The following is a 72,089-nucleotide window of genomic DNA, read 5'->3' as shown; positions in this document are numbered from 1 at the left end:
TCAGTTTAATGGAGGGGAGGTCAGTGTTAAGGGCTTGAGAAACTGAGTTACTTATCTCTGGAAGTTGGGCTATTGATAAGATAGCTTCTTTGTTGTAAATCTCTAGGATATTTATAACCAAGGGAGACTCCTGTCTTGTAGGATTGTGGTCTCTGCAAGTTAACTGTTTGTTTTTCTTTTAGGGCAGCCAGGCATGCCTGAGGAATGTCACACATATTACCGAGGGGAGCGGGTGGAGAGGGGATGTAAGGTGACAGCTTTTGCTTTGTCAAGATGGCTGTACTTATGTCAGGGCTAGACTCGAGGTGGGTACAGCCTTGTTTTTCTTGGCCTCCACACTTGTATGTGTCAAGGCCTCTGAGCTAGACCCTGGGACACACCCCAGTGGCCAAGCAAGCCATTGCCCAGACCCCATGGGTGTCCTGGATCCTTCTCTGGCCAGTTCTCTTCAATAGGAACATTGCCTAGCTAGAGTTTGTACAAAGGGGTGTGAGCCAAATAGTGAGGAAACCTGAAGCCATGTCATCTGAGGGAAGGTCACAGACATTGGAGGTGTTTATTTACCCTAAGAGAAGCAAGAGATGAGAGGATTTAGGGAAGACATGTAAGCTATCTTCAGATACACAAGGGATTGTGGATGTGTGAGCCAGGCTTGATTTATTTTTTCTGTTACTACAAGCGGAGCTGCTGCCAATCACTACGGGGCTGCAGAATTTAAAGGTAGATCACAATATAAGAAAGAATCCTTGACTCCTTGAATGATCAGATTAGTCCAAGGAAGGAGGGGGTGCTTTGGAGAGAACTAGCTTCCACATCCTTTGAGGGAATGAAATAGATGTTAGTCAACAGCTTAAGGAGAGAATTCTCAAACTGGGTTGGGGCTGGAACTCTTGTGAAGTTTCCTTCCAACTCTGAGAAACTTGTGAAGTTTCCTTCCAACTCTGGTGCTAAATACACAAGTTTTCTTCTCCAGGCTGGGCCAGAACTACAGGTGTCCTGAGGTAAGCAAGACCCTAATGGCTTTCATTGTTTGTTTCAAGTCATATTTGCTTAGTAAACAGGGAGGAATTTTTGTGAGCTGTATGCCAGTTAGTAAATAGTTTTATTTACTCTCTAGTCTGAGTATTGCAAAATTTTGGAATAATGAGCAGTCAATCTGAATGTACATTCTTTCTTCCTGAAGGAGTCCTCTGTTGTGCATTTCTATAGAAGTCCATCATATGACAGGAAGGCATTGTCGCCTAGACATAGTATTTGGGATGTTTCCAGCCTTGATTCAGATATTTACGTAAAACCTCTTTCCTGAAGACAAGTTTTATTTTATTGAACATTTAAGAAACAGTTGGGTTTTAAAGGATTGATCATATTAAAATGTGGGCACCACTGGTCAGGGTGTGGCTTTGGAGCTAGATGTACCTGAGCTTATATCCCAGCTCTGCTGGGGTGGGATGCTTACTCCACAGTTACTGATGTAGTTCTTTATATATTCCAGTGTCTGTGCTAGGCACTGAACGGTGAACAAGGCAGACAGGGTCCCAGCCTTAAGGGAATTTGCAGTCTAGTGGGGTAACGTCTGTAATCCTGTTTCATTTCCTTTTTTATAAAATTAAGATAATTCTTATTTCATAAGTTTCTTGTGAGGGTTCTAATAAGGTAATGTGTTTAAGCATGTAGGAAGTAATAAAAAGTATTAAGCCTTTATAGTTAAGAACCCCCTTGCCCCTGGCTGGAGAAATTAGAATATGCAAATTATTGGGTGAATATTCTGTGTGTTGCTGCTGCAAAGTCTATTTGTTAAACACTTTTAGCAATAAGTAGTTTACGTTTTACTAAGCACTGAGTATGTGTCAGATTTTGCTCTGGATATTTATTTTAACTCATTTTTTTCTCAACAATGCCATGAGGGAGGTTTTATTAATCCAGTTTTCCAGTTGTGGAACATTAAGGCACCAAGTTTTCACAGCAGGGCGTTTCCTTGCTGTGTGTGGTGGATCCAGGATCTGAACCCTGGAAGTCTCTAGAGCTCGGAATGTTACTAGACGGGTTTTAGCATGGTCTGACTAAAACAGTAAACTGATTTCCCAATTTTAATTTTTATGATCTCAAATCAGAAGTGTGTGGTGGGGCGCTTGGGCGGCTCAATCATTAAGTGTCTGCCTTTGGCTCAGGTGCTGATCCCAGCATCCTGGGATCCAGACCCACATGGGGCTCCCTGCTCAGCCAGAAGCCTTCTTTTCCCTCTCCTGCTTCCCCTGCTTGTATTCCCTCTCTCACTGTCTCGCTCCCTTTCTCTGTCAAATAAAATCTAAAAAAAAAAAAAAAGAAGAAGAAGTGTGATTCCTTGTTTACTGTTTTGTTTTTTACTTTTTTGAGAGAGAGAGCAAGCAGGAGCAGGGGGAGGGCCAGAGCAACAAGCTGACTGCCCACAGAGTGGGGAGGCCCAATGTGGGGCTCGATCCCAGGACCCTGGGGATCATGACCTGAGCCAAAGGCAGATGCTTAATTGACTGAGCCAACAGACGTCTCTGTATTCATGCCTTTTTTTTTTTAATTAGGTAGGAGGGGTTTCTGAGGATATTAAATTAAAAACTTTTAAAAATCACTTTATTGAGGTACGATTAGCATGTTAAAAAACGGTACATATTTAATGTATACAACTCTGAGTTTGAGGTAAGCGTATACCTGTGAGATCATCACCAGTATCAAGGCCGTAAATAGAGGATATTTAAACTTTTAAACCCCACATATTATTGTCTTCAATAATTATTAAGAATTAGAGGTATTGTTTATGACTATCTTTTTTATGGGTGTAATCCACAGCCCATTTCCTGCTCACTGCACATGTGTTTCTCCCTAGAATGGGAGCTGACCGATATGGTGATATGGGTGACTGGAGCGTCGAGTGGGATCGGTGAGGAGCTGGCTTACCAGCTGTCTAAACTGGGAGTGTCCCTTGTGCTGTCCGCCAGAAGAGTGCAGGAGCTGGAAAGGGTGAAGAGAAGGTGCCTTGGTGAGTAAATCTAAAATGGCAGCAGTGCTTCCTAGAAATAAACCAGAATCCGAATTCAAATACAATTCTGAGAATTTTAAGAGGAAAGAGTGGGATTTTCCCAGGCAGTCTCCTCTGGTTCCAAATGCTTCCAATGCTCAGATTCAAATCTTCTTCATTTGGGCATCTCTTCATTAGCTGCCCTTGCCTTTTTCTTCTCTTTTCCTGACACCTTTCTAATTCACTTTTTTTTTTTTTTAACCTTATTTCCAGCTAGTTGACATACAGTGTAATATTCGTTTCAGATGTATAGTGTAGTGATTCAGCACTTCCATACATCTCTAGGTGCTCATCAAAGTGAGTGCACTCCTTAATCCTATAACCTATTTCAACCCCTCCCCTCAGCCACCTCTCCTCTGGTAACCATCAGTTTGTTCTCTAGAGTTAGGAGTCTGTTTCCTGGTTTGTCTCTCTCTCTTTTACCACTTTGCTTGTTTATTCTGTTTCTTAAATTCCATGTATGAGTGAAATCATGTGGTATTTGTCTTTCTCTGACTAACTTATCGACTGACATTCTACTTTCTACTTCTTAGCTCCATCCATGTCGCTGCAAATGGCAAGATTTCATTCTTTTTTATGGCTGAGTAGGATTTCATTGTATATACACACCACGACTTCTTGGTGCATTCATCAATCGGTGGACGCTTGGGCCACATCCATATCTTGGCTATTGTAAATAATGCTGCCATAACATAGGGGTGCATGTATCCCTTTGAATTAGTGTTTTTGATTCTTTGGGTAAGTACCCAGTCGTGCAATTACTGGATTGAAGATAGTTCTATTTTTTAGTTTTTGAGGAACCTTCATGCTGTTTTCCACAGTGACTGGACCACTTTGCATTTTGACCAACAGTACATCAGTGTCCTTTTTCTCCACATCCTCACCAACATGTGTTGTTTGTTGTGCTTTTGGTTTTAGCTATTCTGACAGGTGAGAGGTGACATCTCATTAGAGTTTTGATTTGCATTTCCCTCATGATAAGTGATGATGAGCATCTTTTCATGTGTCTGTGGGCTATCTGAATGTTTTCTGTGGAGAAATGTCTGTTCATTTTTTTCTGCTCATTTTTTTTAAGGTTTTTATTTAAATTCCAGTTAGTTAACATGCAATGTATTATTAGTCTCAGGTGTATAGTTCACTGATTCAGCATCTACATACAGTACCTGGAGCTCATCGTGAGTTTGCCCTCCTTACTCTCCATCACCTATTCAACTCACCTCCCCCCGCCTTGCCCCCCTCCCACCTCACCTCTCGGAGCCATCAGTTTGTTCTCTATAGTTAAGAGTGGGCTTCTTGGTTTGCCTCTCTTTCTTTTTTCTTTATAGTTGTTTCCTTTGTTTCTTAGTGCTCGCCTTCGCAGCATACATACTAAAATAGTTTTGTTTCTTAAATTCCACATATGAGTGAAATCATGTGCTATTTGTCTCTCTCTGACTGACTGACTGACTTCGCTCAGCATAATATTCTAGCTTCATCCTTGTCATTGCAAATTCTGCCCACTTACAAATTGGGTTGTTCATTTTGGGGGAGTTGAGTTTTTGTAAGTTGTTTATATGTTTTGGATACTAGGCTTTCACTGGATATGTCGTTTGCAAATATCTTCTCCCATTCAGTAGGTTGCCCTTAAAGTTTTGTTGATGGCTTCCTTGGTTGTACAGAAGCTTTTTATTTTGATGTAGGCCCAATAGCTTTTGTTTCCCTTGCCGCAAGAGACATAGCTAGGAGAAAGTTGCCGTAGTTAATGTCAAAGAAGTTGCTGCCTGAGTTCCCTTCTAGGATTTTCGTTTGTTTGTTTTTTAAGTAGGCTGCAGTCCCAGCCTGGAGCCCAGCATGGGGCTTAAACATAAGTGACCCTGAGATCAAGACCTGAGCAGATATCAAAAGTCGGATACTTAGCCGACTTAGCCACCCATGCACCTCTCCCTTCTTTTGATGGTTTCCTGTCTCACATTTAGGTCTTTAATCCATTTTGAATTTATTTTTGTGTATGCTGTAAGAAGGTGGTCCAGGTTTCATTCTTTTGCATGTTGCTGTCCAGTTCTCCCCACACCATTTGTTGAAGAGTCTTTTTCCCATTGGGTAGTCTTTCCTGCTTTGTAAAGGATTAATTGGCCATATCATTGTGGGCTTATTTCTAGATTTTCTCTTCTGTTCCATTGATCTATGTGTGCCTTTCTACGTATCTTCTGCACTGACCCTTGCTATTAGGGGGTGACCACCAATTCCTTCAAATGCTGGTGGGTTTTCAGTGACCACATACCTTTTTATTTTTGTCTTAGAGAAAGAACAGTTTGATTGTTATGTACGGCATACATGTATGTAACCACAGAAATTTAATTAGAAAGGATCCTTCATTTTGCTAAAATGTCAGCTATTAAAGTCATATGGGATGCTATAAGATTTTTGTTATAAAAATGAAAGAGCAAAAAGAAAGAATGGGAATTGAATTAGGTTTTAAAATGCAGCTTGAGGTCATATTCATATTCATAGATAGAGCAACAATGTTAATTTTTTATTTTTTTGGCCTGGGTTTTGGTATAGTTATAGTCACATGAAAGCAGTCTCAAGTTATAAAGTGATTATTTCTCATGGGGCATTTAGTACCTAAAATGAGATAATTTTGAATTTTCAGGCAGACCATTTTTTTGGTCATCTGTCTACCTGTTGTTCTTTAAACATTAACCACCCAAAAAAGGGGAGTCAGCAGCCAGGTCCGCAAGGCCTCTTTCCCAGTGTTGCTATCAGAGGCCTCTTGGGTTTTGTGCAGCGACACTTCCTATGATAGTTGTTCCTCTAGCTGTTGAGACTGGCAAGTCCTGTACTGGCAGAAACAAACCATGTCAGCATTTCTTGGCTGGAGTGAGGCTGGTTGTTTTCCTTTCTTCTGTCGAATCACTGGTGCAAGCATTTCCATTTCTCTTAAACAGTTCACGTTTCACAGTTTAGACTTTCCCATAAATCCTTTCTACCCCTTTTATTTCCTCTCCTTGCTTGTTTTTTTAATTGGCATTACTTGTTGCATTTCTTTTTCTTTTTTCTTTTTTTTTTTTTTAAGATCTTATTTATTTATTTGAGAGAGAGATCCCAAGTAGGCAGAGAGGCAGGCAGAGAGAGAAGGGGAAGATGCGGGGCCTGATCCCAGGACCCTGAGACCATGACCTGAGCCAAAGGCAGAGGCTTAACCCACTGAGCCACCCAGGTGCCCCACTTATTGTATATCAATATTAGGGCTTATTCTTTTGATGAACAGCCACAGAAAGGGCCAGTCTAGCTCCATCTGTTTCTTGATTGGGAATTTCAGGACTGTGCCCTGTTCCTTGTTTGCTTCCTGGAATCCTTTTCTCTGGAAGGAAGTGCCTATGTGTCATGTGAGTGGGGAACTCTGAAGGCATAAATTGTTTTTCTTTTTAATGTGTGTAAAAGGGCAGCTATACTTTGTGCACCTATCATAAGACAAATGTACCTCTGTACTTCTAAAGAAATAGCTCTAAAATTTCTGCTTTTTTTTTTTTTTTTTTTTGCTTGTAGCATAATCTTGATTTCTTTTAGAGCATGTTCCAATGTTAGACTGTATATATTCATGTTGAGGAGAGCCACTCTACTTCCTGGGGACCCAGCTAGGTTTTTGTTTAATAAGATGTTGCCTCAGGGGGCGCCTGGGTGGCTCAGTGGGTTAAGCCGCTGCCTTCGGCTTAGGTCATGATCTCAGGGTCCTGGGATCGAGTGCCGCATCTGGCTCTCTGCTGAGCAGGGAGCCTGCTTCCCCTCGCTACCTCTGCCTGCCTCTCTGCCTACTTGTGATCTCTCTCTCTGTCAAATAAAAAAAAAAAAAAAGATGTTGCCTCGGGGCAGCTGGGTGGCTCTGCCCTCATTAAAGCCTCTGCCCTCGGCTCAGGTCATGATCCTAGGGTCCTGGGATTGAGCCCCACATCAGGCTCTCTGTTTGGCAGGGAGCCTGCTTCCCTCTCTCTCTCTCTCTGCCTGCCTCTCTGCCTACTTGTGATCTCTGTCAACTAAATGAATAAAATCTAAAAAAAAATGTTTAAAAAAAAATGTTGCCTCATTACCACCAGTCCTCTCGGTCACTGAGAGAAATTCTTCCACAAAGCCACCAGAAATGAGTTTGTTGCCAAGTCGAGTTGTAGGGTGGGTGTTAAACTTAATGCAAGTAGTGAGAAGCCTGATTGAACTCTCATGACTTCTGTACTAATTTTTAAATGTGTTTATCTAGAGAATGGCAATTTAAAAGAAAAAGATATACTCATTTTGCCACTTGACCTGACTGACAGAAGTTCCCATGAAGCCGCTACCAAAGTGGTTCTCCAGGAGTTTGGTAAAGTAAGGAGCCATTTTGAATCGATAAGTCTTGCTTTGACACAGATATGAAAGAGATTCCCATCTTTGTGCTATCACTGAAAGGGCTTTAGGTAAATGGGTCCCAGTGCCCATGAGTCTCTTATACTCACAGTCTTGGCTTTATGTAATTTGTACTTTCCATACCTTAATAAGTACTAATTCGTTGATGTAGAACAAAAGAAAGTAAAAATTCACTGTGCCTTTTATTTTTGTGATATTTATAAAAAGTCACTTACAATGGGAAATTATTTCCATAGGTGAATCCTGGTTTTATTTTCTCTCTTTCTTGCTGACTTTTGGAAATTCACCATTCCACTGATTTTTTTCAAGTTAATGATACAACAAACTATCCCTAAGAACTGCATCAATCCATTTACAGGTCATCCCCAAAGTGCCTTTTTCTGATTTTATTTAACTAGATCGACATTCTGGTCAACAATGCAGGAAGAGCCCAGCGTTCTTTGGTTGTGGAAACCAGCCTGGATGTCTTCAAAGAGCTAATAGAACTTAACTACTTAGGGACGGTGTCCTTGACATTGTGTGTTTTGCCTCACATGATCGAGAGGAAGCAAGGAAAGATTGTTACTGTGAATAGCCTCCTGGGTATCATATCTGCACCTCTTTGTACTGGATACTGTGCCAGCAAACATGCTTTGCGGGTAAGGCTGCTCTGATGGTACTGATCTAAATATGTATATGGGAGATATGGCCATTTCTGCAAGAGGTTATGGGAATTGGGCAGTGATGTAAGGAAAGAGCAAGAATGACCCATGGAGACTTCTGTTAGAGGACATATCCAGAAGATGCTGAAAAGGACTTGAATCTCAAAGGCATCTTCCTAATATCAGCAAACACGTATTAAGTATCTACACTGTGCCATGCCATGCACTGCAACATGGAGATATAAAGATAAGAAATGGTCCCTACCCTCAAGAAGTGTTTAGTCTAGTCAGCCTGTCACCCTTCTCTTCATCCTTACCAGATCTTTGTGGCAAATTTGGGATCTACACCTCGTTTCTTCCACACACACTTGAGGTTGTATTTGTCATTCTCATTTCTGTGGCTTCTTTTTCCTTCCCCATTGTAATGGGCATTTATTTTCTCTGATCTAACTATATGTGCATGTCAGAAATAGGAGCTCCCCACTGGATGAGTAGCCCTGGGCTTCATATCCTTACTAGGACTAGGCTTGACTCTGTTGACCATAGCTTCACTGAAAGAAAAGCTAGTCATGGCAGAGGCTAGGAGAAAAGCTTGACTTGGGTTGCTTAAGTTCCTGGATTTAATATTGGAAAGACATGAAGTTTTCATGTTGGCTTCAGGATAGATATGAAAAAATATTATTAAACTGTAACATGGAACAAATTAGATCTTAAGGCCAATAGGAGACACATAATTTATAATTAATGTTGTTGAAAGTCATTGTAAGTAGCATGTTACACTGTTGGAATAATGAGATGCAACGGCTGACTGGTCCTTGCAGTTTCATGAAGATCTGAAGCTTGTTCTTTAGGGAACCCTCTTTCCACTGCCAAGAGCCGACAGTTGCAGAGTGGTGAACCGGAAACCATACTGCCGACGTCCCCATATTTGGTGCTGGGTTAGTAGTCGCTTCCTGCAGAGCCATTGGGCAAGTCTCAGGCAGGCAGATAAGGGAAGGCAGCCAAGTTTCTCATGACATGCAGAGTGCTTTCAGTGAAACACAGCCTGGCCTGCCCTCCAGGACTCACTGTGGTGCTGCTGGATTTGATCCTCTGATACAACATGGCAGGATGAGACTCTAGTTAGTTAAACCAGTAGCTGAACCCTGGGACCGGGAAGCACTTTTCTAAGAACGTTTTTCCTTTCTTGATTCCCAACAAGCTCTAGAGTGAATTTATCATTGAAAAGTTCATACTCTGTACCAGACGTGATTGCAGACAAGGGGGTGCATTTGCATCTGACATGTTGGCTTTCGTGGTGTCCTCATCCTTTTTTGCTACAGAGAGGCAAAAGGTTAAGGGTATGAGAGTTCTTGAATTTACAAAAAGCCTTTTTTCCTGTCCGTTTGAGTTAGGCACTTTATTAATCTCTGACTCAGGAGCCCTAACTGCCCCTGTTGATTGGTGGTCAGCATTGGAAGCTGGTAACTGGTTAATGGTGGACAGTAAAAGAACACATTCTGAGTTAGCTGTTTAGTCTCTTCAGTTGTTAACTCAGCTTATACCTATGCAGTCTTGGAACATTTCCTAATTTAGAAAAGAGATGAGGGGAAGTAGATGTTTACTCCCTATTCGATTTAGAAATGGCCAATATCTTTAAATCTAGAGGGTCTAGCTTGTGTCTACAAAAGCCATCAAGTAAGCACACATACTACTTTTTAATCAGCCACATACTCTCTTGCTAACCCTAAAAGTAAATGTTTGCTGAAATGATTTATCTGTTAAAATAGTAATATACATAGAAAATGTTGAATTCTTCTTCCTCTCTGATAATTTCTCTTAGGTATTCCTAACCCCTCTCTCTCCTTCTTGTGCCAGCACTGGCACTTTAGACCACTTTGAGGGATAAAAGTGGCCCAACCTCAGTGATTCTCAGTGGAGAACACACACCTCTTTGGGAGTGGGGAGCTGGGGATGGTGTGAGCAGGGTATGTCGGAATAATCTCCAGGGGTGGTTTTCCACTTGTCCAGCATGTACCATAAAAATTCACTGATGCCATGAGCCACCACTGCCAAGAGGGGCGAACCATTACTACCGGAAGATGACAATGCCCGAACGTGTCTGTCCTATATTGCTCCCAGTCTTACACTTAAAGATGTTTAGTAAGGTTGCCCAATTATATTTTACATCTTTTAGTAGGCATTTCAAAGCGTATTTTGATAATGTGCCACTATTGTCCCCATAAAAAGTTGAAGAAAAGTAATTTCATGCTAATAGCAAATATGAGATATGTGTATTTAATTTTATTTGTTGCCTTTTTTTTTTTTTTTTGCCTTTTAGGGTTTTTTTAACTGCCTCCGAACTGAACTTGCTACATACCCAGGTATAGTTGTATCTAACATTTGTCCAGGACCTGTGCAATCAAATATTGTGAAGAATTCCCTAGTTGGAGAATCCAAAAGGTAAAAATGCCTCAGAGAATAATTTAAATGCTTTAGTGGTTATATATTGATATTGTATCACTATGTTTCATGGCTTAGAATTTTTTCTGACATGTTAGACTAACATGTTACCATGTTATGAATGATTTACAAAACTTAACCTTATGGCACCTGGAACACTGTTAAGGTTAGCTGATGGTGCTTTGGCATTAAGTTTTAATAAAGGCTAAAGAAATTGAGAAGATACTGCTTATAAATAATCCACTGTTATGTGGGCTGTCAGTATTCTTAAAGCCCAGCTTCTGTCAATTCATAAATCATAGTGACATTGAAAGGTTCTCTCTGGCTGAATTGTAGTACATGAAATCTTCTGGGATTTTCAAGAGGGGCAATGGCGAAGGAGCTTAGGAAAAGCTTTGCCAAACTGAGGTAATTTTAGGTTAGCTTCACCTGTGCTTCACTGAGCTCATGAATTACACATAGTGTTACCCAGTGGAAGACAAATGTCTTGTGAAGAATTCAGTCTCACTCAATCATACAAAATCCAACAAAAGACCACGAAATTTTTCTTCTTTTCAATGAAGATCGATTTCTGCTGAGACATAAATCTATTTCTGCTTGTATGTAAAAGTTTATAGATACCATTTATATCTTCACATTTTCTGTGGAGGCTCTAGGGTAGAATAGAATGAGTGTGCTCTCTAGGAATAAGGTGATTTGGACTGTAGAAATGGTTACCGCTAATGGTCTGTGGGAGCACAGCTGAGTCACTACCTCTCTGGGCCTCAGTTTATTTGTAGAATGGTAGGGGGTTAACTAGATGAGCAGTACCAGATTTGTTCACTACCAGAAACTGCTTTTATCCTCTTCCTCCATTTTATCCCCATGGTGTCCATATCTCTTGCTAAGTGGATTAGTAATTTGTTTAAAAACTTTTATTGCTAAAATGACATATAGTTATCAGTAAATACATTAAAGGTGATCTAAGGAAAAGCAAAGAACCTTCATCTTTTGTTGAGCCTGCACCATCTTCTCTGGTAAGTGTATGATTTCTCTTAGGCTTTTGGATATATAAAAATAGCTTATAGACACCCATTAGTAGCTATGGGGACTGCAAATGGGCATGAGTCCCACTGAAAGAGTCACTCCCCTAGATGACCTCTATGTCCTTTCTAGCTTAAAAGTTCTGTGAAATAGCTTGGATAAATACTCAGCATTCACTTAATTTCCTTTTTTTAATATTTTCTTAGACCATAGTTGTTGATACTGACCAGTCCCACAAGATGGCGACCAGTCGTTGTGTGCGGCTGATGTTAATCAGCATGGCCAATGACTTGAAAGAAGTTTGGATCACATATCAGCCTTTTTTATTAATAACGTATTTGTGGCAATATATGCCAACCTGGGCCTGGTGGCTAACCAACAAATTAGGGAAGAAAAGGATTGAGAACTTTAAGAATGGTTTGGTAAGACCCATTTATATACTTTTTTCTTCTTTTTTAAGATTTTATTTATTTATTTGACACACAGAGAGAGAGAGACAGTGAGAGAGAGGGAACACAGCAGGGGGAGTGGGAGAGGGAGAAGCAGGCTTCCTGTTGAGCAGGGAGCCTGACACAGGGCTCCATCCCAGGACCCTGGGATCATGGCCTAAGCCGAAGGCAGACACTTAACGACTGAGCCACCCAAGCACTCCTACTGCTTAATACGTATCAGTCTTGTAGGAAGTATGAATTCTCTAGTGCTTGAAAACTTTTCTTACTGATCCTCCATCAACCTCATGATATATATAAAAGAGATAAAAAGAATTGTGTCCCCCATGCATTTCTGTTGGTTTACTATAAATTACTACTGGTCTTAGAGAAAGAGGTTTCTTCAAGGTGAAATCAAATCAGAGATTGACATTTTGTCTTCTGCACTTCCTGACCAGTGCATGGGTCAAAATACTCTTTCTCTACTGCTTTTCACAAGTTCCTACCTGGTATGGTCTCCTTGGGTTGATACCTGGCCTTCCCTCCCACTTCTCCCTAGGATGAAGCGTACCTCAGCCCCATGCTTAACTCTGTCAAAGCTCTTACCGCACTGTTAAAACACATGCACACTCTCTGTGTAGCGTTGGTTCCTTTGGCCTCATTCTGGAAGCACTGTGAATATGTGATGTGTGCCAAAATGTCTATGTCTGAGAAAAATATGGTGATTTATTCATTCTTTTGGCACTCATTCTTACAGAAAAGTGAGGAATATTATGGGCTATTTCTGAGAAAATTGTGACCATCACAAGAGTTTAATGTATAAAGATCACAAAATGTAATGAGTTAAGCCAGAAATTATACATATGATAATGCAAAGAAAAGCCATTTCTGTGGATGGTTTCTATCGTAAAATATGTTTTCAAAGACTGCTTCTTCTAGAAGTAAGTTAGCAGGGTTTGATATATAAAGAAATTATTCAGTGGAAGCATACCATATGTATCATTATGTAATCTACCACTATTTAAGCAATCCACAATTTGTTAGGCACTTAATTTGTTCCCAGTTTTTGCAGGACAGTGAACATGAATCAGTGGAAAAAGTAAACAACCAAAATGCTTAAAGAGACTTAAGGGTTATAAAACTTCCTTGATGCATTAAACAAATTCCAAGCTGGAAAAATCCTGAAGGCCATTCATTGGCTACCAAGTTGTAATGTGGACGATTTATAGTGTTTTGGTAATGTTGGGATATAGTGTGGGATCGTTCCAAAGGTAGAGGTTCATCAAAGATTTACATCTGACTTTTGAACTCGGAGGACAACTGGTAGAGTGGTATTGTGCCCAGTGATGGATGAGAACTGAGAAAGAAAGGGCTTCACACTGGGAGGTGACATATAGTGTCCTGTTTGAACATGGAGCCTTATACCAGGCTCCCTGGGTAGAAATCCCAGCTCTATCCTGTGACCTCATCCCTCAATCTCAGGCAAGTTCTTCTCTGTCCGTCAGTCTTCCCCATCAGCAAAATGGAGATTAATGATGCACTTAGTCATAGGATTGTCATGGGGAGTAAGTGAGTGAGTACATGAAAAGCTCTTAAAACATGTCTTGGAGTGTTAGGCTTGTTAAGTATTAGCTCTTAATGCTTTTGTTTTGATGGTAGCAGGATATTTAGCTAATAGATAAAGATGAAAGAGTTCAGTGAGAGGGTAGGGAGAGAATACACTGTAGAAGTGATTGGGTTCAAGGGAAGAGGGGACCAGGGGCGAGAGCTCTGTTCAGTGCCACTATAGCAGTTGTGCTTTTTGGAATGTCCACAATAACATTATTTTGTCTTGTTTATAGATTATCTAACTGTGAAATACAGACAGTACTCAGTAAATCAAGCATTTGGTTACATCAAGTCCTTGCTAAAATGATGGCTTTTCTCTTCCTACCACTAACTTTAATATATTATTACACTGTCTTTTTTTTTTATAAGTTTTATTTATTTATTTGAGAGAAAGTGTGAGCAGAGGGGAGGGGCAGAGGGAGAGGGAGAAGCAGAGTCCTCACTGACATGGGCTCAATCCCACAACCCGAGATCATGGTCTGAGCCAAAGTCAGATGTTTAAGCAACCAAACTACCTGGGAGCCTCTGCTTACTACTGGTCTTATTGTTAATCACTTTTTTAATGATAAACTGCACATCCTTTCATTTCCCAAGGATATTTCTGAAAAGAATCCCTCCTCCTTTACACGAAATCATATGAACTAAAGAAAAAAAATTGTTCCTCACTTTTTTAACTCAAGTTTTTCTCCCTGTTTTTCCCCATTATTTTCTACATTATATATATAAATAAATATATATATATCCATCTACTTATTGAAATTTGCTTATAAAGCATCTATGTTAAGATAATGCCAATATAGCTTATCCCAAACTAAATGTACTTATTGATAATACTTGAATTTATTTCTGTTGTTTAGACTAGGAACATTATGTCTGGAACTTTGTTTTTATGAATATATGTTATTTTTCAGGATCAAGAACAATACCTGCACTGAATTGTGTTATTTATTATTTTGTCTTAGTGGAAATTCTTATAAGTATTAAATGCACATCTTGCCCAATGAAATGTCACATCTTAAGAATTATTGCGTTACCTTGGTTTACTTTTTTAAGCAATATACTAGAAGTTCACAAATCATTTTTGAGTTATCTGTCAGATACTTCAATTCTAAATACCCTGACCTATTCTTTGTATTTATTTATTTATTTTTTTAAGGGTTCATTTATTTAGAGAATGAGCAAACATGAGTAAGGGGAGGGGCAGAGGGAGAGAATCTCAAGCAGACCTCTGCTGAGTATGGAGCCCCAATGTGGAGCTCGATCTCACAACCCTGAGATCATAACCTGAGCTGAAATCAGGAGTTGGAGGCTTAACCAACTGAGCTACCCAGTGCCCCAATTCTTTATATTTATTATAGGTATGATATGCTGGTCCAGAAGAGTAATGGTAGATATTTCAGCATTTAAGAAATGCCATGGGCAGATGCTAATATGATATTTATACCTGATAGAGGATATAATGATGCTAAATCCTATAGTGGTATTTTTGTGTAGGTCTAGAATTCTGGCTATGATTTTTATTCTAATTTAAGCATTTGCTCAGGTTTTGTAAGGATTCTTAACAGTGAATCATAATGCTATAGCTCCTGAAAACAGAAGGAATTTGTAAAAAACAAAATAGGGTACATATAAGGAGGGTCTGATTCATGTTACTGTCACTTTGTTGCAGGATGCAGATATCTCTTACTTTAAATTCTGGAAGACAAAACATGACTGAAGGAGGAGTACTTGTATTTTTTAAGCCACCAGAGGTAGAATTGAAAAACAGCAATCTTCTTATACACTGAAGACTAACTTACAATTTTACTTTCAGTAGATAGAACTTTTCTTTCAATATGTAATAATTAATAAACAATTACCATGAATCTTGCAATAAAAATATTAACACATACTACATTCTTGGATTAAAAAAAGCATTTTTATGGAACTAGAGGTTATCATGCTTAGCGAAATAAGTCAATTGGAGAAAGACAACTATCATATGATCTCCCTGATATGAGGGAGAGGAGATGCAACATGGGGGGTTAAGGGGGTAGGAGAAGAGTAAATGAAACAAGATGGGATTGGGAGGGAGACAAACCATAAGTGACTCTTAATCTCACAAAACAAACTGAGGGTTAATGGGGGGAGGGGGTTGGGGGGGTGGGATTATGGACATTGGGGAGGGTGTGTGCTATGATGAGTGCTGTGAAATGTGTAAACCTGGCGATTCACAGACCTGTACCCCTGGGGATAAAAATATATTATATGTTTATAAAAAATAAAATTTAAAAAAAAAAAGCATTTTTTGTGTTTTTTTTTATTAATTTCAGAGCTAGAGTTTAGTGATTCACCAGTTGCATATAATACCCAGTGCTCACCACATCACATGCCCTCCTTAATGCCCATCACCCTGACCCCATTCCCCCCACCCACCTCCCCTCCAGCAAAAAAGCATTTCGAAATAACTCTAGCATATATACGTAAGATCTAGTTTAGTAGAATGCTAACCCAAGAATTACAGTAAACATAAATGTATGGAATAGTACACAAAGTGGAGTGTGGAGAAATGAGATAATAAAGAAGTATTTGAAATTGACCTGTCTCTAAGGTACTCACACTCTTAGAAGAGCTAACAGGTACAGACGACTACAATTTGAAGCAGCAAACAGGGCTCATAGGAGCCATCATCAGGCCCCTGCCATATGCACTTTGCTGTACTGAGGTGCTTTGTATGAGTTAGTTCATTTATTCCTCATAACAACCCACTAAGGTATGTGGTATTATCCTTCTTTATAGAGGAAGAAATAGATGCTCAAAGCAAGTAGGTATTAACTTTCTCCTCAGGTGGCTGTCCTTACAAAAAGGGGAAGGTGACAGACCACGGGGTACAGCAGCAATGGAATAAAGAGGGTGTAGTATGGGGATAAAATAAAATACACAAGAGTGCTCTTGTACAACCAGTGATGAAAATGGGCATTATGACTAATTGAATACACTGCACCTGGGGTAGAAATAAGACGAATTAATGGAACAATTCTAGAATGCTACAAAATAACATTGTCATATAGCATGATATAGACTGTAAGCATAAATAACTCAGAAAAGGGAGAGATTTGAATATAGAATAGTGCGACTTGAATATGATAACCACTACACTATAGAAACCCCTCTGTAGCATAGAGAATAATGTGGAAGTCATTTGTGGAGAAGAAGATTTGCAAGATCTTTGCAAGATTTCAAGATGAGCCTTGAAAGGGTGGAATTCAGACAAAGGTTTCAAGAGATTGGAGTACAGGTCAGTTTTGTTTTGTCATGAAGTCTACAGACCTTGTCATTATGCTTGCCAATGTTTAAGGTTTGTTGAGAATATGCCAGCTTCCAGAATGTCACGAATGAAAACTCATAGAGACTGAAATTAGCATGGTATGAGGATGAAGGAAAAATGAGAGTTCAGTTTCCTCAATTACTCCAGCCAATCAAGGGTAGAAGAGGCATAAATAAATTAAAATGATCTTTAAAAATTCATCTGTATGGTATTCTTCTATGGCATGTATAATTATATACTTTTGTATGTATAAACCCTTTCTTCTTTGATCTTTTTTGTGAGCAACCCAAGATGGAAAAGCAGCTTTTTGTCGAAGTTCATTTTGTCAAATTCAAAATAGTCAAGAACTGTGAAACCAAGTGTTCACATACTGACTTTTTAAAAAGTTTATTATTTTGCCCTGACCTCTCATTTCCAAACCATTATCTTAAATGGCCCTTGAAGATGGGAAGGAAATGGTGTACTCATTCCATCAATGCTGAAAGGCAGATATGGGGTTGTGCAAGGTGACAGCTGGTGAGCTGGTTAGAAGAGTTACCAGTAGGAGCTATGGCTTTAGATTTAGTCTGCTCAACTACTGGGTGCCCCAGTAAGTCTCATGAGACCTCAGTCACAATCAGTTATTCAGAAGCTAAATAACATATCCTACTAAACAAATATCCCATTATTTTAACACCTATTATTATTTTTAACACTGAAGTGTAATTGATGTACTATGGGCTACACGTATTCAATTTTATATGTTTTGACATACATGGCCACACTTGTGAAATCATTACACAATAAAGGCAGCAAATATATTCATCAGCCCCAAAGGTTCTTTTGTGCCCTTTGTAATTATTTCCCCTGCCTATCCCACCCCAGGTAACCAATGTTACTATAGATTTGTTTGCATTTTCTATAGTTTATATAAATGAAATCATAGTTTATACACAGCTACTGCTGGTGGGAATGTAAAATGGTACATACAACTGATTTGAAAAAGTTTCGCAGTTTCTTAAAATTTAAACCCACACCTACCCTATGCTCTAGCCATTCTAGTCCTAGGTATGTTCCCAAGAAAAATGAAAACATATGTTCATACAAGGACTTGTAAATGAATGTTCATAAAAGCTTTTACATAATAGTACCATACTGTAAAAAACCCAAATTCCACAACATGAATGAAATAAACAATGTAGAATATTCATATAATGGAGTACTACTCAGCAACAAAAAGGAATGATCCATTGATACATGCAACAACATGGATGAATTTAAAAATAAACCAGAGCATCTGAGTCTAGATTTTTTCTTCTTCAGGACATTTTAAATTAAAAATTCAATTTCTTTAGTGATTATAGTATATTGAGTTTGTCTATTTCATCATTTTTTAGTTTTGGCTGAGTTTTAGGAGTACGTGGCTTTTAAGAATTAATTGTCTAAGTTACCAAATTTATGAATATAAATTACATTCAGAGTTACTATTGTAAGATGTGAATTTAGTGCCATTGTATTACCTGTAAAGTCCCTGTTTCTGTATATTGTCTTTGTTCCTTTCTGGTCTATGTTACTTTTGGGCTTTCTCTTCATGTATAGGATCCCCTTTAGTATATCTTGCAGGGCTGTTAAGTGATCACAAATTCTTTTGGTTTCTGTGTGTCCTGGAAGATCTCTATCTCCTTCCATTCTGAATGACATCCTAGCTGGATAAAGTATTCTTGGCTGCATGTTTTTCTCATTTAGTACACTGAATATATGCCAGCCCTTTCTGGCCTGCCAGATCTCTGGATAGGTCTACTGCCAGCCTAGTGTTTCCACCATTGTAGGTTATGAGATTTGCCTTGAGTTGCTTTCAGGATTTTCCTTTTATCTCTGAAATTTGCAAGCTTCACTATTATATTTCAGCATGTTGGTCTATTTTTATTATTTTTGAGGGCTTTTTTGGACTCTACCTTTTGGACTTGAATACCTGCTCCCTTCCCCACATTAGGGAGGGTCTCAGTTATGATTTGCTCAAATATACCATCTGTCCCTTTATCTTTTCTTCCCCTAGAACTCCAATAATTCTATTATTGTTTCACTTTATGGTAGTGCTGATTTCTGGTCTTCCCTCATGGTCCGTTAGTTTTTCTTTCTTTCCTCAGCTTCCTTACTTTCCATCATCTTGTCTTCTATGTCACTGACTCTCTCTTCTGCTTCACTTACCCCCGCTGTTAGAGCATCCAATTTAGACTGCATCTCAGCTAAAACATTTTTAATTTGGACCTGATTAGATATATTTCTGCACTAAGAGTTTTTCTAATGTCTTTTATGCTTTTTTCAAGCCCAGCTAGTAACTTTATCATTGTCATCCTGAGTTCCAGCTCTGACATTTTACTTACAGCCGTATCAATTAGATCTGTGCCAGACACTATTACTTCTGGTTCTTTCCTTTGTTGTGAATTCCTCTTCTAGTCATTTTGGCCAGGGAAGAATGGACAAATGAGAGAACAACAACAACAACAAAAAAATCAACCAAAACCCAAGTGAAATACATACCAGACAAATCTGAAGAGGTCAGAAACCAAAAAATTAAAGAAAAAAAAAATGGAGAAAAGAGAGAATATAATCCTCCATGTGGACAAATTAGGGTGATCTACTTGGTCCTGGGTGTATTTTGGTCTGTTTATTAGAAGACAATAAATCCGGGGGCACCTGGGTGGCTCAGTGGGTTATAGCCTCTGCCTTCAGCTCGGGTCATGATCCCAGGGTCCTGGGATCGAGCCCCATATCAGACTCTCTGCTCTGCAGGGAGCCTGCTCCCTTGTCTCTCTCTTTCTCTCTCTCTGCCTGCCTCTCTGCCTACTTGTGATCTCTGTCTGTCAAATAAATAAATAAAATCTTAAAAAAAAAAAAAGACAATAAATCCCAAAATTGTAAAGAAAGCTCTCTCTCTCTCTCTCCATATATATATATACACACATATATATATGTATACATACATATATATACACACACAAATAAATTGAATACAGGGAAAGGAAGCCAAAAATCAAGAATATATCTATAAAATGTAAAAATGAAAGTTAATAAAAAGATTTAAAAACAAAGAACTGATGAAATAAGAAACGAGTTAAAAAGGAAAAAAAGGAAAATTTTAAATTGAAAGATAAAAGAATCATGAGAGAAAACCTCAAATTCTATATATTATTTTCGCCTAGCACTGGAGTTTTGCAGTTCTTTGTACTTGGTAAGGTTGGTGTTCCCCTGATGTACCAGCAGGTCCTCTGGGGGAGAGGTCTGCTGCACTGATTTTCAGGTGTCTTTGCCTAGAAGGAGTTGCACCACCCCTTCCCAGGGGGCAGGGCTCAGTACCAGCTGCTTTGGGTTGTTCTATGTGGCTTTTGTTCCCTGAAGGCTTTCTACGCTGCTTTAGAGGATGAAAATAAAAATGGAAGCACCCAATCTCCAGTGTTGGAGCTGAAAGATCACCTCCTCCCCCACCCCCACCCCCACCCCCAGTAAACCCTCAGGGAAAAATCAATCTGTACTTTTGTGTATACCAAACTCTGCAGACTTCTGCAGCGTGTGCTTGTGCCATTCCTCCAGTGGGAGGGAGGAAGGTGGAGGGTTGCTGCAGGCCTGTCAAGGGGAAGGCGGAGGGTCACCGCATTTCTGCCCTTTGCAGGGCTCCTGTATGGACTGTGGTGGCCAGATTGTTCCCTGGTTCGTGGCTTATGGCAAACTGAGCTGAGAACCCCCTCCCAGGCTCACTGACTGTAGCCAGTTTCTCCACTCTAATGCTTGGGGACTCTGTTGGCTCAGGTATCCCCATTCTTTCTGTGACCGTGGGGTTCCTGAGACCACACAGTCTCACCCAAGATTCTGTCCTGCTTTGCCACCTGAGTGCCTTTCAGGCAGGGATGTCTCTTGGAGATTTCTAAAAGTTCCATTTTGTGTTCTGGGGCTATATCACTTTCTAGTAGCTGGTCTATGGGAGCTCCCTTGCCCCCTCCCCCATCCCACCATTTACCTTATGATATATCCCCTCTGATTCACTGCTCTGCACCTCCTACCCTTGTGAAAAGTGGCCGCCTTTCTATGTGTAGAATTCCATCAATTCTTTTCTTACATTTCAGGTTGGGTTTGACCTGAATTTCTACCATATTAAATGTCAAAACAAAACAGCACAAAGTTTGAAAATACTATAAAATTTAATATTTCAAATAAATAAATATACATTATGCAACCTTCAACAGGATCCATTATCGTCACATAAAAACACTGATATGTGTGTATATCTTCTAGGAATGTTAAAATTACATAGTTGTTGACTTCTATAAAGCAAGCCACCTATCACATATTTAAGAAAGCATTAATAAATTCATTACTGAATCTCATACAAATGTTTTATATTTGCTAAAGCCTACCACAATCCATAGGGCGCAAATATTGGCCAACTATTTCTAACTTTTGTGTTAGACAAAGTTTTTTAAACATTAAGATAGCTGAGAGAATCAACTTTACAGAGCTTAGCTTTTCTCAGGTATCTGACTTGGAGGAGGAAAGAGAGAAGTCCAGTGAAGTTATGAGGGATCACATTGTTACTTTTCTAGAATGAAAAAAATAAAGACATCTCATTTTTGATGATACACTTACAAGTCAAAATAGGCTCTAATACAAATGTATGTGAAGAGGTTTTGAAGAATAAATTGGATATCCCAGGGGAGGATCAGCTGCTTGTACTGTAAGGTTTCTTAAAAGTAGTGGATGAGCTTGTATACTATATCGTTCCTCATCATCGTTTGTGGCATAAAGCAATTCCCATGACAGATTGGCCCACTGACCTTTAACAGCTTCAGCATTTAACTTCCCAACTTGGATCAACAATTCTTGAAGGGTAAGTACTCTCCCAGTGTAAACCCCCTTCAGAGTATAAAAGGTGGGTGGGAAAGGAGAAGAAAAAGTTACCTTCAGGCCTTTATATTTTATTTGTAAATTTAGAGAAAAATTCCACTGTAGTTAGGCAAACTTAAACAGAAAGTGGTATATTAAAATATACACAAGAGTTACTTGTCTTCAGAATCAAGATTCACTTTTATTTGGAAGCTCTCTGAATAAGCTTGATATGACAGCCCTTCATTCAATAACCCAAACAGCAAAATCTCAGCTACTTCTGTTTCCTTTCCTTCTCTATTCCTTCACCCCATCTGGCCTCAACAATGCATAAGTCATAGATAGTAGTCAGTGGATAATCACACAATAAGTTCTTTTTAAAACATTTTGAGATATAATTCACATTCCATACAATTTACTCATGTAAAGTGTTTAGTTCAATAGTTTTTTTTAGTATATTCAAATATATACAAGCACCTCCAAAATTTTAGAACATCTTCATGATCTCAAAAGGAAACTTGTGCTCTTTAGCTATTACTCGCTTATCCCACCATTCTCCCAGTTATAAGCAACCACTTATGTACTTTCTATAATTTTGCCTTTTATGAAATTATCATATGAATGAAATCATAATGATCGTGACTGGTTTCTTTAACTTAGCATATTTTCAAGGCTCATTCATGCATATATCAGTACTTTATTCCTTTTTATGGTGGACTAACATTCCATTGCATGGAAAAACCACAATCTGCTTACTGATTCGTCAGTTGATGGATAGTTTGGTTGTTTCCACCTTTTGTCAGTTATTAATAATACTGTAATAAACATCCATATACGAGTTTCTATGTGGATCTATGCTTTCATTTCTCTTGGGTCTATACCTAGAAGTGGAATTACTGAGTCATATGGTAACTCTAAGTTTAATCATTTAAGAAACCGCCAAAATGTTTTCTAAATGGTTGTACCGTTTTACATTTCTGCCAGCACTGTGTTAGAGTTCTAATTCTTTACATCCACCAATACTTATTATTTGCCTTTTTGATTTCAGCCATTGTAGTATGAACTTGTATGAAGTGATACCTCACTGTGGATTTGGTTTGCATTTCTCTCATGACAAATGATACTGAACATCTTTTCATGGGCTCTTTTATTGCCCCATTTGTATGTCTCCTTTGAAGAAATATCTATAGAGATACTTTGCTCACTTTAAAATTAGCTCATATTTTAAATAAAAACACCTTTTTATTATTGCAATGTAAGGATTCTTTAAATATTCTAGTAACAAGTCCCTTATCATACATATGCAAATATTTTTCCCATTCTGTGAGTTGTCTTTCCATTTTCTTGATTGTATCTTTTGAAGCACAGAAGTTTTTACTTTTGATGAAGTCCTATTTATCTATTTTTGTTTTGTTTTGTTTTCATGCTTTTGGTATTATATCTCAGAATCTACCACCATATTTAAGATCATAAAGATTTACTCCTGTGTTCTCTTCTATGATTTTTATGGTGTTAGCTCTTACATTTAGAACTTTGATTTATTTTGAGTTCATTTTTAAATATAGTATGAAGTAATGGCCTGCAGTTGGTTGAATGGTATCCCTCAAAGAAGATATAGCTCAGTCCTAATCCGTGGTACCTGTAAATCTTGTTTAGAATATGTTTTTGCAGGTGTAATTAAGAATCTTAAGATGAGATCATCCTGAATTTAGGTGGTCCTAAATACAGTGGTTGCGTCCTTAGAAAGGGATACAAGAACTGACATGGGGGTGGATATAGGAAAGGTGTCCATGCGAAGACAGAAATAGATTGGAGTTATGCTGTCACAAGCCAAGGAATACCAGGAGTCACCAGCAGCTGGAAGAGGCAAGATTCTTCCCTAAAGCATCTGGACAGAGTATGGCCCTGCTGGCATCGTGATTTCAGGCTACTGACCTCCAGAACTCTGAGAGAATAAACTTCTGTTGTTTCAAGCCACCCAGTTCACAGTAATTTGTTGTAGCAGCTCTGAAAACTAATATGGGGTTCAATGACATTCTTTTGAATGTGGCTATCTGTCTCAATACCATTTGCTGAAGAATGGTCTTGGCAACCTTGTTAAAATCAGTTTATCAAAGCCACATGAATTTATTTCTAGATTTTGATTCAATTTTATTGATTTTTATGTCTATCTTTATGCCATTGCCATACTGTCTTAATTGCTGGTCTGTACTAAGTTCTGAAATTTGTTTTAGTCTGACAATTTTCAGATTGTTCTGTATATTCAGGGTCCCTTAAAATTCCATATGAATTGAAGAAACAGTTTGCCAATGTCACAAAAAAGCCAGCTGAGATTCTGATGGGTCTTGTATCAACTCTGTGAATCAATTGGGGAGTAACGTCATCCTATTATTTTGAGCCAGGAACATAGGATGTTTTTTCATGTTATTAAATCTTAAATCATTTCTTTCAACAACATTTCATAGTTTTCGGAGAATATGTTTCATATTTTTCTTGCTAAATTTCTTCTTAAGTATTAAGTAGAATTGTTTTCTTAACTTCATTTTTAGATTGTGTTTTAGATTTTAGATTACTAGTGTATGGAAACATAATAGATTTTTGTATGTTTATTTTGTATCCTATAACCATGCTGTACTTAATAATTTTAAGTTTTTTAGAGAATTCCTTAGAATTTCTATATGCAAAATCACATTATCTGTGAATAGAGATGATTTCATGTCTCCCTTTCTGGTCTGAGTATCTTTTTTTTCTTGCTTAATTGGCTAGAATCTCTAATATAATGTTTAATAAAAGTGTCAAATAAAATCCTTGTCTTACTACTGATCATAAGGGAACTATCAGCTTTTCACCAATAAGTATGATGTTAACTATGGGTTTTTCACAGATGCCTTTATCAAATTGAGGAAAACTCCTTACTATTCCTAGTCTTTGGATTTTTTTGTCAAATCCTTTTTCTGTGTCTACTGAGATGATTATACAGTTTTATTTTTTTATTTAATTGATACGGTATATTACGTTAACTGATTTTTCAGTGTTAAGGCAACATTGGATTCCTGGGATAAATACCACTTGGTCATGGTTTTATAATTCTTTTCTATGTTGCTGGATTCAGTTTGCTATTATTTTGTTACAGATTTCGGCAACTACATTGATAAAAGATATTAGCCTGTAATTTTCTATGCTTGTAATGTTTCCTTATGCTTTTGATATCAGGGTTAATACAGGCTTTAGAGAATGCACTGGTAAGTGCTCTTTTTTTTTTTTTTTTTTTTGAAGAATTTGTGAAGAACTGGTATTATTCTTTAAAATACTTGGGGGGGGGCACATGGGTGGCTCAGTCGTTAAGCATCTGCCTTCAGCTCACGTCATGATCCTAGGGTCCTGGGATCAAGCCTCTCATTGTGCTAATCAGTGGGAAGCCTGCTTCTCCCTCTACCACACCTCCTGCTTGTGTTCCCTCTCTCACTGTCTATCTCAAATAAATAAAATCTTAAAAAAAGTACTTGGTAGAATTATGTAACAAAGCCATATAGTTTTCAGATTTTCTTTACAGTTAGTATTTTGATTACTAATTCAATCTCCTTAGTTGTTATAGGTCTGTTCAGATTACCTACTTCTTCTTGAGTCAGTTTTGGTAGTTTGTATTTGCGGGAATTTGTCCATTTCATCTAAGTTATATAATTCACTGGCATAAAAGTGTTCACAGTATTCCTTTATAATCATTTTATTTCTGAAAGGTCAGTAGTAACGTCCCTCTTTTTTTCATTTTCTATTTCATAATCACTTATCTTTATTAAATTCTTTCTTCTATTCGCTTTAAATTTAGTTTACTCTTCTTTTTCTAGTGTTATAAGATGGAAGGTTAAGCTATCAATTTGAAATCTTTCTTCTTTTTTATTTTTTTTAATTTTTTTTTTAAAGATTTTATTTATTTATTTGACAGAGAGAGATCACAAGTAGACAAAGAGGCAGGCAGAGAGAGAGAGAGAGAGAGAGGGAAGCAGGCTCCCTGCTGAGCAGAGAGCCCGATGCGGGACTTGATCCCAGGACCCTGAGATCATGACCTGAGCCGAAGGCAGCGGCTTAACCCACTGAGCCACCCAGGCGCCCTCTTTCTTCTTTTTAAATAGACATTTTAAAGCTATGAATTTTCCTCTAAAAAGTGTTTTAATTGCATCTTTCAAGTTTTGCTATACTGTCTCTTCTTGCCACTCATCTCAATGTATATTCCAATTTCTTCTTTGACCACTGGCGATTTAGGCATGTGTTGTTTAATTTCCACATATCTTGTTAGTTTACTCAATAAACTGTTATCTGTTTCGTTTACATATCTGTTAGTTTACTCAATTTCTTTCTCTCACTGATTTTTAATTTCATTTCCTTCTGGTCAGAGGATACATTTCAATCATTTGAAATGTATTAAGTTTGTTTTATGTATTAGCATATGATTTACTCTGGAGAATGTTTCATGCACACTTCAGAAGAAGATGAATATTCAGATGAATAGAATATTCAGATGAATATTCTATTGTTTTTAGATGGAATATTCTACAGTTGTCTGTTTGGTGTTACGGGTTTATAGTGTTGTGTTTTTCTGTTGATCTTCTGCCTATTTGCTCTACCCATTACTGAACGTAGGGTTTTGAAGTCTTAAATTATTATTATTGAATTGTCTACTTCTTTCTTCATTTCTGTCAATTTTCCTTCATATATTTTGGTGGTTCATTGTTAGCTGCATACATAATTGTTCTAGCTCCCTGATGGACTGACCCTTTTATCACTATAAAATGTCCCTCTTAATCTCTAGTAACATTTTTTGTTTAAAAGTCTATTATTTTCTGACAATAGTATAGGTACTCCAGCTTTCCTGTTGTTGCTGCTTGCCTGATATGCCTTTTTCACCCTTTTACTTTGTTTTTTTAATCCAGTCTGACAATCTCTGCCTTTCAACTGTTTAATCTTTTAATGTTACTAGTGATACAGCAGGATTTAAGTCTGTCATTTTCCTTTTGTCTTCTATATCTCTCCTTTTTTGTCCCTCTAGTCCTCTTTTACTATCTTCTTTTGCATTAAGTGAATATCTTCTAATACTGAATTTTAATTTCTTTAATGATTTTTTTCACTTAAAATTAAGTTATTTTTCTTAGTGATTGTTCTAGGGCTTGCCATAAATAACTTATCAGAATCAGCATTAGTTTACACTAATTCTGGTGAGATAGGAAACAATAATCCTGTATAATTCTACTCTCCTTTTGCCCCTTTTTGTGGTATTGTTATACATATTACACCTATAATGTCTCAAGCCCAATAATGAATTATTATAATTACCATTTTATATACTTTTATGTCTTTTAAAGAAACTTAAAGGGAACAAGTATATATTTATCACTTTTGCTATATTAACTTTTTATTTATCATTTCTGGTTCTCCTTTATTCCTATGGATTTAAGTTACCATCTGGAATCATTTCTTTTGCTTAGTACAGCTTTATTTCCATGGACTTCCATTCTGCAATTATTGGCAAGTATATTACATTTCTGTATGATAGAGGCCCAACAATACATTGATATCAGGAAGCATGATACTACCAGCTATGGTCTTTCTCAAGACTGCTTTGGATATTAGGGGTCTCTTGTGGTTCCATACGAATTTTAGGATTGTTCTATTTCTGTGAAAATGCCACTGGAATTTTGATAGGAATTGTGGTGAATATGTAGACTGCTTTGGGTAGTACGCACATTTAATAGTACTAATTCTTCAGCGGGGAGCCTGCTTCCTCCTCTAGCTCTCTGCCTGCCTATCTGTCTGCTTATGATCTCTGTCTGTCAAATAAACAAATAAAATCTTAAAAAAAAAAAAGAAAAAAAATAGTACTAATTCTTCCAGTCCACCTTTCCATTTATTTGTGTCTTCTTCAATTTCTTTAATCAATGTCTTACCGTTTTCAGTATAAGTTCTTTCATTTCCTTGGTTAAACTTACTCCAAGTTATTTTATTTTTTAGATGTAATTGTAAATTGTTTTCTTAACTTCTCTTTCTGATAGCTTGTTATTGGTGTATAGAAACAACAGATTTTTGTGTATTTTTGTATCCTGCATCTTTACTAAAGTTGCTTATTATTTCTAAGTTTTTTGGTGGAGTACTTAGGACTTTTTATATATAATATCATGTCATCTGCAAATAGTGACAGTTTTAATTCTTCCTTTCCAAATTAGATGACTTTATTTCTTTTTCTTGCCTAATTGCTGGGGCAGGACTTACAATACTATGCTGAATAAAAGCGGCAAGAGTGGGCATCTTCGTCTTGTTCCTAATCTTAGAGGAAAAGCTTTCAGCTCTTCACCATTGAATATGATGTTGGCTGTGGGCTGTCATATGTGACCTTATTACTGAGGTACTTTCCTCCTATATCCATTTTGTTATCCACTTTGTTTCTTCTTTAAACATGGTTTCTTTCAGTTCTCTGAACATTTTTATAATGGCTACTTTGAAATCTTTGTTAAATCTGTCATCTAGTCACTCATAGGCAATTTACCCCCCTGGTATATGGGTCTGACTTTCCTGTTTCTTTTTATGTCTTATAATTTGTGTTCAATACTGGACATTTTATGTAACACCACTGCAGTTCTGAGGATTGACCCTTGCCCCCCTACCAGGGCTTGTTATTTATTTATTTATTAGTTTAGTAAGTGGCTGGATGGCTTTAGTGAAGTTAATTCCCACTCTCCCTACAAGTGTGAAGCTTTTGATTTTGGTTCCTTGGGGAGTGCAGCCTTGTGAATGTCCACAGTTACTCTGAGATAGCAGTGGTTTTAGCAGGGCTCACTCCATCTGTTAATTGCTCACACCCAGGTGTTAAGCTCCAATGATCGCCAGGTGGTTGCTTTATGTTTTCAACAATGTCCTGGGAAGTAAATTGTTTCATAGACTGATCCAATTAAACGTGGGAACATTTTTTTGACCCCAGGAGGGCTCTTCTCTACTGTTTCTTCTCCTAGTTCTGTTTACCTACTCAGCATACAGTTTAGTTTATGTGTCTAACAAATTTACCAGTAGCCCCTTAATTACTTTTTACCACAGCTCCATTGTTTTTGAGAGCATCTTAGGTGTCAACATATCCACACTGTTGCAAGTGAAATAATTTCCTTTGGGAGAAATTTAGAAGTTGTGTTTTGTTTTGTTTTGTTTTGTTTTGTTTTGTTTTATGATTGACTTCTCCCACTGGGCAAAATCTCTTAGCCAGAGCTCTGTATCTGGGGGTGAGACAACAGCATGCTTCTCCCTGAGAGACACCTCTGCTTTAGGAGGCAGAAGGCAGCAGTAACCTCAGGTCTTCTTGACTTGCCTCTCCCTGTGTGGAACCTCCACCTTCTAGGAGGTAACTGGGCCCCATTATTCTCAGGGGCACCAAGTCCACAATAAAGCCTCTATCCAAAGAGATGGGTTGGCCAAAAAGGAGTTCTCACCTCTGAACTACACATGCTCAGAACCTAGCCTCACAACAGGTAGCTGGAGGTAAGATAAGAAATGCTGAAGCCCTGACTCTCCCAGGAAAACAGTCTTCCAACTAGGAGCAGAAGTGAGAAGGAACCCTTCTTGTTTAGATCAGTCTGAGGAGTTTCTCTCTTGTTGAGTTGGGAAGGAATGGGGCCTTGGTCGAAATACTGCAGTCTCTCACTACTCTTATTGGGTTTTAGTTGAAACTTTTGAATAAATATTTCTTCCTTTGCAAATGCCCTTAGGATCATTTCCAAGTCTTTAAATGGTTGTTTTTTAAAAACAACTTTCATTATTTTTGATGGGGAGGAAATCTACAGAGCTCTTCAAGCTGCAATGCCAGATATAGAACCTCCAATGAGCATGTAACATTGAATCACACTGTGCACATCTGATGACATTTTAAATGTAATGAGAACCACCACAAATTTCTTTTAAAAAAAAAGTTATTTCCTATTTGGAGTCTCTGAATTTTTACAGGTCAGTTTGCTTCAGATAAAACACTGATGTCAGCAAAAGGAATACTTTGCCACTTATAAATTAATTTTTCTTCTAGGAGTCAAATCCAAAGTGATAATTCATGACTCAGATTTGGCATAGGAATATAATCCATTTAGTCAAATATGTTATAGCATATTAAGTTTACTTGGCTATCTTAGTGCAGTTATTGCACATTGGCTATACATTTTAAATTAGCTCATATTAGGTTTGCAAAAGTAAATAATCAGTCATTCTAGGATTGTACTATGTTGGCCATGAAGTCATGATTACAAAGGCCTTAATGATATGATTAATATATCCATACCCAGAATGCTGTATCTCTATCACTTAAATACTTTAGTTTCTTTAAGGTCAATATATGAAAATGTTTAAAAACACATTTTTAAACTTACCATATTAGGGTCATATCCCAGAGAAAACAAGTACGGTTTTTCTTGTAAAATTGCTTCCTTCCACTTTTCATCAGATACCAAACCAATGTACCAGTCAGTTTCATATTCTTCAAGGCAGTTAGTCAACTCTTTAAAGTCTTCTATTGGACCTAAACTTGCTTTATCAATCATTAGTTTCAGAGTATACCTTAACAATGGAGAAATAAAGAATTTTAGAAGTTTTAATAAAATTTATAAAATCAACTTCATAGATGAAATAGACTCTGTTCAATCAATATTTTTAAGACATTGCACTAAAATCATACATATTTCAGATAAAAAGATCAGGAAGAAATGATGGAGTGAAGTAAAAAAATCCAATAAGTCAAATGAAAAACAGGTTCTCCATATAAAATAAAAGGAAGTGGAAATTAAAATGTAATCCTGATATAATCACTGTACATACTAAGCATTTCTTTTATTTTTAGGAAAGTGATTATTATTTTTTTTTAATATTTTATTTATTTATTTAACAGAGAGAGACACAGCGAGAGAGGGAACACAAGCAGGGGGAGTGAGAGAGGGAGAAGCAGGCTTCCCACAGGGCAGGGAGCCTGATGTGGGGCTCAATCCCAGGACCCTGGGATCATGACCTGAGCCTAAGGCAGACGCTTAATGGCTGGGCCACCCAGATACCCCAGAAAGTAATTATTTTTTATAGTTAGAAATGAAGAAGTATCTCCTTTTAGGTTTAAAAAAAAAAATCAGTATTTTTCTGCCAGTTACAGTTTATGAATAATCAAAATGAATTACCTGAAAGCTTTCAGTGCTAGTTGGAACAGTTCTGGCTTTTCTGTGAGCCAATCCAAGGCAAGAGACCAAGGCAAAACGCCGCTGTAAACTCTCAATATATGACCAGGACTGGGAACCATACTGTCTACTCCAAATAAACTAAAATAACAAGTCATTACTGCATGAACATAAAAGTCTTTTAAAACTCTGTCCTTTGCAATTTCTTCTAGGACACTTGAGGCATTTTCTTCTGAATGAAAACATTCCAACTGCCTTAACACAAATTGGTACCACTCTTCTGGAAAGAGTGAGCTCATCTCCCTCATCTTGGAATTAGGCAAACAGCTAGATGTCCACTCTTCAGGTAAGCGTAACAAGTGAGAATGAGAACAACTGAATTCCACAAGGGGGATATATGCCACATCTTTTTGTTTTCCTTTGTCAACAACAGGGTATCCCAATATAACTGACTTGTAAAGACTGTTTTCAGGAAATGTGCCTTCAGAATGCTCACCAACATCCTGAGACTCTACTGATCCTGGAATAGGAAAATTTACACCTGGTACAACTTTTAATTGATCTTTTTCTTCTTTTCCTTTTCTGATAGTTGGCTCATCACCAAAAACATTATCATCAGACCAGTCATCCAAAATTTCTGAATTTAAACTATCTGAGTCTTCTGGAGATTGGGTTTGTAGTGAAGTATTCAAAGCAGGCAGGATTATTAGAGATGCTTGCCCTTTACTTTCAGTTTTGTGAACAACCTCCTGCACATGAGGCCTTCTTGAACAGTACTGAAGAAGTAGCCACACAAGTACTTTAATAAGGTCACCTTTAAATTCTTTTAAATTATCATGAGAATCGATTATGCCAGATAGAACATTCCTGGCATCAGAATAGAGTTTTACTGGCAAAACAGTATAGGGTGTCAAGACATTTCCAAAGTGTTCATTAATAGAACATACTCTTGAATATTCTTGTTCAAAGGCACTTAGAAAAACTTCATCAACTCTTTGAGCTTCAGCAGTATGACAGGATGTCTCTTGCAATTCTAACCCCTAAAGAAGAAAGAGAAAGTACTTGAATTTATGATCACTTATTACATAGAGAAAAGCAACTACTTTTGTATATTCCCATGGAGTGGATTCTAATAATGAAAATATGGAAAACGCAAAAAAAAAAAATTCCTTAACTCAAGAGCTACACATTTACTCAAACTTATTGGCACTTCAACACATTTGATGCTGCATATAGAGGTGAAAAGTTATGGTACTACTTTAAAAGAAATTACAGAAATGCCACTAGAAATTGGCAAAACAATTTAATTAACTATGACCATAATTTTGAAAGACTATACGTATAGTGAAGGTTGAATCATACTTACAAAATACTTTTTTTCTTTTTTTTAAGATTTTATTTATTTATTTGATAGAGAAAGAGAGAGAGAGAGATATTGAGAGAGCACAACCAGGGGAAGTGCCAGAGGAAGAGGGAGAAGCAGGCTCTTTGTTGAGCAGGGAGCCCAATGCAGGGCCCAATCCCAAGACCCTGGGATCATGACCAGCCTAAGGCAGATGTTTACCGGGCTGATCTACCCAGGTGCCCCCAAAAAACTTTTGTAAATATAAAATTTTTTGGAGGGCAAAAGGCAAAACTGGAATTATTTAGCATATACAGTAGTTTTCTATCCTACTTTAAATGACAGCATTATTCTACTGTGGATATTCTGGAATTTATTCAATCATTTTTCTGTTCCAGATATTTATTTATTTATTTATTTATTTATTTAATTATATTTTAAAGATTTTATTTATTTATTTGACAGAGAGAGATAGAGGTCACAAGTAGGCAGAGAGGCAGGCAGAGAGAGAGGGGGAAGCAGGATCCCTGCTGAGCAGAGAGCCTGATGCGGGGTTTGATCCCAGGACCCTGAGATCATGACCTGACCTGAAGGCAGAGGCTTAACCCACTAAGCCACCCAGGCACCCCTGTTCCAGTTTTTTAATTATAATAACATTATTATCATCATACAGATTTATGTATTTGGTTACTGTCTGTCTCCTCCAACTATAATGTAAACTCCATAAAGCCGCTCTCTTTTGGTTACTATTACGTCTGCAGTGCCTAAATCAGTACTTGACACAGAACTGGTATGCAGCAAATATATGTTGATGAAATGAATACTATGAATGTGTTTTTAATTTATTTTTTACTTATTTATTTTTTAAAGATTTATCCATTTATTCGAGGAAGAGAGGAGTAGAAGAGGAAGAGAGTCCCAAGCAGACCCTGCGCCCAGTGTGGAGCCCGATGTGGGGCTCAATCCCACGACCCTGAGATCATGACCTGACCTGAAACCAAGAGTCTGATGCCCAAATGACTGCATCACCCAGGCACCCCTGAATGTGTTTTTAGTGAATTTTTATTACTTCTCTATAAGGAATCATTTGAAGAGGATGCAGCAGGTCACTGTTTACTATTACTATTGCTATCATTGTTTACTTATTTATATATTTTTACAAAGTTACCAGTGCCTTTAGTAAAAGACAATGCTGTCACGTTGTGTTAGGGTCCAGAGAAAGAACATAGGATATGAACATCAGAAGCCATTTTTAAATCATGGCTTTACCAGGTGTTTGCACAGAATCTTGAGTAGGTCACTTACCAAGATTCCTTTTCTCTTTCAAAGAAAACTAATCCTAGCACATAGGGTTGTAAAGATTTAAGTAATGAAAGTGCTTTGTTGGGGTGCTTGGGTGGCTCAGTCAGTTAAGTTAAGTGTTGGACTCTTGATTTTGGCTCAGGTCATGATCTCAGGGTTGTGAGATCAATCCCCACATCCAGCTTCACACTGAGCCTGGATCTGCTTAACATTCTCTCTCTACCTCCCCTTCTGCCCCTCACCCCTCACAATCTCTAAAAATAAATAATTTTTTAAAAAGTGCTTTGTAACTTTAAAGCATATAACATACAAATAAATGTTGGTAAGGTGGTATTGCTAAGCCACCTGTGTCCAAAAAACTGAAAAGAAAAAAAGACTGCCATCAAAAAAATGTATCTTTACATTATATAATGGAGCACAGAAGAGCAATAAAGGAGCCACATTATTAGACATTATAAAACATACCATTTTTTAAAATAGAGCCTAAATGAAGCAATGAAAATGCCCTCAATATTTTTTAAACATTTTTTTAATAATGCCCTCAATATTGCATGAGATTTGCCTTCTCTTACTTACACAGGTTAGACTAGGTTCTCAAACTTTAAGTGAGTCAGAATCACTGGACGGCAGTTAAAACATAGGTTGCTGGGCCCTCCTCTAGTTTCTGATTCAGTAGTTCTGAGGTGGTGCCCAAGACTGTCCCTTTCTAAGAAGTTCCAGGAGATGTCAATATTACTAACCTGGGGAACTGAATTTTGAGAACCACTGGGCTAAAGAAAAAGCTTTTTAATTACCAGCAATTTTATCCTGTCTGTGCTAAGACAAAAAATTCATTCATTCACTACTATTCATTCAACAAATATTTATCAAGGGGCTATTAAGTGCCAGACAATATTCCAGGGGCTTAGGCTATATTCCTTCAAACAGAGATCCTTGCCCTTGTGACAATTACATTAGAGAGTAAAGGGATACAGACAGTCAACAATGAAAATAAGTAAATTATATAGTTTGTTAGAAGGTATAAGTGCTAGAAAAATAGAGAAAAAGTAAAGTAAGCCAAGGAGAACTGGCAGTGCCAGGATGGGAGTGGGAATACAATTTTAAAAAGGATAGCCATAGGAACGCCTGGGTGGCTCAGTTGGTTAAGCGGCTGCCTTTGGCTCAGGTCATGATCCCAGCGTCCTGGGATCGAGTCCCACATCGGGCTCCTTGCTTGGCAGGGAGCCTGCTTCTCCCTCTGCCTCTACCTGCCACTCTGTCTGCCTGTGCTCGCTCTTGCTTCTCTCTCTATGTCAAATAAATAAATAAAATATTAAAAAAAAAAAAAAAGGATAGCCATAGATCTCACTGAAGTGATGTTTGAGCAAAGACTTGAAGGTGGTAAGGGAGTTAGCTGTGTGGTTATGTGAAAAAGAGCATTCCAGGTAGAGAGAATAGCCAGTAGGCTGGAGTAGAGTTAGAGGATTCAAGTAGTAGATGAGGCCAAGAAGAAATAGAGAGCCTGACCATTTAGGGCCTTGGCTTTTACTCTGAATGAAAAAAAGAGATTCACTGAAGGGTTTTGAGTAGAGAAGCACCATGAAATGAGTTAGATATTAAAGATTACTCTAGCTGAGAATAGACTATTGGGAGGCATAGGTAGAAAGAAGCAGGGAGACCCACGGGGAGACTATTGCAATGACCTAAGAAAGAGATAAAGATAGCTAATTGTAGGGTAGAGAGAGGTGGTGGCATATAGGATATGGCTTAAAGACAGCCAACAGGATTTCTTGTTGGATTGCATGTGGGGTATGGAGGTAAACAGGAGTGAAATACCACTGCACTAAAGCCCAAATGTTTTGGGGCTGAGCTACCAGAAGGGTGGAGTTGTTATCAAGGACTGCTAGGCTCTGGAGAGTCTGTTGTTTTTGTTTTTGTTTTTTTCATTTTGTGTACTTTATTTTTTAAGCTTTAATTCCAGTAAAGTTAACATACAATATTCTGTTAGTTTCAAGTGTACAATAAAGTGATTCAACAGTTCCAGTCTGATGTTAATTAAGAGGTCTAGGAAAGAGGGGCACCTGGGTGGTTCAGTCGGTTAAGCATCTGCCTTGGGCTCAGGTCATGATCCCAGGGTCCTAGGACTGAGCTCCGACTCCAATTCTGACTCCCTGCTCAGTGGCAGTCTGCTTCTCCCTCTCGTCTGCCCCATCCCCCCTACTTCTGCGTGCTCTTTCTCTCTCTCTCAAATAAATAAAATCTTTTTTTTTTTTTTAAGATTTTATTTATTTATTTGACAGACAGAGATCACAAGTAGGCAGAGAGGCAGGCAGAGAGAGAGAGGAGGAAGCGGGCTTCCCGCCGAGCAGAGAGCCCGATGTGGGGCTCGATCCCAGGACCCCGAGATCATGACCCGAGCCGAAGTCAGGGGCTTTAACCCACTGAGCCACCCAGGCGCCCCTCAAATAAATAAAATCTTAAAGAAACTAAAAAGAGGTCTCGGAAAAGAGAAGGAAGCATCAAAGGAGAATGACAAGGACTGACCCATGAAACAAGCTAAAAGAAGATACTGTGTCAAATGCTGCAGACAGGTCAAATAAGACCAGGTCAGAGAACTGACATTAGATTTAGCAATGTGTTAGCCAGCAGATACCTTAACAAGAGCAGTTTTGGTACAGTAATAGATAAGAGGGTCAAAAACCTAGAGTAAGAGAGAATGGGAGAAATGAAATTTGAGATTGATTTAAGTAATTCTTTTAAGGCATTTTGCTTTAAAAAGAGGAGAAAGGCAGGGTGTAGCAGGGTAGTAAGGATCAGAAGAGGTTTTTTTATTAAGTTGAGAATGCTTATGTGGAGTAAAAAAATATTACTAAGTCACACTTTTGAGATGCTCAACTAGATAAGGATATAAAGAACAGGCCTGGACAAAAAGAGGGCAAGTATATTTTGTTACTACGCTCTATTACACAATCAACACTAGTCTATCTAGAATGTGTTCATATTGAAATATACTTTAAAAATCCCTTAGGCATTTTCACAGGTAATTAACTGATACTCTTAAGTTGAGCTATTAAGCGTATACTATGTCTATAACAGGTAAAATTTTACACATGTGCTATAAAAATACTAGAGAGGTTTCAAATGTACATTGACCTTAATGTTAATACAGCAGTAAGTATAACCACATTCTAGAATCATTATCCATATTAAACGATCCTGAAAACGGCCCAAGTAATGAGATCCAGGTAAGAGGAGACCTAAAACAAATTAGAAAAAAAAAAGTAAGTAGTATTCAAGCTTGTTTTATTTTGCCATGTGAATCTTCAAAACTGATAAGACACTTGGAACTGATTCATAGCTCCTTTATTCTCTCTTTATGTAATAGAAACAATTATTCATTGCCTATCAGGGGGCATTAAATTAAGCTTTTGATAGGAACAGGAACAGTTAAAAGAGAAAATCTATAGGTAATACATAAAAATTCAAGGATATATTTTCCAGAGAAACAAATTAGAACCTGCTATATAAAATCCTAACTACAGTAGGAAAAGTAGAAAAGTATTAAATATAAAAGTATATAAAAGCCAACTTCACATTATTTATTTAAAGCATTTTGGACATTTTTTTATAAACACACATATAAAAATGTTTTGTGGTGTTAAAAATTTACATAAAATGCTACTACCACACTGTATAAAAACTTTAAAAAATTAGTTTTCTCTTAACATTATGTTTCTGAGATCTGCCCATGTTGACTGCAAATAGTTCAAGTCATTTGCACCTACAGTTGAGAATTCACTGTATGAATACAGCTAAATTTGAACATTCATTTCCCATTTATAAACACATTCCATATATTTCTAATTTTTCTCTATCATAAATAATACTGCAGGGATTACCTTTGTGCTAGTCTGCTTACGCTATGTGCTGTACAGTAAAGAGTTAACATAGCAGAAATAACTGTTACCCTTTGAAAGTCCTGCTTGCAAAGCTGTCTGATGGCTGGCAATGGGGACTTGCGTTTCTGGAGAATTCTCACCATCCTCCTTGATAAGTAAGAGTGTCATTGTGTCTAAACAGTTTGTAAAAACAATACAGTTTATACTGAACACCTGTTTTCTTTCTAGGAGTCTGGAATCTTGGTACATGCTAGGCAGAGGGTGGCCCTCATGACCACACCCCAATAAAAGCCCCAGGCACTGAGTCTCAAATAAGCTTCCCTGGTAGTCACCGTATCACACAGGTTGTGACAATGTGTGACTGGGGAATTAAGCATGTTCTGAATGATTCCATCGGGAGAGGACATCTGGAAGCCTGCACCATGATTTACCCCATGTAACTATTCTCTTCATTGATTTTGTTCTGCATTATTTTGCTATAATAAATCTTAGCTATGAGTACAAATATATATTGAGCTCTGCAAGTCCTCTCAGTGAATCATCAAACCTGGATATGGGCTTGGGGAACCCCCAAAACACATGTACAAAAGTTTCTCTAGAATCAGAATCTAATTAGAATTATGGAATCTAAAAGTGAATCCCTAGGTCATGGGATACGTACACCTTTACTATAGACTATTAGTTTACTCTTCAAGGTGGTTATACGAATTTATATTCCCTTCTAGTAGGGTGTGAAAGTTTCTATTCTTCATACCCTAGCCAATACTTGGTAATGTCAGACTTTTACGTTTCTGTCAACCAGATGTGTGTGAAATGTTATCTCATTGTTCCCCTCCCCCCCAGAGAAACTTTATGACACAATTCTTGGCTGAGTGTAACTGATTCCATAATAAAGTATAATTTCTACCTTAGGTATTTATTACTTTAGATGTGAGTCAAACCTCACAGGTATTTTTATAAGTGGTATAATATTATATGATAAACCTTAATTAAAACTGGATGAAAAGATGAAAAGTGTAGAATATTTTCTTTGAGAGAGAAAAATGATTATTCATTAAAAAATTTGTACTATAAAGTTTTTCCTAAATTATCTCCCAAATTTAGGTAACAAATAATTAGAAAAGTTCAATCCAAGTAGGTATTTCATTAAAATTCTAATTTGAAATTATTATGCTGCCTGGAATCAGTTTGCCAAGATGTCACTGGATATTTCTAAAACAAGATTCAAAGGCTAAGGCATACGATAGGAGACAGCACACTACGGTCATCAGCTTGGGCCTTATCTAAAACCAACCTTGAGAACCTTGAGAAGCACAATATAGTTGAATTTGTAGTTAAGTGTACAATGAAAGCATTAACTCATAAAATTAGTTCATCCTCATAAAAATTTTTTTTCTTGCTGATACTTCCATAGTACTTCACTTTGGGAGGCTACTGATCATTGACCACTGCTTTTGTTATCTTGCCCTGAAACCTTGTCAGACTGTTTACATTGCCATACAGTAACTAACAAGATCCTAACAAACTCCCTTAAGCCCTTCAATCTTGTATTATGGAAAGCTAGTTTTTACTATTTATGGATCTAAACCATTGCATCTACTTGATGTGAACTCACTATAAATTCATGGAAATTTTGGAGGATAAGGTGTTTTCATGGTTAAGTAGTGGGACTATAGCCTGATTTTATCCAAGAAAATATTTTTTTAAAAAATGTCAAGTCACCTTAATGAAATTTCCCCTTACTATTTTTATGACTTTATTTACCTCAAAATAAGGAGCAAGAGATATACTTCTATTTCATAGTTAGTCCTTCTGCCATATATCACAGTATTAGAATCTATATAATAGGGGATGCCTGGGTGGCTCAGTTGGTTAAGCGGCTGCCTTCGGCTCAGGTCATGATCCCAGTGTCCTGGGATCGAGTCCCATATCGGGCTCCTTGCTCAGCAGGGAACCTGCTTCTCCCTCTGTCTCTGCCTGCCTCTCTGCCTACTTGTGATCTCTCTCTCTCTGACAAATAAATAAGTAAAATCTTAAAAAAAAAAAAAAAGAATCTATATAATGGTTGAATCAAAAGACTTCTTTTGTATGTCCTTTTTTTTTTTTTTTGTATTTTAAAGATATCAGTGAGGATTTTTTAAGCAAAAGCATTTACTTACCTAAACTTCCAGCTGCCATTGCAGCCTGCAGTGCAGTGGTCAGACCTGGGACCATCTGGTCGTAGTACACCGTGTCTGCGCACACGCAGGCCGCAGTGCCCACTGCTCCTGGCCAAATCTGAACAGGTCGGGGAAAGCCCACCAAGAACAAAGGAAGGGTGAAGAGGGGGAGTAAGGGAGAGGAGAGTAGTGTAGAGAAAATGAGGAAGACCAACACAAATGGAGAGAAGACAATGTTGAGAATACATAAAGTGGTGGTTGACTTTCGACGTTTTTTCTCAGTCCACGATGCCAAAAGTACAGTCACAGCAAATTGCAGCTTAGAGATGAACTGAATCAGACGATCACGCATGATGCCAACCTGTAGAGATGTAAAAATCTTTCTTTTATTCTCAAAGACTTTATGAATTTTCAAGGTCACATAAGGAAAACTGTATAATTTTATTATTGCTACAATATTTTTGTGGAAATAGCCCTTATATGAGATTCTTTGTTGTGATTTTCTCCAACCCCACAAGTAGTAAATGAGTCTACATTTTTAAAAGTTTGGGCTCCCTTAGGAAAAAAGTAATAACAAAGAGGACAAACAGAGTGCTAGGATAGCTTAAAGTTGACTAACTTTTTGCATTACACGCTTGTTAGGTCATAAGAACCGGAAGTGGTAAATAGTTAAGTAACTATCCTTAATTCATTCTTATTTTAGAGAGTATTATACAGATAAACAGAAGTCATAAGACAAACCTTAGTAGATTGAAATCATACAAGTATGTTCATACAAATCATGCAAAGTATGTTCTTTAACAAAACAGAATTTGATCAACAATAGAAATAAAAAAAATAATAAAGGAATCTTGAAATTAAAAGACACAATGCTGGGGTGCCTGGCTGGCTCAGTTGGTTGAGTATGTAACTCTTGTTCTTGGGATTGCAAGTTAGGTGTAGAGATTACTTAAAAATAAAATCCTACCAAAAAAAAATATTAAAAGATACATTGCTAAGTAACCAAGGGGTCAAAGAAGACATCACACAAAAAAATGAGAAAACATTTTGAGATGAATGAAACAAAAACAACATACCAAAACTTGTGATTCAGCTAAAACAGCGCTCAGAGGGCAATTTATAGCTAGCTTTAAATGCCTATATAGAAGATCTTAAACCAGTAAGATAATCTTTCACCTTAGGAAACTAGAAAACAAAGCACAAACTGAACCTCAAGTAAGCAGAAGAAAGGAAATAATAAATATTAGGGCAGAAATGAAAAAAAATAGAGAATATAAAAATAATCAAGAAAATCAATGAAACCAAAAGCTGGTTTTTTTGAGATCAATAAAATGGACAAACCTTTAGCTACACTGACCAAGAATAAAACAGAGAAGACTCAAATTATTAAAATCAGGAATGAAAGAGATAACTTTACCTTATAGAAATCTTACAGAAAAAAATTAGGACAATAAGAGAATACTATGAACTGTATGCTGATAAATTTGATCACTTAAATGAAACAAACAAGTTCCTAGAAAAACATAAAACAACTCGAAAAGAAATATAAAAACTGAATAGACATATAAAAATTAAGGAAATTGAATTTGTAATTTAAAAGCTACTCAGAGAAAAGCTGAGGCTCAGATGCCTTCCATATTACAAAATACTACATACCGCAAAATATTTAAATATGATCAAACATTTAAGAATAATTAGTATGGAATTCCTAAATCATTCTATGAGTCAGTGCTATTTTGATATCTAAACCAAAGACATGACAATAAAAGAAAGCAACAGATACATATAAATATCAACCACACGAAAATACTAGTCAACCAAATCCTGCGACATATAAGCAGGATTATACACTATAACCAAATGGGATTTATTCCTAGAATGCAAGGTTGGTTTAACAACCAGAAATCAACATATTATTCCATGTTAACAAATTAAAGGGCAAAACCACATGACCATTTCAATAGACACAGAAAATACATCAGGCAAAATCCAACACCCTTAATGATAAAAAGACTAACCAGAAATAGAAGGGAACTTCCTCAACCTGATAAAGAACATCTATACTAGGGTCACCTGGGTGGCTCAGTCAGCTTAGCTTCTGCCTTTGGCTCAAGTCATGATCCCAGGGTCCTGGGACCAAGTCCCGCTGAGTGAGGAGCCCAATGCAGGACTTGGTCCGAGGACCCTAGGATCATGACTGCTTCTCCCTCTGCCTGCTGGTCACCCTATTTGTGTGCTTGATCACTCTCTCTCTCTCTGACAATAAAAAACCTTAAAAAAAAGTTTCTTAAAAAAAAAAAAAAAGGAACATCTACAATAACTGATGTCATATCTAACAGTAAAAAATTGACATCAACTTAATGGATAAAGACTGACTGCTTTTCTCATAAGATGTCCACTCTTCTCTTTGACATTATACAGGAGGTTCTGGCCAGGGCAAGTAGGTAAGAAAAACAGAGGAAAGACATCTAGATTGAAAAGAAAGAAGTAAAAATATCTCTACTATTTCTAATTTGCAGATGATGTGATCTTATATACAGAATGTCTTTAAAAAATCCACTAAAAATCTACCAGAACTCATGGAAATGAGGTTTTAGGACACAAGATTAATATTTTTAAAAAATTAATTGTATTCTCTACTCTAGCAGTAAACAAGCCAAAAAATGAATTAAGAAAACAACTCTTATTTAAATCATCAAAAAGAATAATATACTTAGGAAAAATTTAGTAAAAGCGTTAAGACTTACGACACTGAAAACTACAAAACATTGTTGAAATAAAGTTCTTTTTTTTTTTTTAAGATTTTATTTATTTATTTGACAGACAGAGATCACAAGCAGGCAGAGAGGCAGGCAGAGAGAGAGGAGGAAGCAGGCTCCTCGCTGAGCAGAGAGCCCGATGCGGGGCTCGATCCCAGGACCCTGAGATCATGACCCGAGCCGAAGGCAGTGGCTTAACCCACTGAGCCACCCAGGCGCCCCTGAAATAAAGATCTTAAAAAAATATAAATACACATCATATTGATGGATGGGAAGAATTAATATTTTTTAAGATGTCAATACTCCCCAAATTGATCTACACATTCAAGGTAATCTCTACCAAAGTTTCAGATGCCTTCTTGCTAAAACTTAAAAGCTGAAACTAATATTTACATCATAATGGAGGGGCACTGGAAGAGTCAAAACAATCTTGAAAAAGAACAACAAAGTGGGAAGACTCATACTTCCTGATTTCAAAACCTACTACAAAGTATAGTAATAAAGATGGGATAGTACTGGCATAAAGACAGACATATAGATAAATGGAAAAGAACTGTGGGTCCAGAAATAATAAACTCTTACATTTGTCATTTGATTTTTGACCAGGGTGCCAAGAAAAGTCATTGAGGGAAGGATAGTTCTTTCAATAGATGGTGCTGGAACAATTGTATATCCATACATAAAAGAATGGATTTGGAATCCTACCTCATATCATGTGCAAAAATAAGCTCAAAGTAGATCATAGACCCAACTGTAGGAGTTATAGTTTTAACTGTAAAACTCTTAGAAGAAAACACAGTAAATCTCTATGATTTGGGAATAGGCAGTGTTTATTAGAATGATCCCAACAATTCAAGTGACAAAAGAACAAAGAAATAAATTGAACTTCAGCAAAATTAAAATTTTTTTTTGCTTCAAAGGATATTATCAAGGAGAAAGCCTACAGAATGGGAGAAAATTTTTGTTTATCATATATGTCAAGGAACTTGTATCCAGAATATATAAAGAACTCTTAAACTCAACAACAAAAGGGCAAGCCACATAAAATGGACAAAGGATCAGAATAGACATTTCTCCAAAAAAATACACAAATGGCCAATAAATTTATGAAAAGATGCATAATTAGCATTTAAGGAATGCAAATCAAAATTACAATGAGATAGCAGTTTGCACCCATCAGAATGAAAAAGTCAGATAATAAGTATTGGTATGGATATAGAGAAATCCTCATGATATTGTTGGTGGGAACGTAAAATGGTACTATCACCTTGGGAAAATGTTTGGCAGTATCTTGAAGTGTTAAACATAGACCTACTATGAATTGAAATTCCAGTCCTAGATACTTAAGAGAAATGAAAACATATGTCCAAAAAATAAATGTCCAAAAGCATGTACACAAATGTTCACAGCAGCATTATTCATAATAGTCAAAAAGTGAAAACAACCTAAAAATCCATCATCTGATAAATAAATCAACCAGAGAAACCAAATGTGTATAAATGGTTTCTGGGGCTGGAGTGGGGGGTGGGAAGGATGGAGGGTAGAAATAGGGAAGGACATTAATGTGCATGAGGTTTCTTCTTACGATGTTGAAAATGGTTTAAAATTAGACTGTAGTGATGCCTACTGCTGAAACGTGTAAGTAGATGATTTTATGGTATGTGAACTATATCTCAATAAAGCTAATAAAACATATGCTTACTATTAAGAGTCTGATTCCTGTATCCACACTTCTGTTCCACCACACATCTGTACTGGAGATCAACAAGTGTACTACTGATACAATGACTGTCTCCAATAAAGCATTTTCTGTATGCTGCCATACCTGCGGTACACAAATTATCCACTTTATCAAGTAGAATTTGATAAATTTAAGTAAACTGTCAGAATAAACAAAACTGCAATTAAACTTAGCAGTACAAAAATACTATTAAGTGCTTATAAGGATTACCATTCTAAAAGCTCTTGTGAATCCAATGGAGACAGACACAGAGTGGAGCCCTTGTAAGGAACTGTCCAATGAAAGAAATGCTATCATAGCAAAGGGTGATACTAGGACAAACAAAAAAAAGGAGACAAATTTAATTATTTTGGTTAATGATTTTTATGAGCACATTTTAGCAGTTAACTGAAAAAACTAATAAACAAACCAAAATATAAACAAATAAATGCCTGTATGTTGTATATTGCAAAAACATGGGAATTCCATATTTTTGTATACTTCCTAGATATAACACAAAGTTAGTAGCTTTTATCTTCCTACCTAGATTTAGCAAAATCCGTCTGACAACACCAATCTTCACAAGCCTTGTTCGCTTTTCTAAGAATAAAGTCACAGTTCGCACATCCTTTGGATAGAAAGGGTTTCGGAAAATTCCAAAGATACAGACACTTTGAATTTCTCTAAGTATCCACAGTATTATAAGCAATATCATCAAAACATAGCCAACAACAGCCTGAGGACTGTTTTTGGAAATCTGTGAGAAACCAGCAAAATGATGCAGCAGACTAGTTTCTATGAGAGCCAAGACTAATATGATGATGTAGAAAAGGCACTCCTTCCACGTAAACTGTTTTTCTGAACCACTGGGTAAAGCCTCAGATTTGGTTCCAACTCTGTGTCTAGTCACACTGTGTTTGAAGACAAGACACATGTCACTTAGGTTAAGACTCAGTAAGAACCCAAGTCCAGTCATGAAAAGAACCACACCAACAGTGCTGGGAATGAAATACGATGTTACAGCTGTTCCAGCAGAAATGATGAACATTATTAACAACCTGCAGAGAAAAAGAAAAAAAGATTTGCTCGAAAAGAAAGATTGCACTTTAAGAATAAATTACATAGAACTTTAATATTTAAAATAATTACCGGAGGTGTGTTGACATAGATGAGCCTCCAAGGCCAAACTCTAAAACCTGCTCCATCGCCCATAAGAAAAGTGAGTCAGGTGGGGGCAGAGTCCCTAGTGCCCACAGAAAGGGTAAAAATATAAATAAGATGTGTAAAATCTGATTCACTTGTTCTAGAGCTGGTATATTTACCAAAAACCTGTAAGAAAAAGGAAACATTTAAATCATACCAAATAATATACAAAAGAGGATCTTCCCCGGAAAAACAAAACAACACATGCAACCCACTCCCTGAAACAAAGGAACATTTACAAAAAGATCCTAGTCCCAAACTGCGAAAGAGCAACATTTATAAATTGTGACCATTGTCCTTCCCCCTTATCAGCAACTGTCCCTACTCAATTGTGTATGAGATTAGCACTTAGAAAATATGTGGATTCAAATGTGGAAAGAAGGAAGAAGTAATTAAAACCAATTTACTAAATAAAATTGAATTTAGGGATTTATAAAACTGAACTGAGACCAGAGTAAAAATATTTCATCCTTAATTATCTAAACTACATTGCCTGAAATTCTACCAATGATTCTTCAGAGTTTAAAATTTTCTAATTTAAAATTATAACTCTGGGAAAGCCAAACCTTATTGATGTTCTTAACCATTAGTAGCTAGCAAAGAGTACTCTTCTTGTTCTCCTACTCCATCCTCACCCCCATAACTGTCTTGACCTTAGGTCCCAGAATTTAAGGTCAGTATAATTAATATCAGAAGTCAGCAACATTCGGTCATGAATGTATCTCTGTGGGTTAGCCTGGGAACTTAACTAGCATTTATAATATTGTTTTCATTTTATACAAATAGTGGTATGGATCTGAGAATACAAATTTGTAAAATACAATCTAATAAGTTAGAGATGGCTCTATAAAGTGGAAAAATTGGTTCCTGGCATAGCATTTACCAGTTACCCAAATATAATATTATATGGTTTAAATAATTTAATAAAAACTTAAAGCATAGAAGAATAAGCACTATCAATATATTACTAGTATTTTTGGAATAAAGCTGACCAAACACTTTGTCTGGAAACCAATAATGTCCTAATATTTACAATGTTCTAAAAATAACTTGCAAAAAAGAAAACTAAATCTCAAAACTTATAGCATAATTATACTTGAATACCTGAGCTGCTAGGAATCAAAGTCAAGGAGAAGGCACCTTCTGTAATAATTACCCACTTAAGTGTATGTTAATAGCCCAGAAGCAAATGTATAGCAACTATGGCTATAATAATGACATAATGTGTTTGCTCACACAGATATCAGGACTATGTCAGCTAATGCACTCTGTCTCATAATGTATGTCCTTCAAATTTTTATAAGGAGAGAATTAATGAATACAAGGTTAACAATGTGATGCTAAATTAGAGGACAATACTTTCTGCAATGTAGTTTTAAAATACATTTCATTCTGGGAAGAAAATACTCAAGTACCAAAAAGGAAAATCAAACCACACACAATAAACTGCAGGAAGGTCAAGGAAAACATGCAGATCTGTAGTTATTTTTCTTCTTAAAGACCGTTAACATTTCTCTTCCTAATATATCAAGGATAGTAAGTTTTGTGTAAAAATAATATATATTCAGGAAATATTTTACCCAAATTTGATTTAACCTCCCCAAATCTTTTTGTTCTTAAGCAATGACATAGAAAATCTATTTATATACAAGAGTATCATACAGAAATACAAGCATATGTAATTTAAGCAACCAAACATTATGATCACTTTCCTGTATGACTCCTACTAAATAATATGATTATTGTGGTTAAGTCTTTTATATGGAAAATATGTTTAAATTATATTTCTGATATGTAACATGAATTTTCTAAAGCAAAATATCTAAGCCCTCAAGAAAAAAACTTTGAATCTAACAACCATAAAAATATTTCAAATTCTATATACTCACTAAGATCCACATGCCCAGAAAAAAGATGTTTATAGTGGTTAAGATAACATAAATATGCATCATTCATTGAAACAATTCCTGAGAGTCTATGAACTAAGAACTATGGGTTTAACACTTGTCCTTAATAAAAAAGCACAGAAAAAAATATTTAAAATTGTTAATATACAAGTGTAGTGGGTAAAATAAAGAATGGGGAAAGAGAAAGAGTATAATATTATTATACTGTGAGGCTTGTCTCTTCAACTTTTACATTCTCTGAAATAAAATTAAGACACAATTTGATATATTTGACAACTGTCCAAACTTGCACAGTGTACACATTTCATACATTATTTACTTGCAGTATCATAGCTACTATATAAAGATCATCTTGATTATTTTGCTGACCAAATTTCTTTTTTTTTTATTTAAATTCAATTAGCCTACATATGGTACATCGTAAGTCAAGTGGGAGGTAATTGTTCTGCATAAATATGTCATCTTTTTCTATAAAAATAGATTTGGGCAGGCTTTTGTCTTCTTTAAGTTGAAAAAAAAAACTCTTTGTAATGATCGAACTGCAAACATTAAAACTGTATATTAAATCCTACTAGAATCAGTAAAAAAAATTTACACTCTTTCATTTAGAAATAAGTAATGCAGAAGGTCAAGGTAACCAAATTATGAATTAACATATTTTTTTAAAAATTAAAGAACTCAGGACATCATTTTAAATGCAAAGATGTACTATAGGCAGGTATATAATTTCTGATCTCAAAAATAGCACAGTGAGACAGTAACTCAAGAACCTAAATTCTTAAAATAATCTTATAAACTTAAATATTTTAGAAGGGGACGAATGTATATATATATATACTGAAACTCAAATTTACTGCCAACTTTTCAAAACCAAGTATTTAACTGTAGTATATTTTATGGCTAATAACTAGCAGACCAATTATAAATGGATTTCCCATAAACTAATTCTCCCCTTACATACGTGATTAGATGAAGAACAAGGATATTATAGTGTCCTCTGGTTCATAAATGTAGCACAACTAGAAGAGATTAAGATTTAGGGAATAGCAAATGGTCCCCTAAGAATAGTTCAGTTTCAGTACAAAAACTGGTTAAATATTTTTTAAATGTCTTGTCTTATTTTAGGCTGCCAAAACAAAATACCACAGACCAGGTGGCTTAAACAATAGAAGTTTATTTCTCATAGTTCTAGAGGCAGGAAGATCAAATTGCCACCACGGTTGGGTTCTGGTAAGAACACTCCTCAAGGCTTCCAGATAGCCAACTTGTCACTGCATCCTTACATGGTGGAGAGAAAGATATCAAGCTCTCTGGTCTCTCTTCTTATAATGGTACCAATCCCATTAGAATAGGACCACCCTGATAACCCAACTACCTTTCAAAGACCCCCATCTCCAAATCTATCATATTGGGGGTTAGGGCTTCAACATATGAATTTTGAGGGGGCACATACGTTTATTCCTTAATATTCCACCCCAGTCTCCCAAATTCATATTCTTCTTACGTGCAAAATATATGCATCCCATCCCAACAGTCTTAAAAAATTCCAGCATCAACTCTAAAGTCCAAAGTTTGTCTACCATCTAAATCAGACACAGGTTGAGACTCAAGGTACACCCCAACCTGAGCCAAAATCCCTCTCTAGCTGTGAACCTGTGAAATCAGATAATTTATGTGCTTCCAAAATAAAATGGCATGACAGCCCCAGAATAGACATTCTTATTCCCAAAGGGAGAAGAAGGAAAGAAGGAAGGGGTGGCATGCTCCAAAGAAGTCCAAAATCTAGCAAGGCAAATTCCATTAGATCCCAAGGCTGGGAAAGAATCTTCTTTCATTTCATACTCTGCCTTCCAGGCCTCAAACAGCTCCAGGTGGGGGTCCTACCCCCAAGGCTCTGCAGGGCAGTACCAGCCCCAAAGCCTCCAGCTTTTAGTTTGTTGAAACCAAGAAAGTAACCCTGACAATCTCTGAATTACTTTTGGGGTCATTTTTTCCTCTTCTTAAACACCTGTCAAATCTAAGAAGTCTAACAGCCTTAGTTTATTTCATCTTGTCTCTGACCCTTTTCAGAGGAAAGGTCCTTTTTCAGTTTCTGTTGAAACTGACAGTATTTTGTTCATACAACCCCATAAACTCTTAATTTAGTGGTAGTCCAGTCACACTCTTGGTGCTCACTTCAGAACATGCTTTCTCATTTTTTTTGCAATATGTATAGGCCAAAAATTTTCCAAACGTTCAAGTTCTGGTTCATTTTTGCTTATCAATTCCTTCTTCAGTTCATTTCTCCTTTCATATAAGCAGTCAGGAGGAACCAAACTCTTCTTTCAACCAGTTGCTTAGCAATCTCCTCACCTCTATATCCAATTACATCACTCTCAAGTTCTACTTTCCACAAAACATTAGAAAGTGGTTCGGCCAAGTTTTGTGCCACTTAATAATAAGAATCACGTCTCCTCCAGTTTCCAATAACAGGTTCTCATTTCTAAGACCTCACCAGAAATGCCTGTAAGTACATATTTCAAGCATGCACCTCAAAAGTCTTCCAGCCTCTATCTATTACCCAATTTCAAAGCCACTTCCACATTTTTAGGTATCTGTTACAGGAGGAACCCACCTCTTGGTATCAAAATCTGTCTTAATCAGCTTGGGCTGTCACAATAAAATACCAATGGAGGCTGGAAGTCCAAGATTAGCATTGCCAGCATGGTCAGATTCTGCTGAGAACTCTCTCCCTGGTTTTCAGACAGCAGCCTTCTCACTGTATCCTCAGACAGTGGAGAGGGAGAGAGATCAAGCTCTCCTGCGTTTCATCTTAAAAGAGTACTAATCCCATCAGATCAGGGCCCCACCCTCATTTTCCTAATTACCTCCCAAAGATCCTATCTCCAAACACCATTGAGATAAGGGCTTTAACATATGAATTTGAGGGGGACATAAAATTCAGTTCATTACGTGTCTATACATTTCTACCCACACAGGAACCTGTGAAAGAGAAAGCTGCAAGCTACAGAAACAGAAATAAAAGTCAGATTTAGAAAAGGTAAGCAAAGGGGGTTATCCAACAATTTATAAACATTTTGGTAAACAATTTTGTTTAACAACTCTGTGTTCTATTTTTCTACTATAGCAAATAAAAAAAGAATCAACATCCCTTCTACATAGTTAATATTAATATTAATATTTCTACAAATTAGAAATGTTGGGGCGCCTGGGTGGCTCAGTGGGGTAAAGCCTCTGCCTTCGGTTCAGGTCATGATCCCAGGGTTCTGGGATCGAGCCCCTCGTTGGGCTCTCTGCTCGGTGGGGAGCCTGCTTCCGCTCTCTCTCTGCCGGCCTCTCTGCCTACTTGTAATCTCTGTCAAATAAATAAATAAGATCTTTAAAAAAAGTTATTTATCTTAAATTCACCCAATCTGTACATAATATTTATGTATATAAATTTTTAATTCTTCACTAGACCCTCATAGGAAAGTTCCATCTCTTTTCATAGGTCTCAGCCAGGCTATGTTATAGATTCATAGCTTGTTATTGAAAATGAAACACAGAACTAAAATTTTGTTTATTTATCTTACCTTATAAAGGGTTTTCTTTTTACTTTTCAATAAGGTTTAATTACTGCTTTGGTATGAATGTTTAACAGAGATTACTTCTAAGAGATTAATCATCAGAAAAACCTATCATCCAGTGGTTTGGTCTTGATGACTTTCAATTCATAGGTTCATTTTTTTTAATACTAATGATGGGCTCATACTCTGTATGCTTAAAAACAAAGTGAGCAGGGGCTCCTGGGTGGCTCATTTGTTAAGTGTCTGCCTTCAGCTCATTTCATGATCCAAGGGTCCTGGGATCAAGCCCTGCATTGGGCTCCCTGCTCTGCGGGAAGCCTGCTTCTCCCTCTCCTACTTCCCCTGCTTCTGTTCCCTTTCTCACTGTGTCTCTGTCAAATAAATAAATAAAATCTTTAAAAACAACAACAACAAAAAAGCAAGTTATAAAGTATCTGACAGCTTATTACCTGTGTGTAAGATCTACAGAAACAAACAAAAAAATATAAAGAGGTCTCATAAGAGGAGTGATTTCGTAAGTATCCTGGGTTTGGAAAGTCGCAGTCTCTGCAGCTGTGTTTACAATTAATGAATATTCTCCTATACATAATGTCATCCATCCAAAGACAAACAGCAGAACAGTACCTCCTGTACTGCCATACAGCAGGGATATTCTGTTTGGGAGCAGATACCATGTTCCAAGACCACACATTAACCCAGCAAGAAAAGAATGAAGAACTGTATTGGCTATATATTTCTTGCCAGGAATTAGAAATTTGATAGTCTCAGTGCCAGCACAACTTGTAAAGTCATGTTCATCTTCCTCTGCTAAGATATCTGTAGTTAGCATTCTCTCTACTGTCACGGATTTGTTTCTGGCATATAAACTTGTGAACTGGATGATAATTGCAGCAAAAAGCATTAGTCCACCTGAAAGAGCTGCTGTGTAATAGTCTTCCAAAATGCCCAACTGATACAAGAGTGTTCCTAATCCACCCCAAACCCATGGCATCAGAAAAAGGACAGTTTGATTAACATATATGTAAGGAGGGGCGCAATAGCCTAATTTGAACCGAGGGCCTCCAAGAACAGTCTGCGGAAAGCGCTTCAGAAAGAAGTCCTGTTTGTAATCATTCAGTAGAGGCACATCTGGACTCATCCTTCTCATTCAGGATTATTCTGAAAGTCACATCCTCTTCTGTAATACAGCAGTCTCTAAGAAAAAGAAAAAAGTCACTACTTGACAATGTCATACTTAAAAGATGAGGGGAAACCCCACATTTCCATTTTTATCTCCTTAATTCCTTCAAGGGCAGGATTTAGAACTTCACATCTCTAGCTCCTTCCCATTGTCTGACACACACGTGGCACCAAACAAATAGTTGTGAAGTTGTTTTTTACTTGAAAAAGAATCATATTAATTATTAATTTATCTAGAACTTAACATTTGGGATTAGATCTTAAAGGAACATTTTTAGATTTCAAAGTCAAAGATAAGTTCAAAAAGCCAGTGCTCTCAAATCAAATCTGCCAGTGGTTTAACTAATCGTTTCCCTAAGAGTATTTGATGTTTGTTTTTAAACTTTCCCTCTATTTTAAGGGTCAGCAAAATTTTTCTCTAAGGGCTGAAGAGTAAATATTTTAGGCTTTGTAGACCATATCTCAGCTACAATGACTCAATTCTACTGTTGTAGCAGAAAAGAAGCCATAGATAAATAAATAAATAAATGAACAGGAGTGGTTGTGTTCCAGTAAAGCTTTATGTTATTTTTACCTATACCTGTGGACCAGACTCAACCTGTGAGCCGTAGTTGGCCAAACCCTGCTCTATAAAATGAGGATATTCTCTTTAATTCCCTTGAATTGGACTGAAAATAGAAGTGGAAAAAAAAATAGAAATACTATTAGTCACATCATTTAGCAACTACAGTAAACTTAGGATTTTCTGAGAATTTAAAAAGTCAAATCCTGTTAAAATAGTAAGAATTCTATAAAAAGCCACTGGCAGTTCAACATGCAGTAGAAAGAACAACAAACTGGAAATCGAAGGACTCCAGGTGTCTGACTAAATGCTTATTATTAGCTATGTTACCATAAGCAAACTACCTTCTGATTCAATTTTTACTTTCTCTGTTATCAGTTTCCAAAACCCACCCAAACTAGGAAAACATGAAACAATAATAGGATCTGTATGTGCTATAGTCTAGATTATTTCCATTTCAGGGCCACAAAATTCTAAGTTTCGGGGTGCCAGGCTGGCTCAGTTGGTAGAGCATGTATTCTTGATCTCAGGGTTATGAGTTTGAGCCCCACTTTGGGTATACAGATTACTTTAAAAAAATAAAATATTTTTTAAAAATCTAAGTATCAAATAACAGATTCTCTTCTCTTCGACTTTTCCTTTTCCTGGGATACACTTAGCATATTCTGAAAAACAGTTGCCTGACACAAGATAGGTAGCAATGTATTACTCAGGGATCACATTCTGGGCTGGAAAAGAAAAATTAAGTTTAAAGCTAACTTCATAAATTAAGACCCAGAGGTCAACGAAATAGAATAGAGAACCCAGAAATAAATACTCACATATATGGTAAAATATTTGATAAGAGTACCAAGACCATTCAATGGTGTCAGGAAAACTGAGTATCCATAAGCAAAAGAATGAAATTAGACCCTTAACATCACACACAAAAATTAACTCAAAATGGACCTAACTGTAAGACCTAAAGCAATAAAGCTTTTAAAGGAAAACATGGGACAAAAGCTTCCAATACTGGATTTGGCAATGACTTCTTGGATATGACACCAAAAGTACAGGTTAACAATAGGAAAATAGACAAATTAAACTTCATGAAAACTTAAAAATTATGTGCATCAAAGACACTATCAACAGAGTGAACAGGCAACTCACAGAATGGGAGAAAATATCTGCATATCATATATCCATCTGATAAGGGATACCTATCCATAATTTATAGAGAACTCCTAAGACTCAACAACAAAACAAACAAATTCAAAAATTGGCAAAGGATTGAATAGACATTTCTCCAAAGAAGATACACAAATGGCAATAAATGCATGAAAAGATGCTCAACACTACTAATCATTAGAGAAATGCAAATTAAAACTACAACAAAGGGCACCTGGGTGGCTCAGTTGGTTAGACAACTGCCTTTGGCTCAGGTCATGGTCCTGGAGTCCTGGGATCGAGTCCCACATCGGGCTCCCTGCTCGGCAGGGAGTCTGCTTCTCCCACTGACCTCTCTCCTTTCATGTTCTCTCTCTCAGTCTCTCAAATAAATAAATAAATAAATATCTTTTAAAACTACAACAAAATGCCACTTCACAGCTATTTAGATGGCTACTATCAGAAAAACAGAAAACAACATGTATTGGTAAGGATGTGGAAAACTGGAACCCTTGTGCACTATTGGTGGAAATATCAAATGGTTTAAGTGTTGTGGAAAACAGTACAGTGGCTCCTAAAAACTTAAAAATTGGATTACCATATGATCCAGGTTTTTGATTTCTGGATATATACCCCAAAGAACTGAAAGCAGGGTATCAAAGAAATATTTGTTACTCGTGTTCATAGTAACATTATTCACAATAACTAAAACATGGAAGCAACCCAAGTGTCCACCAAAGGATGTATGGATAAACAAAACGTAGTATATACATACAAGGGATATTTTTTCAACCTTAAAAAGGAAGGAAATCCTGCCACACGCTATAGCATGGATGAAGCTTAAGGGCCTTTTGCTAAACAAAATAAGTCAGTCACAATAAGATAAATAGTCCATAATCTCACTAAGACAAGGTACTTAGAGTTGTCAAAATCATAGAAAGTTGAATGGCGGTTGCCACGGAATGAGGAAAGAGAATGGGAGTTACTGTTTAATGGGCATAAAGTTTCACAAGATGAGAAGAATCACAGGGATGAATGGTGGTGATGACTTTACTACAGGGTAATGTAGTTAATACCACTGAACTATACGCTTAAAAATGGTTAAGACAGTAAACATTATATGTATTTTACCACACATGCACAGATTTAAAGCCATCTTAAGATAGCCCGCCTGCCTGCCTTCCTTTCCTGTTCTTTCTTCAGTTTAAAACAGTATTCCTACAAGTCAGTTCTACCCAACCAGTATCAGTCCTAGAGAGAGCTTTCAGGCATCATGAAAAGTTTAGGGGTCACAATTAAGAATTACTACTTTAGGGGCCCCTGGGTGGATCAGTGGATTAAAGCCTCTGCCTTCAGCTCAGGTCATGATCCCAGGGTTCTGGGATTGAGCCCAGCATCAGGCTCTCTGCTCAGCAGGGAGCCTGCTCCCCCACGCCCGCCCCCCACTCCCCGCCTGCCTCTCTGCCTGCTTGTGATCTCTGTCTGTCAAATAAATAAATAAAATCTTTTAAAAAATTATTACTACTTTAGAGAACCTTTTGTTATACTGTTAGGAAGTTCTTTAATTGAAAACACCATTTTTTTATCTTCTGGCCATTGGCCTTAATTCTACACAGAATAAGTCACAGCTTTTACTTACATGGCAGCCCTACAAGTACTCACAAAATAACAGAACTGCAGGGCCAAATGGAACCTTAGTCATTGATGGTTCAATCTCAAGGAATGAAAAGACTGCTTCCCCCCTCTGAATGAGCTTAACTCCTGTCCTGATGTCAGGCTCAATGTACTCACCTATTCTGATAGGGTTGTTCTATAGAAGCCAAAGGGTAAGTAAGGGCATACTCCTGTGAGCAGGCACAAATATTTTGATTTCAATTATCTACAGAAGATGCTATCAGAAAGGAAAAGGAACTTGGATGTCTGTCCTAGGCTTTTAAAAGAGACCGGATATGCCTGGAATTTTCCCGGAGAGTTAGGTAAAAGCTGGTCCCTCTTGTTCCACTGAAGCTATCAGGAACAAGGTGAGATGGCTCACTGGGAAGGGAAGACAGAAACTGAAGACACCTTATAAACCAGATTATCTAGCTCCATGTACTTCAGAATCTTTGGTAGAGCTTAGTTTAAGCTCTTACTCATTTGACAGAATACTCTGTGATTATATTCCAAACAGTGAGATATTCTGAAGATCCGTTATTGATGTGGAAACAGAAAGATGCCATGAAATGCTGAAAAGTAAAATAAACACATTGATGATCTCATTTGCATTTAAAAAAAAAAAGAGTATACACACTTAGGTGTATACATAATCCATGGTTATGTATAGTTCGTATAGGTGTGAAAAGTTCCAGAGAGCATACATGGTAGGTAGGCTGTGCTTGTGTATTTTACATAGGACATTTTGATACCTCTTCAAGCGACCACATAACCTCTAAAATTCTCAGCCCTATGCCCTACAAACACATCCTGCCCTTTTCCTTCTGGGTGCTTCTGCTCATGCCCTTTCCTTGGTCTAGGATGTCCTTTCTTTCTTTCCCTAATTGGTATTCTTGGTCAACTTTAAAGATTGAATCTAATCCTTTCTGAAAATTTCCCGGAACACTCTCTTCTCTCTGCATATCAAACATTGCTTGTTCATACTACTCATTTTGTAACATGTATCAACATAGGGCATTTCTTGTATTGTTCACCTCTTTATGTATTATTTTTAAATTATGTATGTCTTTTCTCTAACAATAAGTTATTTGTGGGAAGAGGCCAAATCTTGAGACACTTCCAATTCTCCATAATATGTAGTAAAATACCTTGGTATGGAGAGGAATATAATACATTAATGGTAGAGCTTAAGTAAGATGATTAAAAGAAAACATTAAACACTGTCATTTAAAGGGGAAGTTGGAAATTTGACAAGTAGCAAGTACGTTTATTTCTAGTATGGGTATTTTCTTTCTAATATTTTAAGGATAAAAGGGAATTGTAGCACAACAAATACTAGAAATTCATCAAAGCAAAAATTATGATGAGTGAAGTAAGTCAAGCAGAGAGTCAATTATCATATGGTTTCACTTACTTTTGGAGCATAAGGAATAATATGGAGGACACTAGGAGAAGGAAAGGAGAAGTGAGTTGGGGGAAATCAGAGGGGGAGACAAACCATGAGAGACTGTGAACTCTGAGAAACAAACTGAACATTTTGGAGGAGAGAGGGGTAAGGAGTTGGGTAAGTCTGGTGGTGGGTATTAAGGAGGGCACGTATCGCATGGAGCACTGCATGTGGTGCATAAACAATGAATCTTGGAGCACTGAAAAAAAATTAAATTAAATTTTAAGAATTATGATAAACTGGTACTGTGTGATTTTTAATTTAGTTACAGATCCTGGAATATTTAAAAAATATTTTCTTCATAGGAAGCAACACTTAACATTTATTCAGAAAAACATTCTAAATCCTAATCTGGATTAGTAGAATAGAAAGGAAAATCAGAATAATTAAAATTTAGTTCCTGAATGAGATTTTGGCATATATTCTCAGAGACAATTCCCAGACTGATGCATTTTTATGGCTGCTGCCTCCAACATGTTAAAATGAAAAATGTCTCAAGATTTAGGGGGAAAAAAGTGTCGTGAAAAGAAAGGTTACGGGATAAAGATGGCATCAAAACATTGATTTGGGCCATACGCTTTCTTCATATGCTACTCTGAAAGTGGGCCAACAAAGTAGCCATAGAAACGCTGCTTTGTTTGGAATTCGAGCCATGTTTCTTATGCATTATCCAGAAAGGCGAGAAACAGATCAATTTGGCAATGTACCAGGGGGGAATTTTTATTTTTCAACTTTAATGCAGGAATCAGGCAAGATATCAATGTGAAAAATCCCTTAAAACAAATAAATAAACAAGCAAAAAGATAACAAAGTAGCAGTTCGGGGAGATTACAATAAATTTATAGTTTTCTTAGTTTGGCAAACAGAATTTCTAAAAACATAAGTTTTAGCCAATCGTCTGATTTTTATTTAGTGAAATTTACTTGTTTTTAACTATCACATTATTTTTATGGATTGGTCAATTTCGTTCATTGAACCTACACTTCCTTTTTCTGTTCTATTGGATTCAGATTTTTTTTTATGATAAGAATACTTAACATGAGATTTACCCTCTTAAAATTTTAAGTGTATAATATAGTATTGTTAAGTAGCAACACAACATTGTACAGATCTCTAGAATTTATTCATATTATAAAACTAAAACTTTATATAGCAAGTCTTCTTCCTGTTTCTTCCTCCCCCAAGCTCCTGGCAACCTTCAGTCTACTCTGTTTCTGTAAGTCTGACAATTTTAGATACCCCATATAAGAAGAACCACGCAATATTTGTCTTTTTCTGATTGGTTTATTTCATTTACCATAATGTCTTCAAGGCTTATCTATGTGATCACAAATGGCAGGATTTCCTTCCCTTCCAGGGCTAAATAATTTTCCATTGTATGTATATAACACATTTTCTTTATCCATTCATCTGTTGACAGACAGTGGGTTATTTCTGATTTTCGGCTATGGTGAATAATGCTGCAGTGAACACAGGAGGGCAAATATTTCTTCAAGATTCTGATTTCAATTCTTTCAGATAAATTCCCTTAAGTGGGATTGCTGGATCATATGGTAGCTCTATTTTTAATTTTTTGAGGACCTTCCACACTGTTCTCCATAGCAGACACACCACTTTGCATCCTACTAACACTTTACACAGATTCTAATTTTTCCACATCCTTGCCAACATCTGTTATTTTTCTTTCTCTTTTCTTTTTCTAGTAGCCATCTTAACAGGTGTGAGGTGACACTGAATCCACACTTACTTATTGGGCACTTCTGCAACTGTACCTCAACTGTATTTTTATTATACCTTCAAAAAACTTACTCTATCCTATTTGTCAAATTTTATTTAATCTTTGCTCTATATTTTCCATTCCTAAGAGTACATCTTTAACCCCTAGAGGTTCATTTTTATAGAATCCTATTATTATTTAAGTAACATGGTTTATCTTTCTGAGAATATTCACTACATGTATATGTGTGTACTGCAGACAAATGTCATTTAATTTCTTTGTAAATTGCCTTTTCATGCCCTTTGCCTCTTTTTTTTTTTTTTAAGATTTTATTTATTCATTTGACAGAGAGAGATCACAAGTAGGGACAGAGGCAGGCAGAGAGAGAGGGGGAAGCAGGCTCCCCACTGAGCAGACAGCTTGATTGGGGGCTCCATCCCAGGACCCTGAGACCATGACCTGAGCCCAAGGCAGAGGCTTAACCTACTGAGCCACCCAAGCGCCCTGCCTCTTTTTCTTTTAAAGTGTTCACTTCTCTTACTAATTTGAAAGAACTTTTTAAATTTGAAGGATATTAACTCTGACATATGTTATAATCTTTTTTTCTCCCCCTATATTAACTTGCTCTTGAAGTACTGAGGATTAGAGTTCATTCTGACATTTGTTAATATAGACAAATGTGTTAACTTTCCTTTCATAGAGAAATAGCTAAATGAAAATTTAGTACTTTCCACACATTTAAACTTTTGAATACCTATGATGTACTAGGTTATGGTAATAGGCCGCCCTCTGATCTAAAGAAGTTTATAATCCAGTGGGATAGAGATCATTTCCCTCTCAAATAATTATTACTGGTAAAAATAACTCTGGAATTATTTTAATTTTCATTATCAAGAGAATAAACAATATACAAAGTTAGTTTATAAATACTATAAAATTATTAAACAAAATTAACTTCTCAAGAAAAAGTAATTCCTGCTTATTTAAAAAATGCCTACACAGGGCGCCTGGGTGGCTCAGTGGGTTAGGCCGCTGCCTTCGGCTCAGGTCATGATCTCAGGGTCCTGGGATCGAGTCCCGCATCGGGCTCTCTGCTTGGCAGGGAGCCTGCTTCCCTCCCTCTCTCTGCCTGCCTCTCTGTCTACTTGTGATCTCTCTCTGTCAAATAAATAAATAAAATCTTTAAAAAAAAAATGCCTACACAAACTTGTCAGTAATATATAGAATATCCTCATCCACGTTCCTAAAAAGTATTTTTAAAAATCTGAAAAGAAATATACTGAAGTTCTACTTTTCTAAGTATCACACCTTTACTAATGTGGGAAACAAAAAACTTCAGGTCTGGAAAAGAAACAAAATGGCTTACACCTTAGTACTCAAAAAGTATGCTATGACACAACTTAATTCTCATTTGCCCTGGATAAAATGACTTATTCCTGTTAGATCAGTTCTAATAAGAAAGCACCTGTGGACTTTTTTGATAGCCAAGTGCTAACTGTTGAGGGTATCAGTAGGAATCTAGAGATGCAAAGATAGCTATCCCTATAAATCAGAAAGCACTCTATAAATCTTGCCTAAATGCCATACCAGGGACAAACAGCTAAATTCTTGAAGAGCCTTTGAAAGACATTTAGTGCTAAAACATGAAAAACATATTTCATGTTATAGTTTATCAGTTATGTAGTAAGCAATCCCTTCTACCCACCAAAAAAAGGAAAATCTACTTAAAGACTCTTAAAGTAAAAGAACAAGCACAATAACATCCCTTTGATCTATAAAATGGTATTTATTCAAATCGAGATTTTAGGAGGGTCTTTGAATTTAAGAGTATTCTGTATATTCACAGGAATTGGTTTGTAGAGAAAGCTATGACTGGATGGAAAGGGTAAGTAGATAGCTCAAAGGATCTATTTATTGCAGATATTGGGAAAGCTTTACAGATAGAATAATGAGTTATCACTTCTATAATTCACCCTTCTCAAATGTACAACACTAGAATATGAATTATTAACATTCCATTCCTTTTGGAAAAATAAGATGGTAGAAAATAGCCAAGGGGCTCCTGGGTGGCTCAGTGGGTTGAGGCCCCTGCCTTTGGCTCAGGTCATGATCCCAGGGTCCTGGGATCGAGCCCTGCATCGGCCTCTCTGCTCAACGGGGAGCCTGCTTCCCCCCTCTTTCTTTGCCTGCCTCTCTGCCTACTTGTGATCTCCGTCAAATAAATAAATAAAATCTTTAAAAAAAAATAGCCAAAAGTCACACCAGTGTATCACAAATGTGCAGCAGGCCCTGCTGACACTTCTCTCCCAATCTAACCTTCCCACTCTGCAAACATTTTACCAATTCAAAGCAATCAATAAGTTTTTCTTTCAAAGTCAAGTGTCAGGTGAATGAAGTGTACCATTCACACAGATTACCAAAAAAACCCAACTTGCTTTACAGAAAACTGAGAACCAGTGAAATTAAGTGACTTAACACACCACGTCAGTTGGTAGCTAACTGAGTTTTTAAATTATACCAAGCCATTGACAAATGAAAGGGAATTTCATTTTTGAGGCCAGAGAAATAGAAGGATAATTTGGGAAAAAGAGTTTTCAGGGAAAAGTGGGACTGAGAGGAATCTCCAAAATGTCAAATGGGCAACTTTTGTTAGCTAAGCCAGCATGAGGACACTGGCACATACGACTTCTGAGTAAGAGATAAAGAAACACAAATGGGAAAGTGTCTAGAAGGAAAGGTTCTCACCATCAAGAAAATGAAAACCCACGAAATAGGAAAAAATTTTTGCAAATCATATATATGATAAGGGACTTACATCTAGAATATATAAAGAACACTTACAATTTAATAGTGGGAAAAAAAAGCCAATTTAAAGGATTAAAGTAGGCATTCTGCAAGGATACCATACAAATCGCCAATAATCACACAAGACAATGCTCAACATCATTACTCACTCATTTGAGAAATGCAAACCAAAAGTGAAACAAGATAGCACTTCAAATCCACTTAACTGGCTATCAAAAATAGTACTGGTGAGGAACCTCCACACCAGTACTATTTTTGATAACCAGTCACATGGATTTCAATGTCCATAATCACCAAACTGTGGAAAGAACCAAGATGCCCTTCAAAAGACCAATGGATAAAGAAGATGTGGTCCATATACACAATGGAGTATTACTCAGCCATCAGAAAGGATGAATACCCAACTTTTGTACCAACATGGAGGGGACTGGAGGAGATTATGCTGAGTGAAATAAGTCAAGCAGAGAAAGTCAATTACCATATGGTTTCACTTACTTGTGGAACATAAGAAATAGCATGGAGGACATTAGGAGAAGGAAAGGAGAAGGGAAGTGGGGGAAATCGGTCAGGGAGATGAACCATGAGAGACTGTGGAGGCTGAGAAAGAGTTTTAGAGGGGAGGGAGTGGAGGGGATGTGTGAGCCTGGTGGTGGGTATTAAGGAGGGCATGTATTTCATGGAACACTGCGTGTGGTGCATGAACAATCAATCTTGGAACACTGAAAAAATAAAACTAAATTAAAAAAAATAGTATTGGTGAAATTGTGGAGAAAACCAAACCCCCAAGTTATAAGGTAATGGTGCAGCTGCTTTCAAAAACAGTCTGGCAGTTCCTAAAAATGCTAACCATAGAGTTACTGTATGACCTATTAATTCTATTGCTGGGTATTTACCCAAGAGAAATGAGAACATAAGTCTACACAAAAATTTGTACACAAACATTCATAGCAGAAATATTAATAGCCAAGAAGTGAAAACACCCAAAATGTCCATCAACAGATTACATAAAATGTGGTATATCCATATGATGTAATATTATTAGGTTATAAACAAGAATGAAGCACTGACTTATGCTACAACATGGACGAACCTTGAAAACAGAATGCTAAGAGGAAGACAATCACAAAAGGCCACATATTGTATGCTTTCCTATATATGAAATGTCCAGAACATGCAAATCTATAAAGACAGAAACAAGTTAATGTTTGCCTAAGGCTGCGATGGGAGGGAGTAATTATCCTAAAGGAAACAGGGCTTTTTGAAGGGGCAATGAGATGTTCTAAAATCGACTGTAATAATACTTGCACAATTCTGTGAATATACTAAAACCACTGTACACTTTTAAAAATCTTTAATACATTTTAAAAAATTTAGTGTAAATTCCAGTTATTTAACATACAGTGTAATATTAGTTTCGGGTGTTGAATTGTCCACTTTTAATGACTGAAGTCTATGGAATGTGAATTATATTTCAACAAAGTTCTTACAAAGGAAAAAGAAACAGAAAAGTTCCCTAACCATGTACTGTCTGTTAATAACCAGTAGGAAATTTAAGAGTGGCTGCCAGGTGTCCCAGTTAAATCACTAAAATGGCAATATCTGGTCATGAGTCTGGCTCTGGATGCTGTGACAGGGTCTGGAGACTTGGAATGGGTGGCAGTGGACACTCAGTAATACAAAGGATAGTCTTTGCTCTAGTTGTAAGAATGATTCACTAAATACATGTATATATATATATACATATATGTGTATATATATACACATATGTATGGCTGAATAAAAGAGAATGACTGGTAAAGAGTAGATTATCAATTCACAGTTCTGATAAATAACCTCCGATGTTGTAGATTTCATTTATGTAAACACTGGTCCTTGACAGAGTTGTGAAGAGAGGCAGCAGATGGCGGGGGGGGGGAGAGTTACTCGTGTTCAGGGGGTCAGAAATTGACCAAGTTGGGGCAAACGCGGTTTAGTTGGAGGTAAGGAAAGAGTACAGCACTAAAGGACGCAATTTGTACACTATATTGGGGTAACAAGGACATCACTAAATCAAGACTCAATGGACGGTTCTCCATTCCGCAAGTGTCTCTTAGAAACAAAATGCAGTAACTCAACAAGCTAAAGCAGTCTTCTGAAAGAAAATTAAAGTCCTAGTGGACTGATTCCTCTTGCCACGGGGTTCACCTTCGGTGTAAAAAATGCAACAATCGCACTTGAAAAACAAGAAATCTGTGGCAATTAAAACTGCAAGAACAATGTGCCTCTGCATAGGCTTGGAAATTCGGTGCCTAAGAAGTCCCCAGGTGGGTGTCGGGGATGGAACGTACCTCGAGTCACTCGAGGGAAGAAGCGACGCGAAGGAATCCCGGGAACTGCATTTTTGCAGGTAAACCCGGATTGGGCGATCCCGCCCGGAGGCTGCCTGCGACCCGAACGCAGAGGCTGAGAAGCTCCAGCGGCCAGGCAACCAGCTCACGGCGATCGCACCCGAAGCATCTCCGCGTTTCCATAGCTAACGTCAACTCTAGCGGGCGCCACCGCCGTGGAACTCAGATCTCGCTCGGGGGCGGTTCGGGCGCTTGGCTCGCTCCGCCCCTCAGCTAGTGCTCGCCCTGGGGCGCTTCCCCAGCCTCCGGGTAGGCGAGGCCGAGGTAGGGAAGAGGCGGGCTTCGTCCACTCCAGGTGTGGGCCCACACTCCTTTGCTAAGGTGTCGTGGGAGTCCCTCCCGCTCCGGCTTCGCCTCGGGCCTCCGTCGAGGCGAGCGGGAAGGGTCTCAAGCAAGCCCTGCCCTTTCACCCGGGACCGCGCCCCTACGCAAGAGCGCCGTTTCCCTGGTGACGTGACGTATCCGAAGGAGTGGGTAGCGCTTTCTGGCAGATTGACGTGCGGCCGCCATTTTGAGAGCTTTGGCTTGTGGGTGGTCTGACTGCTGCACTGGAGTGTAGTGTGACGCCAACCGCTCGCGATCTCGCAATTTCCATTAACCACATCCTCACTTTGGCCATCACCACCCAGCACACCGACGGTAATAAATGCTTTTAAAATTAAAATTTTAATAAATACTTCATACATCCGTTTCGGCTTGGAAGATTTGGAACTAAATATACGTGCTAGCTGTTGCCCTTTGTTGCATACTTTTTCTCCGTGAGGAGATTCTTAAATGCAAGGAAACAAAATGTCCCATCATTGAATCATGCTACTAAGAAGGTATCTGTTTATTAATAAAATAAGGCAAAGTCCACATATCCTAATGGGAAAAAAAAAAAAAAAAAAAAAAGCCGCGGCGCACTGTTAATACTCAGAGGCAATTTAAGATCGGGCAATCTTTATAGGGTGAACCCAGAGTACCCCGTTTTGCTAGTTTAAAGTTACACGTCCATCGCCTCCATTTTCCATGAAGTTTTGATTTCTTCCTCATGTTCTGGACATCTTCCAGATTGCTAGCTGGAAGTCACAAGGCGGTCCCTTAGAGCATTTAATTGGTAATTGGTCTCAAATGAGTTAGAGGCTCTCTAAGGGAACTCCGAAGCCAATTTGTCACTATTAAGGTACTTGTGTTTCCCTAAGTGATTGACATTCTAGCAATTCGGCATGCTTGGGACTCCTGAGTGCTCAAGGACTGTCTTCTTCGGATCTCCTTACCTCAAGACTATGAATACGGCCTTTTTTTTTTTGGTTTGTTTTCTGGCTTTACTGGAAATGGCTTTTTTCTTAAGCATCTAGGTTTCAGACCATAATAGGAAAACTTTTTGTGTGTTAATATTAGAAGAAAACCAAAGCTTATATACATATATAGATAGATACTACTTTATTTAGGGGGAAAACGTAATTTATTCTTAAGTATATGGAAGAAAATCCTGTGCAGTTTCATTGCCGTACATATACTTGTCTTCAAAGACACCATTAGTGGTCTGAGGGGGAAATGGACTCTTAATGTTTCCCATACTTTGGGGGAAGGCAACCTTAGTTGTCATCGGTCTGGGTACCACATTAAGCATCTTTGAGGCATTTGCAATTGCTAGGAAGTCAGTGTGGTGTGATTAAGAGTAGAGGCGGTGGAAGAAGAGAGGCTCAGAAGTCCTAAGTTGTCGGAACCCTGACATCACAGTTCACTACTTGTGTGATATAGGGGTTACCTAATCTCCTTGGTGCTCAGTTTTCAAATCTTGTAGGATAGGGTTAGTAATAGAGAAAATTTATCACAAAGGGGGTTGGGTAGATTGGATTAAATAACTAGATCATTTAGTTAGGCACAGCTTAAGTGCTTAGTGAGAATGAGCTATTTTCTTCATGTAGAGAGGCTGTATTTTTGTCACCCTAAATTACGTATAGTTCAACCAGAATTAATATTTTTGTTGTTGTAATACCTACTGTAGATATTTGGTTGTTAAATTTTTCTTTTTTTCCAGTACGTTACTTTGCATTTGGAATAAAATTAGTAAAGCTTCTGATACAAGGCCTTTGGTTACATGTACACAGAAAGTACTCATTCAACATTTACTGAAATAGTGGATGATGTTTGCCAGGAACCATGCCTATTCTTGCAAATTCAAAGTCAAATAACACATGACCCTTATCCTCAAGGAATTTACCAAAATATAATGAGAGACTAACAAGGACATCAGTAATTACAGAGTGTGTGATAAACAGGCACTGGAGCCATAGAAACACAGAACTGGGACATAGGAATCATTCTAGAGAAGGAAATTCAGGATGGCTGCAACAGAGGTATAAAAATACAAGTTAGCTGGATGGAGATGTGGGAGAAGAGGTTTTCTAGAATGGGAACCATCATTCATTCATTTAGCAAATATTTAGAGCATAAGTCAGGTATATATGAGCCCTATTTAATCTTAACCTTATGGAGGTAGCTTATTATTATTCTCATTTCACTACTCTCATTTCTCATTTTACTTCAGAAGAGTAAAATAAAGGAGATTTGGAATTTAACCTATATGTGTATGTCTTCAAGATCCATATTTTTTGTTAATCCTGCTGATTGACATAAAACAAAACATTACCAATAATCTGGAGCTGCTTCTTTAGCCAGAGGAAATGTTTACCCAGCCATTATCATGGCATACATGTTTTTATGTAATGGTAATGCCCATTTTCAAGTACTCCTCTTGCCAAAAAGTAAAAAACAAACAAAAGAATGCAAAATTATAAAACCCTCACTCTGCCCCATTGCCCACAGACTACTGACCAGAGGGCTCTGAAAATAATAATAGAGCTGCAACACAGGGTAAGGTGATTTAAAGTGGAGAAGTGGCTTCAGGGAATTTGAAAGCTGAGCTTCCAGGGCAAGGCAATAGAAAAGCTAAAATTTGGTAAAGGTTTGGATCAGGGTGGGGAATAGGTAGGGGGTAAGGAGATCAAAGAAAAAGATGAGCCTAAGCTTTAAGCTGTGTGACCACAAAGTTTGAGTTACCCTTAAAGTAAGTATAGGAGGAAAAACAGTTTTGCAAAGAAAGATAATCCACTTTGAGACATTATGTGTTTTTAGGGCTTTTGGGATATGTCCAGTTCCAGATACAGGATTGGACCCTGGGAGACAGGTCAAGACATAGAGATTTGGAAGTATTCTACATTTTATTGTTGTTGTTTTTAATTTTTTATTTATTTGACACAGAGAGAGAGACAGCGAGAGAGGGAACAGGAGCAGGGGGAGTGGGAGAGGGAGAAGCAGGCTTCCCGCTGAGCAGGGAGCTCGATATGGGGCTTGATCCCAGGACCCTGCGATTATGACCTGAGCCGAAGGTAGAGCCTTAACAACTAAGCCACCCAGGCACCCCTGGAAGTATTCTACATTAAAAAAAATTTATTCGAAATCATGAGATTAAAAGAGAATGCCAAGGTTTGGATATTAGTGAACGTGAAGAAAACCATTGGGAGAGAAAAAAGGGACTTTCAAATGAGATGATTAGTTTTTTACATGGCTTGTTGAAATTCATCTAGTTTCTTTATGTCACAAAATATATGCATATAAATGTATATAAAGACCATGTGAATGAAGATGTGGTGGGTAGTGATTTTAGTATGTTCACAGGCATATGGGTTGGGTGACATTGAGTTATACGGATATTAAAGATGGAGTAGGGGATTATGGTAAGTGAAGTAAGTTAGAGAAAGACAAATACCACATGACCTCACTTATATGTGAAAATCTAAAAAAAACAAAACCAAAAACAAACAAAAAGCGGAAACAGACTGATAAATACAGAAAACAAATTCATGGTTACCAGTGTGGAGAGGAATGGGGGGATGGGCAAAATAGGTGAAAGATAGCAAGAGATTCAGGCTTCCAGTTAGGAAATGAGTAAGTCACAGGGATAAAAGGTACAGCATAGGGAATATAGTCAGTGGTATTATAATAAGGTAGTATGGTGACAGGTGGTGGCTGCACTTATAGTGAGCATAGTATAATTTATAAACTTGTCCAGTCTGTGTGTTGTGCAGCTAAAACTAATGTAACTGTGTATCAACTGTACTTCAATAACATAAAGACAAGGAGTGACCAATTGTTAGTTATAAAGTTTCACATTGAAACTTCCTTTAATACAGAAAAAATTTCATACTAGATAAACATTTATAAATAGGACTATAAACAATGTATAATGTAATCATAGCTTGCCATTAACTAGTTTTAAACTTTGTTGTAAAATACAATATATTTTAAATTACAATTCTGAAAAGTTTATATTAATATCTGGTAAGTACAGGGTGAAAAGGATAGAATTTTTCAGAATTTGGTTTTAAGAACTTTTAATTGTCTTGTGTGGTTCTTAAATTTCATTATTATTTCCTATCAATAATTTCACAGATAAGGTTTTTAATTTTAGGAGTGTTTTAATTAATATTATTTTAGAAAGTTGTCACCACTGGAAACTTATTTTAGGTATTTGTTTAAAAAGAGCATAGTAAAATTGTTGATAGACTGAAAATCACTAAATTGGAATATTTAAAAGGCTAGAGTTTCATTTTTAAAATTATGTTAAAATTTTTAAGAGTTTGTGAATGTAACTTTCACTGACTGAAAGATCAAACTCTAAATATCTACATGTGTATTCACTATTTCACTCTTTACAAAAATTAAGGTATATGTAGATCTGAATTACAACAATTTCCCCTTATTTTGGCACACATAAGTAAGAGCGGACTATGCAGATGAGATTTCATAGTCTTTATTCCCAGCATCCTACACTAAGATTGGAACATAAATTAACCTCTTCTATTACACTGTTACCAAGGATATATCTCAGTAATACTAATTTCTAAAGCTAGAGCTGAAGTTTTTAGATGTCCTTTTCTTGGCGTTTACCTGCTAACTTCTTTATTTATAAGGCTACCAACTGTTTAGGATCATGTGAACATTATCTTCACTTTCCTTTAGAATGAATATATAAGGAAATGCAATGAACAAGTCGCCTGATAAAATTTTTGTTTGAAATTGTAATTGAATGTGTGTTTAGGGGGAGGGTGGAGAGGGAGAATAGTGTAATTTGTCTAAAGGTAGAGGAAAGTTTAAATACCTTCTCACAATCTCTCCAGATTCAAGATACTATTGCTGTTGAATGAAAAAGTCCACATGGTTAGAATGACTTCCTACAGCTTACAATGGGATGCTCCCTTTGGGTTAATATATTTAAAAATATGAAAACTGGCAATTATTCACAGAAAAATATTTAAGGGAAATTAAACCACATGTAGCAAAAAAACAAAACACAAAAACCTTGTACAAAAACTATATATCAACAACAAAATTTATACATAAAATATAAATAACAGTATCAACAGTAACCAATGTTGGTGGGATAGTAGATTGGAGGTACACTTTGAAACTAGCTTGGCTCTGCAGTTCCCTTTGACAGAGAAATTTCATCTCTAGAAATCTACTTTATAGATTTCTCACCTAAGTATGCACTGATATTTGTACAAAGATGTATTTACAATGTAGCAAAACAGAAAACATTCTTCAACAGAGAACAAGTTAAATAAGGTAAATAAAGTATATCTGCGTGTATTGCTATGCAAACCTGTCTAACTTAAGTAAAAAATTTAAAATTTACTATTTGTATAACTTAAAAGTTATAGTATGATTGTAAGGGCCTATTTAGCCAGAGTGATTTCATCCTGGTTAAACAGTGATTTTGTTGTTTATGCAGTAAAACTTAAACTGACCCTACCCCTCACCCCCCAGGGGAACTTACTTAAAAGCAAGTCCGGGAAACCAGTAAAATATGGTCAACCAGTCCCTGATAACAGAGCCCAAATACAAGGGCAGGTCAGGTCAGGTGGAGATATCAGAGCCCGAATTCAGGGATGAGTCGGGCCAGGTGGAGACATCCAATCAGTGGGGCGTGCATACTGTCTCCCCAGCTACCAAGGAGTGTGGGCCCCACCTTTTGGGCGCCAATCCTGACCAAGGTGATAGGCTAGTTCAAATAGCTACTATGGGGTGAATTGTAATTCACTTGGCCACCCGTGTGTGACCTAGCATGACTGTGCAGCTTTCTCTGTGTGTTGCAATCTCATTGGCCACCTGTGCGTGGCCGGGCTCAACCACATGGCCTTTGCTCTATAAAAGTTAGTCTGTGAGGCTGGGAGTCAGTTGCTCTCTCGGTAAGAGGCGGCCCCGAATAGTTGGTTTGATTCTCGATGCTTGGCGTGAAATAAAGCTTTGCTTGACTTTCGTTTTGTATCAGTCTCGCTCCTTTGATCACAGACCCTAACGTGATCTTATGTTAAAATCTAGATGTATGCATGAGCATGCTTTGTATACGCTTATTTTTGAAGGATACATAAGGAACTATGAGAGAAGTTAACCTCTAGAAGTTAATCGGGGTTTGATGGGAAGGGAAACTTTTACTTTTTATGTTACTCTTTTGTGCTGTTGAAGTATTTTTAACAGTTTGTATCACTTTTGTAATCTTCAAATATAAAATTACACTCAAAATTAAACTGACAATCAAAAATATCTCTACATCCTGCCCCCCAAAATCCCACCAAGCCTCTATATAACTTGAAAGGTGGCATAGTGGATTTTTGTTTTTATAATAGTACCTTTATCCAGAAAATGATTGGAAGATATAGTTGCTAGTTTCTATGAGTAAAAGATTACAGTATTGATGCTTTTATAGGGAGAGAAATGCTGTTATTTTTAAATGTTATATTACAGTTGGAAATTATAATGTTATAATTTATAATTATAATGTTCTAATCAGAGACTGCTTAGAATCTGGACCACTCCAGTGATATATCTGCAGGAATCCTTGAAGTGAGTTCATTTTATAGTAAGTGAGAGCCTTTGCTGAACTTATATATACATTCTCAAGATTAGAATTTCTTTGCAATGTTGCATATAAAATTTTAATTTTTGGTATATATGTAAATTTTATGCATTTAGTGTTATTTATACAGACATGTATATATGCTATATATAACATAAAATATATGGGAATCCTATTTTATTGAATGAGCAATATCTAAATGTTAATGGAAGAAATTTACTTTTTTTTAATGGAAGAAATTTTCATACATGGCTTGTCTTTAGCAATATAATTTTTTTTTTTTGTAAGATTTTATTTGTAAGTAATCTCTACACCCAGTGTGGGGCTTGTGGGGCTTGGACTCACAACTCCAAGATCAAGAGTCCCACACTCCACTGACTGAGTCAGCCAAGCACCCCTAGCCATATAATTTTAAAGTACAACAATTTTGGGGGGCTCCTGGGTGGCTTAGTCAGTTGAGCATCCAACTCTTGATTTAAGCTCAGGTCATGATCTCGGGGTCATGAGATGGAGCCCCACGTTGGTCTCTGTGCTGGGCGTGGGGCCTGCTTAAGATTCTCTCTCTCTCCCTCCTGTTGCCCCTCCCCACACCACCATCTCGCTCTCTAAAAAAATAAAGTACAACCATTTTTAATAAAACTTATTCCAGTAATTACACAATTTTTTTTACCAGAGTTGCTTTTTAGGCTTATAGCTTAAATGAAAACCAATGTACAGAAATGAATATTAGAATAATTATTAATCCTACTGAATTAAAATTCTGTTGTATATGAATTTCAAGCCAAATACTGGATTCATGTTTATACATAGAAATTTTCCTCCTAAAAGACTTTGGAATTAGAAAATGTATTTAACAACAAAGAGCAACAGGCAAGAAAGAGATGTATTAACTTGTGGAAGCAACCATGTGTTAAGAAACAGGGGAGATGAGTGGGGGAATGGGTTAAATAGGTGATGGGGATTAAAGAGGACACTTGTGATGAGCACTGGGTATGTAAGCATTGAATCACTAAATTCTACTTCTGAAACAAATATTACACTGTATGTTAACTGGAATTTAAATAAAAACTTAAAAGAAACAATGGATCATTTTTGTGGTTTTATATAAAATTATGGATTTTTTCCCCTGTGAATCTTCTCCCTCATAACTTTTTCTTTGGGTAACAATAATAAAATTTTAGAGACAAGCTTTTTTTAAAGGGCACATAGGGCCTAACATATGTAATAAAAACCAACATATATTTATGTTCTCTGCTGAAAAATTCTAATGAAAATATTTTTATTTAGAGTGGCCCAGTTAGTGTAGAGGCATACACTTTGAATTCCACAATTCAGTCAGTGTTCCTGTGCAACTTGATCCTCTATCATTGATATACCCAGATATACTCTGGGCTAGAGCACTGGACTATGAAAACCTAAAAGTTACACTCTATAAAAAGATTTCCTTTTGGAATCTGTGTTCCTTTTCCCCCAACATTTTTTAAAAAAGAACTATCGTGCATCTTAAAAATACTAACCTGAATGTGAAGTGAATTCCTCCAG

At 37.1% G+C, this 72,089-nt stretch overlaps 2 protein-coding genes across 2 annotated transcripts in view; one reads left to right on the top strand and one right to left on the bottom strand.

The window, feature by feature from the left end:
• Positions 1 to 15,456, top strand: part of LOC111139893 (dehydrogenase/reductase 7) — an 18,372-nt gene extending 2,916 nt beyond the window's left edge. Inside the window, exons 2-8 of the mRNA XM_022492321.1 lie at positions 2,858 to 3,010; positions 7,281 to 7,387; positions 7,825 to 8,064; positions 10,388 to 10,509; positions 11,453 to 11,525; positions 11,739 to 11,954; positions 15,238 to 15,456. Of these exons, the coding sequence (XP_022348029.1) occupies positions 2,858 to 3,010; positions 7,281 to 7,387; positions 7,825 to 8,064; positions 10,388 to 10,509; positions 11,453 to 11,525; positions 11,739 to 11,954; positions 15,238 to 15,285 (959 nt within the window). The 3' untranslated portion in view covers positions 15,286 to 15,456. The remainder of the gene's footprint in view (positions 1 to 2,857; positions 3,011 to 7,280; positions 7,388 to 7,824; positions 8,065 to 10,387; positions 10,510 to 11,452; positions 11,526 to 11,738; positions 11,955 to 15,237) is intronic.
• A 5,575-nt stretch (positions 15,457 to 21,031) lies between these two features.
• Positions 21,032 to 63,783, bottom strand: LOC111140676 (pecanex homolog 4). The gene is made up of 11 exons (XM_022492888.1): positions 63,584 to 63,783; positions 51,197 to 51,941; positions 45,221 to 45,400; positions 44,615 to 45,129; positions 44,303 to 44,403; positions 44,054 to 44,176; positions 39,593 to 39,953; positions 36,688 to 36,791; positions 30,915 to 31,951; positions 30,123 to 30,309; positions 21,032 to 21,762 (listed from the first exon to the last, which is right to left on the bottom strand). The coding sequence occupies exons 2-11, from the start codon at positions 51,892 to 51,894 to the stop codon at positions 21,511 to 21,513; spliced, it is 3,558 nt and encodes a 1,185-aa protein (XP_022348596.1). The 5' UTR covers positions 51,895 to 51,941; positions 63,584 to 63,783; the 3' UTR covers positions 21,032 to 21,510.
• Between the last annotated feature and the right edge of the window lie 8,306 nt (positions 63,784 to 72,089).

Source organism: Enhydra lutris, unplaced genomic scaffold (genome assembly GCF_002288905.1).
Source record: "Enhydra lutris kenyoni isolate GAN:26980312 unplaced genomic scaffold, ASM228890v2 scaffoldscaffold4, whole genome shotgun sequence".
Lineage (NCBI taxonomy): Eukaryota > Metazoa > Chordata > Mammalia > Carnivora > Mustelidae > Enhydra > Enhydra lutris.
The sequence above is the reverse complement of the archived record's forward strand: the minus strand, read 5'-3'. Positions and strand labels throughout refer to the sequence as shown.

What these genes read in the sequence shown, in the direction of transcription:
- LOC111140676 (XM_022492888.1), bottom strand. Translation starts at nt 51,894, where the DNA reads ATGAGAAGGATGAGTCCAGATGTGCCTCTACTGAATGATTACAAACAG. An exon ending in TCTGTAGATCTTACACACAG is followed by an intron (nt 45,401 to 51,196) that starts GTAATAAGCTGT and finishes TTTTTCTTACAG; the next exon opens with GTTTTTGGTAAATATACCAG. An exon ending in CAGGAATCAGACTCTTAATA is followed by an intron (nt 39,954 to 44,053) that starts GTAAGCATATGT and finishes ACATCTCTACAG; the next exon opens with GTTGGCATCATGCGTGATCG.